General features: G+C 47.3%; 1 protein-coding gene across 7 annotated transcripts; it reads left to right on the top strand.

The window, feature by feature from the left end:
* Positions 1–17,573: 17,573 nt before the first annotated feature.
* On the top strand, positions 17,574–65,370 carry LOC120043449 (transducin-like enhancer protein 3-B). Of its 7 annotated transcripts, none has more exons than XM_038988038.1 (21): positions 17,574–18,001; positions 18,683–18,888; positions 19,992–20,092; positions 20,397–20,460; positions 22,258–22,302; positions 33,034–33,096; positions 33,379–33,453; positions 44,081–44,294; positions 44,775–44,791; positions 48,419–48,541; positions 49,035–49,085; positions 49,585–49,737; positions 50,987–51,119; positions 51,285–51,454; positions 55,479–55,552; positions 55,681–55,930; positions 58,086–58,333; positions 58,516–58,663; positions 62,887–63,037; positions 63,323–63,399; positions 63,669–65,369. In XM_038988038.1, the coding sequence occupies exons 2-21, from the start codon at positions 18,865–18,867 to the stop codon at positions 63,774–63,776; spliced, it is 2,289 nt and encodes a 762-aa protein (XP_038843966.1). In that variant the 5' UTR covers positions 17,574–18,001; positions 18,683–18,864; the 3' UTR covers positions 63,777–65,369. The 7 variants fall into 7 exon arrangements, with proteins under 7 accessions (XP_038843966.1, XP_038843965.1, XP_038843964.1 ...); XM_038988037.1 differs by having other exon boundaries at positions 51,282–51,454; XM_038988036.1 differs by having other exon boundaries at positions 33,379–33,483.
* Positions 65,371–72,089: the final 6,719 nt, after the last annotated feature.

Below are 72,089 nucleotides of genomic sequence, written 5' to 3'. Positions count from 1 at the left end.
CTTTCTCAACCTCTGCTGAAAATGTGGAGCACAGATGGCCAATCATTATTTCTGCGTGTGTTTATTGGTCCTGGCTAGGTTCCAGCTCTTCTAAAAGATTGGTGTCATTTTTTTTTTAACCATTTGGATTGTCCAGAAGTTTGGATCTGAATTCAGTCAGGGCCAGTAGTGGATGAGGAAGAAGAAAACAAACTGGCTGGGAATGGAAGATGATATCAGAAACGGAGTTCTGGAGCTGTGAACTTCTTCAAGAGAATTTCACATGACTTAATCCTATTAGTAGGGGACTAAATATAACAATTTGTTTCAAGCTTGCCATCAGGGCTGTTTATGGTAATTGGGTATAGGGAGCTACAGGCTTGTTTGAGGCCCATTTGCAAGGCAAAAAGCTCATAATTAGAGCATTAAAAAGAGAGTCCATTTGAAATCTTCATTGGCATAGACAAATGAGACTATTTTCCTTTCGACACACAGAGATGTATTAGTTCCATTCATTTGTGTTGATTCGGTTAATCATGGTCGGTCTCTGTCAAGCCCAGATTATAGGGAGATGTTTATGGCCTCCGTGCTTGGCAAACAGAGATGTTATTGTAATTCTGAAGCCGGATAATCATAGCCGGAGCGCCCGGATGCTTAATGAGGTTAAATAAGGAATGGGGCAGCGCTGCAATCAATGAGTCATCAATCAGGAATTGGCAGAATGCACATCTGGGAATGATCCGGCCGAGCGGGGTCCACACACGTCAATATTTATCGAGCGGGCAAAGAGACGGACACCCCTGCTTTGCCTTCTGACCAGTGATGGGGAGAGAAAGAGATCTGTGGGCGAGAAGCACAGCCTTCTGGGAAACCCGCCTCTGGCTCTTCATGTCGGGCCGTTGAAACTCAACCGGCGTCTGTTTGATATCTCCATGTTCTTCAGTGTGTAGCTGTTTCCTCTCCTCCTTCCACTCCTTCCCTCTGTGCCTGGGAATGCTCGTTGACACGACGCTTCTGCTCTAAAGCCATCCATCGTTGATGGAGGGGGTTATTGTTAACAGGCCCCATGTCAGTCACCGAGCCTGGGAGTGCTTGTGTGAAGTCAATTTGTGCCTGGAGGGCCAGTGCTTCTGTATCTCTGTAGCAGCAGAGGAGAAAAATAAGTTGTCTTTATGTCAGGAGGAGGTCATGGAATTAACATTCAGAAATGAATCAAAATGAATCATAGGAGTGCCTAGATCGACATATAGCCTTTGTTGTTGGTTGCTATAGGTGGAAATATGATGGATTAGAAGGGCCTGTATTACTGCCTCTCGTCTTGTCTTCGCTGTAGGGTTCAGTTGAGGGTGCAGACATACCAAAACGGTCTAGAGAAAGTGGGAGGAAAATAACAATCTAATTTTAAAAGTTCACAGCTGGAAACAGTATTATTGTGAGACAAAAAGCTGTGAGACAAAAAGCTGTGAGAACTAGAATCTGATTGGTTAAAGTGTAATATCTTAAGGACTTTTGTTTTCTTTCAAACTTATTTTGAGGAACGTAGGATTGTGTTCCAGAGGGCCATGTGTACACTCTCTGGAGGTAAGAAAATACACATTTGATACCCTAAAAAGGTAAGGCTCAATCTGTATGTCATCACTAAAGGCTGACTACATTTCTTCAAGCAGTATCGGGTTCCAGGAGACGACCTTAAGGTGAAGTCTATTGGTCCTCTATTTTAACATGTGGAAGTAGTCAATGTTCTCTCTCTCTCATATAAGTGGTGAGCTGTATCTTAGTCTAGTAGTAGACCATTACAATATACTTGTCAGGACTCCAGTTGGCTCTCATTGAACAATTTAAATTCAACACAAAGTAGTATGAGAGAAAGCCCTGTTTGTTCTTTCCTGAACAATGGCCGACCTGGAGGGGTTTGCATAATTTAACATTCAGTTTCAGTTGTTCACATTCATCTTCAATAAATAATTTCATATGCAACGATTCCCTGTGATTTGTTTCTTCTTTGTATCACAATCATTTCTCCTCTTGGTATTAAAGGCTTGTGTCCTACTTCCTGCTCTCTTGCACAGGAGCATGGGAGTTGCAGTGCTGTGTGCTGGCTGGCTAAACTCAGCGCCAGCTCAGGCAATCTGAATCTCATTAATCGCTTACCTTTTGGGACAAGGCCAAGGAACTTTAAGTCACGGCAAAAGGCCATTTCTTTAAGTTGTTCTCCCCAGCAAGTGCTGTATCCATGCAGAGGCCAAGACTTCCCCTTTAAACGACCACTTCATTCTTATTTCACTCTTTGAAAATATACTGAACAAAAATATAAAACGCAACATGGAACAATTTCAAAGATTTTACTGAGTTACAGTTCATATAAGGAAATCAGTAAATTGAAATACATTTATTAGGTCCTAATCTATGGATTCCACATGACCGGGCATATACTTCCCCTTTAAAAAATGGCCACTTTACACTGCCTTCATTTTTTGAGTTATGTTAGATTTTAAAAATCTAGTTGACAAAACTGAGGAACAAAATATTTGTTACATTATAATACAAGTTCATACAACTTGGCCAGTGGCAACCCGTCATTGAGCCCCACATTTTTAGCCAGCATTTTTAGTTTTTTGGGGGCTTCCTGTTTTGCATGTTATTTTGGCATTAATATTTAATATGTGTCACATTTCAGTTTGCAAACAACGTAAAGAAAGAAACTTTTAGTTAATAAAGCCTCCAAACAAACATGGTCTCTTTTTTTGCTTTCTTGAGTAAGCCGGCTCCAAAACGCAGGTGTTTCAGCCAGCTCAGTGCTTTCTGTGGCGGTGGGGCAGGCAGCGGAAAATACGGAGCGTAGGGGTTGGTAATGTTCTCTAGTTGCGCCGTGATTGGCTCAGTGTTCTGTCACACATGGGGACACTACGTCATTGCCAAATCTAAGGGTAGAGCTCAAAAATTCAAGCCCCTTGGGTGCTGCCAAAGAGTTAAATTAGAAGTGCCCATCCAAGAAGGCTCAAGGTCATTGGCCACAGATAAAATGACGTCAAACCACATTATAAATCTACAGTAGTTTTGATTGGACTGATAATGTCAAGATCATACTTTCAAAATCTTAGCTAGCAGTCATCATCATGAATCAAGTCGACAATCTACTGGCAAATCCTTTTCAATCCTTGTCATGTGGAGAGAAATAATGAAGAGAAATTATAGATAAAACGTATAGGTGGTTATCGGCCATTGGACATAAACAATACACAACAAGTTGGAAATCGCAAAGTCAACAATGAATGGTATGGAAGGAATCAGTGGCTAACTGCAAGCATTGCAAAGCAATCACTAGCCTGATATTCAGTGGAGTGGGAGTGTGGTCCCAATTCATTGGCCTTGCTGTCAATCCAGCATGATTTATGCTGCGCTCAAAACAACTGTTCACTCAGAACTGGGAAATCTGACCAGTGAGTTCAAGACAACTGGGAAATCAGGAAAAAACTAGCTCCAAATGGGAAAATACGTTTTGAACGGTCATCCAACTCGGAATTGTAAGTCGGGAACTCGGTCCTCTTTCTAGAGCTACGACCTGAAGATCACTGACGTCATCATGATTCAACCTTGTTTTTTTCAGAGTTCCCAGTTGTCTTGAAAGTACCATAAATCCAGAGAATGCCAGACTTGATGATGACAAAATTTGCCCACGAAGGACCGCCGGGCCACTTTCCTGTTCAAGTGAGCACAGCACAACAAGGTGAGTCCAAAAATGTATTGTATGCTGCTGCATAAATTATGTAAAATGCTTGGGAGATATGTATACTGTAGCTGTTAGTAGACCATGTGCCTCACCCTAATAATTTGGTCTATTTTTCACCTCTTCATTTTGCCTGCTGTTCTTACTTGGTGGTGCACATGTAGCCTATAACCTGTTCTTGAGAAATGTAATCATCTAATATTGTAAGAGCTTTCCTTGTCTGGTTATATGCCCCCTTTATTTATCATACGGTTCTGACTTGGTGTACAGGGAGAACACCGTAAGAACGGCCCATGTTCTGAATTCCGTTGTTGTACATTTCAAAAGTGCTGAACAAATAGTTATATTGACTACGTCCGTCCTAGCTCGCTCATTAATGTCTTTATCAAAATTACGGATTATCCGCTTGTCGTCCCCATGCCATAGTTTGTACACCTCAGTTGTCAGTAGAAACCACATTTGTTTAAACAAGTCAGACATATCAGCTATGTTTTTTTTAGAGTCAGTAAATGAGGCTGAATGAACTGTTTCGTTGCCAGACAAGGCTCCGCTGATAGCCAGGTGTAGCAGTGGAAAGGTGTTGGGGCTGCTGTGGGGACTCTGCTGTAGCGACAGCTTTATGTAGTTTGTGGCCACAGCTCGTCACCGTTAAAGTGCAATGAATGTATTGTTTAGTGGCTTTGCTGACATGCATCCCCTCAACATTCTTTAGGTTTGGCCCACCAAGATTTACATGCCAAAATCGCCACTGAAGTTCAGTGGCATTGAACATACAGTGATATACTCCACCAAACAGAGTTGTCTGCCTCATGTTCTTTTTAAATCTATTTTTATCCATTTGAAACTCATCCTTTTCCACGTCTCTGTCTTCATCCAGAACACCACATCACAGACCCTCATTTCAATGTGTGCCAGAATTTCCCCCTGCACATGAATACAGCAGTGGCTGCTAATGCCCCTCTCATACTGATTAATACGGAATCAGAATGGATGGGGTGTTTTGTGTGTGCTCTCTGAATAAGAGACTATGTGGGAATGTGTTTCTGTGTGTGTGCGCTGGGTAGTGTGTGTCGTTGGATGGGGTTGGAGAAGAGTGTGTGTGTGTGCTGTGTAGTGTGTTTCTGTGTGTGTGTGGTTGGATGGGGTTGGAGAGGAGTATGTGAGTGAGTAGCCTCTTTGTCATGACCCCTGGACTGTTGATCACGTTTTGTCACAAACTCATCTTCTCAGCCGGGGCGCTGGAGAGGCCGTGGAGTACCTCTGTCATTCACTGACAACACTTGAACCTGAGGCTGCCGCGTAGACAGAGGTCCCCCCCCACAAAAAAAAAACCCAATTAATGAGGGAAAGGTTTGAAGAGGGTGCCCTTGACTCTGCCTGTGACGGCTTAATTGTAATCTCCCACAAGCCCCCTGGCAACAACCTTCCCCGTTCAACGGCCCCCTGCACTTCTGATTGAACTGAAAGGTGTTTGGCATATTAAATTTACCTCTCAGGTCTGAGGTATAGTGGAACATCTGTTCTGTTCCGAGCCTCTGTACATTGTCAGGTAGCGAGGATAAAGAGGCCTTGATGCGACTGTATAGAACCTACTGCTCGAATGGACAGTTAGAACCGCGGGAGGAAAACCGGTGCTAGAGGATTTAATACACATCTGTTATATAAATCTGTATTTACTCTTGAGGGATGTGACCTCGGGGTTAATACTCTCTAGGTCCATTATTGCGCAGAGAGGAACAGCAGTGCTTCATGTCATGTATGTCTCTATACTTTATCTTGTCACTCCCAGTAGAGAGCTATCCTACACAGAGCCTCGTCTTCGTTTAAGCCTGTTGTGACCACTGGGTCGTGTTAATGCGACGGTGTGACAGGCGGAGGCACATCCTATGTGGAGGTACCCTGCTACATACCATGTACGACGCTCATTAGCGTCTCTGTACTCAGTAAAAACAATCATGCATTGCAGCCATTATAGTTATCATTACTATGTCTATGCATAGTATAGGACATCTGGAGCGGGATTAATATGATATTGTGCAGTTGTGGCTATTCTGAGAAGAGATGCATGCATGTTTTCATGTCTAATGAATTACGTGTCTGTGTAATTTCCCCTCCCTCTCTTCCACAGTCATTTCTAAGGACTGCGATCAAATATGACCTTTATTAAGGCCTGCGATATCTGTACAGTGGGCTGCTGTTCTTCCTGCTGGCTCTCTGTCAGACTTTTGCAGATTCAGCAGTGTGTGAGGAAATTGTCTCTGGGACACTTGGGAGAAAAAAAAACACATTTCAACATCCCCATCTCCAGCAGTAGATCATGCACACCATCTTAAAGTAGCATATCAAAAGGCCATGGATGAACGCCAGAGTCAGCCCATGTGTTGTAATCGAGGAGCTAGCCTAGCCTAGCACAGTGCTGGCTGAGGTAGAGTGCATGATGTGTTGTAGTCAAGGAGCTAGCCTAGCCTGCTACAGTGGTGGCTGATGTGTTATAGTCAAGGAGCTAGCCTAGCCTAGTCTGCTACAGTGGCGGCTGAGATGATGGATGTGGATAATGCCCCAGTCCCTGCTCATGTGCGGTTCACAGAGGTGCCATCTGAGCTCAGACCAAAGTTCTTATCTCTAGCCTGATTGCTTTGTTCATCCCGTTCGCCACGTTGGTGTCGCAGAGTGGAGCTTGTGGTGGATATCACGCCGATTGTGGGTCGGCGCCGATGCAACGCTCCCGGGACTTTGCGTTCCGGACCTGACATTATGGGCCATTATTAATCGCAGGGCATGCTGGGTAAAGAAATTAAGACGGGGCGGCCATGGTGGAAGCAAGACGCATTAAAGGGAGGCTTTTCAAAGGGAATGAGGATGAAAAGTGACCATTTCGTCATTGTGTGCAAAGCGCGCAGCTCCTGTGAGTTCTCATCTTGTTAACATAATGCCGCCTTCAAAAAAAAAAAGAGGGGCTGAAAGCATTTCTCCTGCATAAATAATGCAAATGGGAGAAATACATTTTGCAACAGGTTAGGGTTCTGCTCATTTCTATTCAAAGCCTTGCAGCCTTTCCCCCTCATATACATGAGGTTCCTAAAAGCCTCTCCTGAGAGTGCAAAGAGGTGGATGGCAGAGCGGAACAGAGGACCTTTTGTAGAAAAGATGAAAGACGAGAAAACTATTAGGTGCAGTCACAATTATATTTTCCCTGTGTTTTATATCATATTGTTTCAACAGCTGATGAAACTAACACTGTGAAAAAAACATAAATCAGTTTTATTTCCTGATAGTTGCTGGTTGAAAATACAATCTACACAGGACCTTCTAATCAACAGGTTTGCATGGGCGGGAGTTTCAGCTTTACATGGTGACATCACCATGTGGTAAATTGGTTGCTAGACCAATGTCAGCTAGTTTTCAGTTTTCTCCTGCCCACTCAGATCCCTCCCAGACAGACTGAGCAAAATTCTTGATTGAGAAATAGTTTTTTCCCCTAAAAAACGACTTTGCCCATTTTAATGGAACTCTATTACAGTAAAGTACTTAATTGTTACCCAGAAATGATTTGATATCGATATAAAAAATGGCTGCATTGGGCCTCTACTCATGGTTGGGAGAGGGGATTGGTCGGCCGGGGAAAAGCAATCAAGAAGCAGGGGCGAAATCGCCGGGGTTATTTGAGAAGTGGCAAAAAGCCCCCGACATGGCATGTCTCACCAGGTGCTCAGTGCTTCCCTCCAGTGGTGGGACACTTACAAGCATGTTTGCTCTTTCTATTCCTGATTCTCCCACAGAAAACAGAATAGCTCACATTACCCGTCTCCCTTCCTTTTCATCAAGACCACTAATTGAAAGGGAGATACCTAGTCAGTTGTACAACTGAATGCCTTCAACTGAAATGTGTCTTCCGCATCGAGGAACTTGATAGATGCAGTGTACATGCTGGATGCAGAGCCAGATAGATGCAGAGCCAGAAAGATGCAGTGTATATGCTGGATGCAGAGCCAGATAGATGCAGTGTACATGGTGGATGCAGAGCCAGATAGATGCAGTGTACATGGTGGATGCAGAGCCAGATAGATGCAGTGTACATGGTGGATGCAGAGCCAGATAGATGCAGTGTACATGGTGGATGCAGAGCCAGATAGATGCAGTGTACATGGTGGATGCAGAGCCAGATAGGTGCAGTGTATATGGTGGATGCAGAGCCAGATAGATGCAGTGTATATGCTGGATGCAGAGACAGATAGATGCAGAGCCAGATAGATGCAGTGTACATGGTGGATGCAGAGCCAGATAGATGCAGTGTACATGGTGGATGCAGAGCCAGATAGATGCAGTGTACATGGTGGATGCAGAGCCAGATAGATGCAGTGTATATGGTGGATGCAGAGACAGATAGTGGATGCAGAGCCAGATAGATGCAGTGTATATGCTGGATGCAGAGACAGATAGTGGAAGCAGAGCCAGATAGATGCAGTGTATATGCTGGATGCAGAGCCAGATAGATGCAGTGTATATGCTGGATGCAGAGCCAGATAGATGCAGTGTACATGCTGGATGCAGAGCCAGATAGATGCAGTGTATATGCTGGATGCAGAGCCAGATAGATGCAGTGTATATGCTGGATGCAGAGCCAGATAGATGCAGTGTATATGCTGGATGCAGAGCCAGATAGATGCAGTGTATATGCTGGATGCAGAGCCAGATAGATGCAGTGTACATGCTGGATGCAGAGCCAGATAGATGCAGTGTACATGCTGGATGCAGAGCCAGATAGATGCAGTGTATATGGTGGATGCAGAGCACATGGTGGATGCAGAGCCAGATAGATGCAGTGTACATGGTGGATGCAGAGCCAGATAGATGCAGTGTACATGTTGGATGCAGAGCCAGATAGATGCAGTGTACATGGTGGATGCAGAGCCAGATAGATGCAGTGTACATGGTGGATGCAGAGCCAGATAGATGCAGTGTACATGGTGGATGCAGAGCCAGATAGATGCAGTGTATATGCTGGATGCAGAGCCAGATAGATGCAGTGTATATGGTGGATGCAGAGCCAGATAGATGCAGTGTATATGCTGGATGCAGAGCCAGATAGATGCAGTGTATATGCTGGATGCAGAGCCAGATAGATGCAGTGTACATGGTGGATGCAGAGCCAGATAGATGCAGTGTACATGTTGGATGCAGAGCCAGATAGATGCAGTGTACATGTTGGATGCAGAGCCAGATAGATGCAGTGTACATGGTGGATGCAGAGCCAGATAGATGCAGTGTATATGGTGGATGCAGAGCACATGGTGGATGCAGAGCCAGATAGATGCAGTGTACATGGTGGATGCAGAGCCAGATAGATGCAGTGTACATGTTGGATGCAGAGCCAGATAGATGCAGTGTACATGTTGGATGCAGAGCCAGATAGATGCAGTGTACATGGTGGATGCAGAGCCAGATAGATGCAGTGTACATGTTGGATGCAGAGCCAGATAGATGCAGTGTACATGGTGGATGCAGAGCCAGATAGATGCAGTGTATATGCTGGATGCAGAGCCAGATAGATGCAGTGTACATGGTGGATGCAGAGCCAGATAGATGCAGTGTACATGTTGGATGCAGAGCCAGATAGATGCAGTGTACATGGTGGATGCAGAGCCAGATAGATGCAGTGTATATGGTGGATGCAGAGCCAGATAGATGCAGTGTACATGCTGGATGCAGAGCCAGATAGATGCATTGTATATGCTGGATGCAGAGCCAGATAGATGCAGTGTACATGTTGGATGCAGAGCCAGATAGATGCAGTGTACATGTTGGATGCAGAGCCAGATAGATGCAGTGTACATGGTGGAAGCTGGATGCAGAGCCAGATAGATGCAGTGTACATGGTGGATGCAGAGCCAGATAGATGCAGTGTATATGCTGGATGCAGAGCCAGATAGATGCAGTGTACATGTTGGATGCAGAGCCAGATAGATGCAGTGTACATGGTGGATGCTGGATGCAGAGCCAGTCATCTCCGAGATCATGAAGGAAAGGAGACGAGCATCAGAACAAGGAAACCAGTTTACAGTATGGGAACACATTGTTTCTCCCCCTGGAACTGGACAGACAGTATCCCCCCTGACTCTCAGAGCTTGTTTGGTGATGGTGCTGCTGGATGTTTGCATGGTTTCAGTTTCCTCTCAGTGGGCCGTGTGATGAAACTGTGTAACCCCCACTAACCCCCACTAAGCCCTGGATGGGGTTATCAGCTGCCTCTCCAGGGGGGAGCTAAAGAGAAGTGCTGCCGGGGCCAATGCATTCCACCCCTGTGACATCATCAAATCCTGACAGCCTCCGCACTCCACTCCGTTAACTCTCCGTTGTCAACAACTGATTGAGGGTCAGTTCTCGGCCACCCTACTTCTAATCAGTCACCACTGTGAGCTGAACAGCTGAACTGGCCCATGGCCAGTTGATAAGCATGTGCAAACACGTTTCGCCCTTGCATTAGCGCCGGGTATCAGCATGGTGGCAGCATAGCCAAAGACCTTCAGCGGCGCATGGAGGGAGACACTCCACACACACTTCCTGTGACGACTCCAACTCTGAGAGTTAATTAAGGAGTGTTTAACCTCATCTGGGCTTTTATGACATGATGGACTGCGGAGTGACGACACTTTGGAGTGGCGGTCTGTCCATGTGTCCTACACGATACTCTCCGGCAGCGCTGTCACACACACACACACACACACACACTTCTGTCTTCTGATTAGGCCTTACTGTCGAACGCGCTAAGTGGGCTGCCACCACACAGGAGAGGGGCTTAAGAGGGTGGCGGCTGTTCTGCTGTTTGAGCTGGGCACCAACCATGTGGATGAGATAGGAGAGAGATGTGTGAGAGAGAGAGAGAGCGATAGAGAGAGAGATGGGCCTTGGTGCAGCTCTCCAGACCAGCGATAAGTGGACCATGAAGTTAGGAGGGAAAAACACCTGATAGCAGGATGGAAGCACTCAATGAAGTCAACATGCAACAACAACAATAAACCCCTGACAACAGCATTGCTTTTAAGAGGGCAGCTTGAAATTATCAAAGCTGGAGGCCGTTGGCTGTGTGTGTGTGTGTCAGCGAGCTTGAGGTGTCAATGATGGGACAAGAGGAAGGGGTGTAGAGGAAGCTTCCTCTAACTAACAGAGGGAGTGGGGCACTGCTCTGATTGAGCTGTATCAACAGCACTAGTGTGTGTGTGTGTGTGTGTGTGTGTGTGTGTGTGTGTGTGTGTGTGTGTGTGTGTGTGTGTGTGTGTGTGTGTACTGCACTATGCTTGTGGGTGGTCTACATGATAAATACTAGGTCTTTGATCGCCTCACCAGATATTAGTGGTGATAACAATAGCTACAGTCATTATCCTTGTGTATTACAGATCTTCCTCATTTGTGATTCCAACTCCCTGGGGATGCTTGGGCGGTCTGAGATTACTGCCATGGAATAGTTGGTCATTAGTCGCTATTGATCGGCACAAATGATAGCCTTCTCGTTGGGCCGGGGGCATGTGCCTTGGCAAGTCTCGACGTTAACTGATGACCCGTGAACTGCCGGACCAGTTGTTTTTACCCCAGGTGAAGTTCCCTTCTCATTTATCTCTCCCCTGCAAAACTCACACACACATCTCCATTCTCTAGCCCCAGGCCTTAAGGGAATTGGTGCTGGGGCTTGTTCCCTTGGAAACCCCTTTCAGGGCTGCAATGACCTCACCAGTCTGGTGACCTGTGGAGAGAGAGAGTAATCTGAAGATGAGACCAGGGAAAGAGACCGAGATACCAGTGATATGTCAAGCTGTACTCAAATACTGAGAAGATCACTCAATATCTAATACCATTTGACCGATCCAGATGTATTAGTCATGTTTTCTAGTGACAAAGCTGGATAAACAGAGATAATATGATTGCCAAAATATGGGATGGTAAACAACAGGGTGTGTGTACGTGTGTATGTATCCATTTGTGTGTTTGTGAGTATAATCATTTTATGTGTGTGTGTCTGAGTGGGAGTATTTGTTTGGGTATGTGTTTCTACACTCTCTCTCACACACAGATCAGCTCCATCAATCCTTCAGCATATAGACTGCCTTTGGCTTTGTGTGTCTATGGAACTTCTGCCTCCTCTTTTTAGCTGTGCCCCCTACCGTGTCACCGGGGGCTGTCAAATGGGGGTGAGATAACCTGTTTGCGCTGCATTGAGGCCTAATTGATCCCCGAGGCCGTGGAGTTAAGCTCTTCTCAACATTGCTTGACTCCACAATGACTCGTCTGGGAGGGAGACAACACCTGCTGGCTCACACCAGGGTGTTCCAATGACAGGCAAGACAGAGGGGGGGGTGTAAGGACAGTAAAGGGAGGACTCATCTGTCTTTCACATACAGACAGGGGGGGTGTAAGGACAGTAAAGGGAGGCCTCATCTGCCTTTCACATACAGATGTAAGGAACAACATACCGAATGTTGGTCTGCCGTTCATCTGTCGCTCGTCTGCTGTTCGTTCGGTGCAGTCGTCTGACTGCTGAAATGTTCACGAGATTCTACATGTAGAAATCGGTTTGTAAATTACAGACAGCACTCTGTTCAGAAGTGCTAAGTACTCTCGGCCGACAAACGCTACCGGTGTGTCCGTGCCTTAAGGGGATTGGGAAAGGGAGAAAGAGGGGAGTCTTTACAATGGGCCTTGTTCCACAGGTGTGGGGATTGTTACGCGTTCACCGCAGGGGCTATTGAACTGCCTGCCAGGCTGGATGGGACCCAGGGGGACGTGCTGGAAAAACAGGAAGAGATCAGGTGAGCCAAGGAGGTGGAGAAAGGGAAAGAAAGAGAGCGAGCCGTGTGCTGAGAGGAGAGGGGGTGGTGACAGACATGTCCCAATCACACCCTCAGTTCTGCTCAACCACCCTGTGATTAGCATACCTTTGAGTAGGATCCATAAAAATTAAAGCCAAAGCTATTGAACGCCTGAAGCTTTCAATGTAAAGACGTTTTGCAACAACGGTGCACCAAGCGTTGCAAAAGCGTCCGCATTCTAAAGTGGATGTGTGGGTGTCGAGTGAGAATGTGTCGGCTCTCCAGCACCCGTACCCCCGCCCCCTCGCTCTCTGCTTTGCCGGCGGCGATAGCAGGGGTTGGCACTCCGGTATCGTCCCTGGCAAGTGGGTGAGGTGCTCCACCACCATCACACACCAGCTCCCTTTCACACTCCAGCTGGAGGACAGGAGGGTCACTTTGTTGACCTGCTTTTAAAGCCCCACCACTTGGACAGTAATCACCAAAAATAACACCGACGCTCTAAAGAGCCTAACGCCCATTGGCCTGTGAATCGAGTCACACAACAAGCACTCCCAGAATGACTGTATTAATCACCAGCAACAACAGAGGTGGACCCTTTTGAAAGCATACATATTCAACTGCATTATGCTAAAAAGTCATTGAACGACCTGGCGCCGGGGCCCTGTGTGTTTCGATATCAAACCAGAGGAGGGGGTAAACAATAGCGTGCAAATAAATCAAATATGGCCGCCCAAGCCTCCGCAGTGCCAATAGAATTATTGGAATATAAAACTCATCCCCATATAAATGACATTGTGTTGAAGTGATAAACCCCATGATAGGCCCCAATTCTACTCTATTACACAATTTGACAGTTTATAAAAAATAACTGACAAAGGGATTCATTAGTAAAACTAAAAAGTTGTAAATTGTATCTGGGCATCTGGAACGTGTGAGACTTTGCACTTCGACCTCTCATTGGAGAATGTTATTGCAATTTGAAAAAGTGTCTCGCTGAGAGAAAAATGAACATCCGAGTGAGCCGACCCCCTATACCAGCTAGAATCGAGTCTTCTCTTGCTCTGTGTCTCCTGAAGCAGCAGGCCCCATCTGAACCGAGGGCAGCTATTGATTCCTCTAACGATGTGGGAAAGAGCTCATTGTGACAGAGTTTTTCCAGGAGCCTCTTGTCCCCGTTTACCTTTAGTGCCAGAACGAATTGGCCTGATAGGCAGCTGTGTTTTCAAAAGGCTTACACGCCACAGGTTTCTTTGGAGAGGACGGCCTCTTTCATGGCAGGATTAGAGGCAAACCCATCAGCCCCAGATAGGATTCTCTGAAGGGAAATTCCTCAAGAACTGGCTTCACTTTTTGAGACGTCTGTTTGTGAAATCTGGCCGTGTAAGATTAACAAAGAGTCTCTCTGGTTGTTGTTTTTTTATATAGAGATTTGATACAATCCGCAGTGCACAGCCTTTGTAAAACATTTTTGGCAGCGAGGGCTTTGATAATGCTACTCCTTGTGTTTTTAAGATATGGCTAAGTGGCTGTTGATGTCAGAGAATGAGAATTGCAGAATGGTAATTGGCTCCGTTCCCCTAGTTCGCTCGACAGCAGCATTCGAACCAATGTGGGCCTGGGACTTCTGCCAAAAGCCTCCATCTTTATTTTTTTCCCCTCCCTCCCTCGCTCACTTTTTTTTTGTTTGGCGACACTGCTCATGTCTGCATTTGTCCCTTTTGATAAGACCCTTTCATCCTGTTTGCATTGATTACTGGCTGACGAGTCACCCTGATACACTCGGGGCCCTATTCAGGCCGGCCTCGCTGCACACTGGGCCCATTGTGGCCAGGAATGTGTCTCCTTTCAGGGCCTGAGCCCGCCTATGAAAGCATGTCAATAATCCTGAGACAGCGGTGCTCCACAATACCCCGACTCGCCATGGAAATAAGGCCCTCATTTTCCGCTCCACTAAGGGGAGAGTGCTGGCTGGATAGGAGAGAGCAGACGGATGGACGCGGAACATCAAACCCCAAGCTCACCATCCCTGCTTCTGGGTGGGGGCGATAGCCTAGCTAAAATGGCATAATGCTAGCATTTAGCTAAATGAATATGTGCATGATCCACAGAGCGAGAGTGTATTGTGTGTGCTCTCGTAAAAATGGATCCAAAGTCCCCATTTGGTTACGTAATAAAAATTGTGAGAAATCTTGCATGAGTTAACATAGCCCATTCTGCACTTCACAACTGAGGTCTCAATAAAAAATAAAACCTTTTGGACCTCATTTCAGGAAGTATCAGTTCTGAGATGACGGTAGTAGTGGCTGGAAGGAACCAGCAGTAGGCTTGGCCGTGAGACTGTGGTTTCGGCACCGGAGGTTTGTTTGAGTAGAGAGCGTAATTCTGCAGGCAGAACAAATGGGATTCTGGTCTTTAGCGGCCACTAAAACCACTGAAAACAGACATCTGTTCTATTAATTTGGGGGCTGGTTTGCGGGGCCAGGTAGGGCTGTGGGAATCCGATTGTAAGCCTGGAGATGGAGTGAAAGCGGGAGGCCGATCATCGCTCTGCAAAGAATTAAAACCACCTCTGCAAATAGCCCCAGTGTGTGTAGAGCCCCGGGGTGGGAGTTTCACAGCGTCCATGGTTCCAGTGTAAATAAACAGTGCAGAGGTCTGCGAGGGTGGAGGGCCTCTTCTCCCAGAGGTGAAGCCCTGGCCTTTGTTGCCTCCTAATTCAGGCCACTCTTTATTGAGGATGAGGGAAAAGTGGGTCTCTGTGTGTGATATTAGAATGCAAGGTCCACCATGTACTTGTGTGTGTGAATGCATGTGTGTGTGAGGGATCAAGACTTTCAGGTCTTCTCCATGTTGTGAACTCCAACCACAGCGCACTTATGGCCAGGTAATGGTTTTCGTTGATCGGTTTTTTTTTAATGGAAACTGATCTGGGTTATTTACATAGTTTCTTTCCCATACTTTAGTAAAATTGGTAGACTAGCAGCCCTTTGGCCCAGTTTTACTATTTGGGGCCTTTTGTTATGCATTCGACCTCAGCCCAGAGTCTTTGTTCCAGCCCTCAACTAGCCCACGTGGGCCAGTCCAAAGTTTACAATGAGGTAGCCAATGAGGAGTGGTCATTTTCTCCCTCCTTTAAGCGAATAACCCTGCTAGCCTCACTGAGCATAAACATCTGAGAGGCATCCAATTAAAGTGGTGATATCTCCAGGCGTTTGAAGGTTCATCTGAAGCAAATGCCGTTAACTTATAATTTACACATAGCTTACACTTTAAAATGTATACCATGTTTATTTTTTTTCCTGCTTTCCGGTCTGCACAGATGTTATGGTAAAAAAAAAAAGATGGATTTTTCACATAGTGGAAAAGTCAGAATGAAATATTAGTTTGTTAACCATGTATAAAACTAGGTCGTTTTAGTGATGAAAAATATAGGCCCATTCCATATTTGACTTCTAGTATAATTCGCACAGCTCTCTAGCGCGATGAATAATTTAGTGATGTTGAGTAAACAGGAGCAATAATTAGGTTCACAGACATGATGTCGACTTTGGTAATAAATCATTACCTTTATTTAGCAAACACGTTTATACCCTATATTTAAATTTCTATAAGGCCACGAAGTACACCATCACGACCTCATCCTGCTTGCTTATAGGCTAGCTTTCCAAAAACAAGGAATTAAAAATGCATATAATTTCAAATTTTTGTTTTAAGGAGAAAAAAAAAAATCAAACCCCAATGAAGACAGAAACTGTTGGCTGCAATGAGCCAATGTTAGAGCGAGGTAAATGCTTTGTTTTGCGGTAATACAAATGTATTCGGTGGAGGAGGGGGGAATCAAACTGATATTTAGCCCCTACTAACTCCACCCCCCCCCCCCCCCTCTTTTGTTTTATGCAAGGCTCTTTTTACCACATGGTAGTGACAGATTGTTTGAGCTGGAAGGAAAAGCCATTCGAAGCTAATTAAGCAGCCATTCCAGGGACTATTTGCAGGCAGGAGGGAGAGAAGCACAGGCATTTGTCAGCGCTGAGCCCCGCGTGGTATTGATTGACAGCATGGGATCCTGACTGACAGCCTTTGCTGCCTCTGGCCAATTGTAAGCGAGGAGGTAAGACAGCTGCACAGCCATTGGATAACGAGCAGTGACGGGGAAGGGGAGCCCCACGTGGGGCTGAGTATAGCGAGCAACACGTGATAGGCTGACTTCCTCGGGCGCAGACATGTTGTACCTTTCAGCGTTGCCGATATGAAAGCTTGTTGATGGTTGAGGTCTTATTAAAAATGTAGGTCGATCAAATCAGTCTGATCAATGAATACATTTAATCCCCATTTTCTAGTATTCGTGTTAGACTTATGCAAGGGCTATGCTTATTAAATTCAATCGTTCTTAATTATAGGCTTTCAAAACTATGCGATGGAGCAAATCATACATTAAACACTACCGTCCTAAATGATTAAGCTATTTGTAGGCTGGATCTTCTAAGATAGCAAATTATAGAACACATACTTTCTTCAGAGCACATTTAATGTGCTTGTGAGTTTCAGATTTCATAAACTGCAGTATAGCCTATTCTAAACGTTTAAATGAGACAAGTAATTGGCTGATATAGAAAAATAGTTGCTTAATTGCTAGGACACTTTTTAGTCCAGAAACACAGGCATGCGAGGCATTCAATTTGATTGTTACATTGTATCTAACATTATAGGAGATTTAACCATGTGTACCATGCTGCACATGCCCATGTCTGCATCACATGAGGGATTTAATATATCAATGATTAAAAGTTAAACAGTATATTCTGACATTTGTGGCAGAAACATTTATAATTACCTTTGTTTATTACAAGTTCGTCAGTTGAATACCAGTTTAGATCCAAAATGGCGAATATATGAGGTCATATATCACAGTCCAATGGGAACACAAGGGTACTATGTACCCCACGTGGGGACATCCCTCTCTGATAGGCCAATGCGGATAAACTCCTTCGGAGAATCCGATTGGCTTGTGAGAGGCCCTCTCGCGGCAGTTGAGTCCTCGTGTCAGTGCACAGTCTGTGTGTGGTACAGCAAGCGTTGGAGAAACTGGGTACATCGAATGCAAGCAATTGCTTCGTTACAACATCCAACTTTTCTACGATTTAACCTCTTTTAACTTACAAAATTGTATTTGGATTTACTAGAAGACTCGTCAATAATTGCATTAAGTCAAGAAAGGCTTTCTTGGAAGTTTTATGCGGTCAACAACTCGTTCTAATCGACGGCTCTCCGACGTCGGATCGGAAAGGCATTGTCGAGGCAGGTCGTGCGGCGCCACGAGATCGCCGAAGTTCCAAAGGGCTCGGCTGGGACAAGGATTCCATGTAACCAGCGATTACTTTTGGATCATTTTTTCATTCTCATAAGGAAGGTTACCAGCCGAGGATTGTGAAAATTCGTTCAACAGAGGGATTATTGCCGTCGTAGGGGAGGGGAATCAATCGAGACAAAGGTACAGAAGAAGACCCGAGAAGAGCCCGCTAACAAGACGGGTGGTGTAGCTTTCATGGCTGGGCTACTTTGAAAACAGCATTGTGTTTTATAACCAAGCTTGGTGGACTGAATGTCATAATCCCGCAGCCCGCTTTGTCAAATATTCTGTTTTCCAGTTGCGCTCGAACACTGCAGCTCGGCGAAACAGCAAATTGTTACATTTGTTGCGAATACAGATAATACAAAAACATGATACAATGTATCAACTCTGATTGTAGCGAGGCTGGTCTTTTTGGTTTTGGATAAATTGTTACCCGTGCTACGCGGCTATTGTAGTTTTTTCCGTCTGCTAGTGTAGCCTATTATCACTCTAGCGTGAAGGCTTGACACGCCAACAAACCTGTCAAACAAACCCATTTAGATATCACCATTTCCCAACATGTCGGATAAATATGTGCAAGTCGAGAATAGCGGTTTATTATGGCATGTATTTTTGAGAGACAGACCAGGCGATGATATTGAGTTAAATTATAGAGGCTATAATCTGCACATGCCATTGACTAAATTCAGCAAGTATTTCCTTGCTGTCGTCACGAACATATTTTGAAGCTATGTGCGTGTTCCTATTGCCTACTACATTAATTTAGCTAATATCCATTCTGTTCTGCTTTTTTGTTATGTTTGTTTGTGATGGTGAAAGGAAAGGGGCTTAAAAATCAACAATAAAGATCGAGAGATCGGAGGGTCGAAGTGTGTTCTCCGCCGCGGAGGATTGGCATTGTCCGACCGCTTGTGCGCACAGGGAGGGGTGGCGGACTATCGCACATCAACTCGGATTACTGAAGTATCCCCCAATTTCCCTCAAAAAAGGATACATTCAAGATGTATCCACAGGGCCGGCATCCGGTAAGTATCCCAGCTCTTGAGATTATTATGCGAAATAATGCAAATGTACCGCCTTCAAAATAATTAGCTTGTCAGACACGAGCTCGTGATCTGCACCTTACTATTTATGGTCTGCACGTCGAGTAGCCTAGTCTCTCTGTTTATGACACTCGACAACACGTTTCGACAGGAAACTGCAAATAAACAATCGATTCACGTATAAGATTCTTATGAGCAGTTTTAATAACAAAAGACGGGCCAATATGTAAGAGGTGAAAAAAATATTTTCTGGGCGAATATTTTTTTTTTACCCTCTAAATTCCTCCAAGCTGCTGCATTGAAGCAGTAGCGGATATGCTGTAATTATCAAGCTTACTACACGGCATCATTGGCATGCATTGAATTCCTCACAAATCAGGTTGTGATTTCCTCTCTCTCTCCGATCACCCCCCTTCCCGTGCTCTTTGAGGACGGGCGCACTGACCCGCCTCTGTCATCGCACTCTTGAGTGATAGTGGTTCTTCCCACCATTATAAAAGCGGCCACCAGGCAGGGCTCAAGGGAACGTTTGGGTACCACACTGACAAACCACCATTCAGCAGCAGCAAAAAATCATTTTACACGGAAGAGAGAGGCCTATAGGAGAGGGAGGCTAAGAAAGCATGATGAAGGATGATGATACTATTTTGCCATGTTGCTATTGATTATAAATAGACTGTTATGTTATAGAAATGGGCTGAGATCTCGGCGTGATGTGTTATAGTCTATGTTATAGAAATGGGCTGAGATCTAGGCGTGATGTGTTAGTCTATGTTATAGAAATGGGCTGAGATCTAGGCGTGATGTGTTACGGTCTATGTTATAGAAATGGGCTGAGATCTAGGCGTGATGTGTTAGTCTATGTTATAGAAATGGGCTGAGATCTAGGTGTGATGTGTTATAGAAATGGGCTGAGATCTAGGCGTGATGTGTTATGGTCTATGTTATAGAAATGGGCTGAGATCTAGGCGTGATGTGTTACAGTCTATGTTATAGAAATGGGCTGAGATCTAGGCGTTATGTAATGGGTGTGGCTGCACCACCACTCCATTGGGGTTATTGATATCAACACTGCTTTTCTCTAGGCACCACACCAACCAGGGCAGCCTGGCTTCAAGTTCACCGTGGCCGAGTCCTGCGACAGGATCAAAGACGAGTTTCAGTTCCTGCAGGCCCAGTACCACAGGTAATGACATCCTCTTTTAGAGGATGTACTTCAACTGAAAGAACTAGGCTACTCGTGATCAATCTAGTTAGCGATGTCTGCTAACACTGTGTTTTACATGGCATGTTTGTTATGGGAAATGTGAAGGTGCTGTTGGTAATATCTAGAAAAATAGATTTTTCACATGGTACAACTATATTGAGTGGTTATGGTGTATTGTCTTTTTAAAACCATAGATTTCTGTGAAGTGGACTAACATGTATTAATTATGTAATAAAGCATAAATATTGGCTAATAATAATGGACCATATTTCTCCTCTTTCAGTCTCAAAGTGGAGTACGACAAACTGGCCAATGAGAAGACAGAGATGCAGCGTCACTATGTCATGGTAAGAATATCACACTACATACAAGTACAATCACTTCCTGGAACTAAAACCCTGCATGTGATGGTTAGTAAGCTGTGCTATTATTTTCCCTCAGATAAAACGGTAGCAACCGTGTTTGTTTGCAGAGGCAATTTGAGTGACATTTTTGGGTGCATTTGAGATTGTTGACTCATGATCATCCCTGTGAGGTGATTGGCCAGAAAGGGACATTGGGCCTCCTGTGATTGGAGGAAGCGTGTGTGTGTGCCTATAGAGAAGGAGTGCGTGGGGGTTGTTGTGAAACTCCATCAGAGGTCAAATGTCCGGCCGTTGATAAAAGGGCGTGACGGACGGGGCTTTGTGATGATGGGGGGGGGGGGGGGGGTTATAATGGCTCCATGGCCTCTTTTATGTCTCTGACCCCCTAAGGGTTAATGACTGGCCTGCTGGCTTTGTGTGTGAAGCTGATTTATTTAGGGCAGTATTCTCCCAGGGTGAGCTATGGCCTATGGGCCTTCACATACCCAGGGCCTTTCTGACACATCCAGGGCCTTCTAAGACATCTCATTAAGGATGGAGAGAGTTGGGGGGGTAGAAGGGACCCCCTGGCCAGGTAGACAACTAGTTAGTCACGGTGGAGTATGACATTTCTATTTTAGCCTAGCTGTTTAGCGGTGGCCTCCTATCCGGGATGACTTGCAGACAATACTGTGGCCTATGGCTGAATGACCTCATCAAGTAGAGGACACAGTCAAGTGAAGTATTACCATGTAAAAAAACAAATAGCAGTATTAACCTTTACATTGTTGCCATTTTAGAATGTGTGACTTAACTCCAAAACAACAGCTCCACCTGATCCACGTTCAAACATTCCCTTGTTAAATAATTTTTTTCATTTTCAAAGCCCCCCCCCCCCCCCCCCCCCATGATCAAATAGAAATTGTAAGTGTAGATAGTACAAAGTTATTTGTGCCTGACTATTTACTGTCAAGCTACAACATTGATCCAACTCAGAGCCTAGCTGAGGTTCTGGGTAACACAAGAAGGGCTGGTGAATGAATGGAAAATAACCAGTCAGTCCCTAGACATGATGTAACAGAGGCCCAACTCTGAGCTGAGGCCCCGTGCATATAAACTCCTCTTATCTTATTTGTCCACGCCAGGATGACTTTAACCAAACGCACTGGTACTTTAGTTAAACATTATTTTTTTATTCTGAGGAAACGCATGCACCGGTTTAGAGGTAGTGTGTGAGAGGGGGGTTGTTAGATAAACAGGATGGACTAACTAGGCCAAATCTGGCAGCCGCCGGTTCACGCCCTGATAGTGAGTATCGCTACGGATGTCTAATCTACGATTGACAACAATCTATTTGTTTTGAAAGACTCGTATTTCGCCAGACTGATTGAGTTAGCAACTTAGCATTTTAAAATCGGACTGTGCTCAAAAGAAGTGGATTGGAGTCCTGTAGCTTAGCATTTACCCTATCCACTCAGACACGGTTCACCTCGCTCACCCCCTAGACTCCCAAAAAGAGCTCGAAGAACAAAGAAAGGGATAGAAAAAGAGGGAGAAATAGAGGGATCACTACAGCCTTTGAGCCGGCCTGGGTGGAGGATTTGAAGTGTTAATCAGTAACGGGCTAGGACAGCTAGTTCTCTCCCCCTAGCCCTGCTCAGGAGTCCAGCATTCTGACATGCAGACTGCTTCCCATGGAAAACTCAGCTTTCACTTGTCCACTATTTATCTTTTTTGATATTCTAACTAGTAAATGAATGGGATATGAATGTTTCTATATGTGACTCTTGTCTTTTCCAGTACTATGAGATGTCCTATGGGCTGAACATTGAGATGCACAAACAGGTATGTAGCATTATCCTCATCTGTCTACTTTGAAAGTGTGGTTGTTAACATATGGGGCCTCTATCTGTCCAGCATATGGGGCCTCTATCAGTCCAGCGTATGGGCCCTCTATCAGTCCAGCGTATGGGGCCCTCTATCAGTCCAGCGTATGGGGCCCTCTATCAGTCCAGCGTATGGGGCCCTCTATCAGTCCAGCGTATGGGGCCCTCTATCAGTCCAGCGTATGGGGCCCTCTATCAGTCCAGCGTATGGGGCCCTCTATCAGTCCAGCGTATGGGGCCCTCTATCAGTCCAGCGTATGGGGCCCTCTATCAGTCCAGCGTATGGGGCCCTCTATCAGTCCAGCGTATGGGGCCCTCTATCAGTCCAGCGTATGGGACCTCTATCAGTCCAGCGTCTGTCAGTTAAATGAAGGAAGATGGGGACATCAGCTTGTGAGTCATTGAGTATGTTTACATGCACAGTAATAATGTGATATTAATCTGATTATGGCAGTAGGCACCTGGTTTTCTGAGCAATCTTTAGAATTATTAGGACATGTAAACACCGGTGTTCCAGTGGTGTATTTAATCTGCGCCTGTGCTGGCACCAGCCGAGAGCCTCCCTCTTTAGCGCCAGACAAGTGAGTTCTGAATAGATGTCTTAGAAATAGTTTTCCCATACAAACTTTATATGTCCAAACTCAGAATCAAATCTGTTTCCCCAAAATAACATGATAGCTGTGGTAGAACGTTTATTTTGATTGGTGATTTTCTGCATTTATCAGAGTGCCGGCAGGTAGCCTGATTTCAGATTTGTCCATGGAAACAGGATTATTATTATTAGGGAATGTGTTTTTCTTGCAAAGCTTGTAAATGTTTTAATCAAACTATTATATTAATCTGATTATTCACAAATAATCACACTGTGTGCATGTATGTATGTACTCATTATGTCTGACACATTGTGCTGTGTCTGTTTGTAGGGGATTGGAAAGCAAGACCTATGATTGTTCAATGACACAGACACACAACCTTAGTCGATGCCCTCAGTCTTAAATGCTTCTCAGTCACACAGGCACAGACACACACCTCACGTTCTCATTGCCTCCTGAAAAACACACGCACACATACGAGACCTTAGTCTATGCCCTCAGTCATAAACACTCCTCAAAGTAACACATGCTCACACACACACACACACACACACACACACACACACACACACACACACACACACACACACACACCGACTCCCTTCCTGTCTGTGAAAACGCTGACGGGCTAAATAGCGAGCGGGGCAGGCGGCCTGATGGGGCTGCTTTGATAAGATTAAAGTGAAGTCTGGCAAGGACTGAGTGTGTGTTTGCGTGTGTGTGTTTCTCCCAGTGACGAGTCTGACTCCACTAAAGGCAGCATGCAGAGCCAGCCAGCCAGTCTAAAACCTCATTAGGTCAGCTGCCTCTCAGCAGAAAGTATTAATCAGCAGTAGAAGCCAACCAGAGGGCTCCCTCCGCCTCAGCCTGGCTGTGAGTGGAGGAGACATTAGACCTGCCTCACTACTGGAGAAACAGACAAAATGGCCGCCTTAGAGAGAGGAAGGGGGAACAGTGCTCAGTCAAACAGTCTGTCAATATCCACCGGGCTGTGAAGCGGGCTTTTTAGTGGCGAGGTGATTTGTGGCATCTATCACGCAGTCTTCTCTAGTCTCCCTCTGGTTCCTTTCATCTCTCTTCTGTCTTTCCTGGTTTCTCGCTCTTTCCTTGTTATTTATTTACCTCCTCTTTACCCCCCACCCCCTTCTCAGTGGGATGTGCAGTGAGAGATGGGCTGTGCCTGTGTGTCATTAGCACTGTAATATGATGTATGAACATGGGCTTTAGGCAGGCTGGTCGAGGAGGAGGGGATAGGCTTTAGGCAGGCTGGTCGAGGAGGAGGGGATGGGCTTTAGGCAGGCTGGTCGAGGAGGAGGGGATGGGCTTTAGGCAGGCTGGTCGAGGAGGAGGGGACGGGCTTTAGGCAGGCCGGTCGAGGAGGAGGAGGGGACGGGCTTTAGGCAGGCCGGTCGAGGAGGAGGAGGGGACGGGCTTTAGGCAGGCCGGTCGAGGAGGAGGAGGGGACGGGCTTTAGGCAGGCCGGTCGAGGAGGAGGAGGGGACGGGCTTTAGGCAGGCCGGTCGAGGAGGAGGAGGAGGGGACGGGCTTTAGGCAGGCCGGTCGAGGAGGAGGAGGGGACGGGCTTTAGGCAGGCCGGTCGAGGAGGAGAGGATGGGCTTTAGGCAGGCTGGCTGGTCGAGGAGGAGAGGGGGATGGGCTTTAGGCAGGCTGGCTGGTCGAGGAGGAGAGGGGGATGGGCTTTAGGCAGGCTGGTCGAGGAGGAGAGGGGGATGGGCTTTAGGCAGGCTGGTTGAGGAGGAGAGGGGGACTGGCTGTCTTTGACTCACCCTCCGGGCCTGCAAGGTTAATAGCAGCAGTGGGAGGATGGTGGATTGGAGCAGCATGGCTGATTTATCAGGATGAGAAGTGTGTGCGTGCGTATGTGCGTCTGCATATTTTTGTGGCTGCCTATATACGTGTGTGTGCCAAATGTGTCCCACGGGGAACTAGATCCCCCAGAAGGTTCTGTCAGGCTCTTATCACTGACAGGAGGTGGGAAGAGGGAGGGAGGTGGGAGGGAAGGAGATGGACAGGGGTGGGAATAGGGCGGGAGATGGACAGCTGTGGGATGGGAGGTGGACAGTGGGAAGAGCGAGGGAGGATGGGGGGTGGGAAGAGCGAGGATAGATGGGAGGTGGACAGTGGGAAGAGCGAGGGAGGATTGGAGGTAAACAGCGGTGGGATGGGAGGTAAACAGTGAGGATGGGAGGTGAAGGATGAAACCGCTGTGTAAACAGGTTAATGGACTGGCCCTCTCCCTCGCTCGCCTTTTCTTTAGCAATAAGACCAATGGAGTCTAGTGAGTGGTGTGAATAATGAATGACCCCCCCATCGCTCCCCACTGAACACTAGTGTTTATGATGACATCAGTGTGGTGTAAACAGTGAGCATCTCTCTCCTCTTATCCTGGTTGCTGGTGGTGAAGGGAGGGGGAGAGGAGGGTTGGTCTGTATTATTGGATGCAGGCAGCATATTGTTCTCCCTGCTCTGAGTAGGATTTACTTGGTAGTGGAGGAAACATGGCTATCTGTCTTTGCCCCCTTTTTTCAGTGGAGCTAGTTTGTGTGTGTGTGCTCCCTTCAAACACGCATGGATATGTGTACATGCAAAGCTGCATGTACATAATATAAACATACTTATAGTCTAACACATCCTGGCGGTGCCCCGGGTGGTTAGGCAGCGCAGGGCTCTATGGCAGCCATGGGGGTGATTTTGTTTTGACAGAGCTCTTATGATGCGGCGGCGTGGGGTGTCAAGGGTGGTGCGGGGTGGAGATAATCACCCTCACTTCGCTGTCAATAAGTGATTTTAATTAGCGCAGCTCATTAGGCTGCCACGGCAACGAGGCCCGCTGAGCGCTGTGTCTCAGTGTGTCAGTTCAGAGGGTACTCCATCTTATTCGCTGCTTAGTTTCTCGCTCTCATATTTTCTCTCTCATATTTTCTTTCTCTCTCTGTTGCTCTGATTGAGAACCTGGGCTTTCTTCCTCAGGCGCTCAGTTTTTCCACTGTGCTTGCTCAATTCCTCCCCTGCTTGTCGATAACGAGGCTTCACAGAGAGGGAGCTTTATTTAGGGAAGTCCTGTTTGTGGCCTGAGTGGGAGGGAGAGAGGTGTGTGAGGGAGAGCTTGTTCAAATGAATTATTTCCACAGGATTCTAGGAATTGTTTGCCAAGGTGATGATAGTCGACTTGTCTGTGAGCCAAAACAAACGGCCTGGGAGAACACACACATGGATGGAGGTTACTAGTGTCTGTGAAACGTGCTTCATCATTCTGGTCAGCCTGGATCTGCTGCTACAGTCACACAAGATGATGAAGGTCTCGTTGAAGCCGTTTTGTGTTAAAACCCAGTGGGGTGGTTGTGTATGTGTCAGTCAGAATGCTGATCCAGTGGAATGGACAAGTGTCTGGTTGCAGGGATAATTAAAGGAAATATTGTGTGTCTGTCCATTCTCCAGGCCCCTATAATGAACTTAGTGATTTGTAGAAAAATAGCAACAATTTTCTATGCTCCTTGTGACAGGATGGAGGTTTGTGTGAGTTAGCCCTCCCTCCTGTGTATGTGTGTGTCAGGTTCCAGTAGCATCTGTCTGTCTGTCAGGTCTCAGTAGTGTGTCCCTGCCTATTAGGAGTGGCCCCTGGCCCAGCTCCCAGCCAATCAACAGGGAGGTAAATGCATACATCAATAAACTGTTAGACCCCGATCTGCTGCACATGAACAATGAGGGGCCGGGAGGAGGGATCTGCTGCACATTAACAATGAGGGGACGGGAGGAGGAGGGATCTGCTGCACATGAACAGTGAGGGGCTGGGAGGAGGGATCTGCTGCACATGAACAATGAGGGGCCCGGGAGGAGGGATCTGCTGCACATGAACAGTGAGGGGCTGGGAGGAGGGATCTGCTGCACATGAACAATGAGGGGCTGGGAGGAGGGATCTGCTGCACATGAACAATGAGGGGCCGGGAGGAGGGATCTGCTGCACATGAACAATGAGGGGCCGGGAGGAGGGATCTGCTGCACATGAACAATGAGGGGCCGGGAGGAGGGATCTGCTGCACATGAACAGTGAGGGGCCGGGAGGAGGGATCTGCTGCACATGAACAATGAGGGGCTGGGAGGAGGGATCTGCTGCACATGAACAATGAGGGGCTGGGAGGAGGGATCTGCTGCACATGAACAATGAGGGGCCGGGAGGAGGGATCTGCTGCACATGAACAGTGAGGGGCCGGGAGGAGGGATCTGCTGCACATTAACAATGAGGGGCTGGGAGGAGGGATCTGCTGCTCATGAACAGTGAGGGGCCGGGAGGAGGGATCTGCTGCACATTAACAATGAGGGGCCGGGAGGAGGAGGGATCTGCTGCTCATGAACAATGAGGGGCCGGGAGGAGGAGGGATCTGCTGCACATTAACAATGAGGGGCTGGGAGGAGGGATCTGCTGCACATTAACAATGAGGGGCCGGAAGGAGGAGGAGGGATCTGCTGCACATGAACAATGAGGGGCCGGGAGGAGGAGGGATCTGCTGTACATGAACAATGAGGGGCCGGGAGGCGGGATCTGCTGCACATGAAAAATGAGGGGCTGCTACTGAGGCAGAGGATTGCAATGATGGCCGAGTAGCGTGACGTCTTTGAGACGGATAGGGAAATGTGTGTGTGGATCATAAACCACTGTGGCTCTCTGGTTCAACGTGTGACACTGACTTCCTGTCACCAGTTGTTTTCCTGCCAATTGAAACCTCATCAGTCTCGTCCTCTCCACTCGGCTAGCGGCTTCCAGCGACAAACAGGCAAATGGTTTTCAACACAGAGCTATTGACAAGGCCATCCTCTGAGAGGCCTCTATACTAGCAGCACCAGACAGCTCTGAGCCACTGAGTACCTGTAATTGTGGAGCCGGAGTGAACAGCCTTTACTGGCACGCCGCTCAAGGGCTTGCTTTTCATTGGCTTAAAGTGACAATACCCTATTTTGTCCGCCTCCTGGCCTAAAAGCTGTTGGCGTTGAGTCGACGCCGTGCATGCGTACACTGGAAATTGGACCCATTAGGTGGTCGGCAGTCCAAGTCTTCCCACGACGTCAACACTCGTTGGCACCATTTTGTTTCTCTGGTCTCTCTCCAACATATGAATGTGATGGGGGGGTTCTATACCGTTATGTATTGGGATAATATTGTATTAAAGGTCCCTGGTAATTGCCAGCCCTAGGCGTTATGAGGTAGCGTTATTTACTGAACGAGTGTAGTGAAACCATAAGTAGATCTTCCACAAGTGTCCATAAAATGACATCTGACTAGTATTGTACTGAAACTCTGCTACTTGTCCCCTCTGTTTACTGGGTAGTGATTCGCTCCTGACATCTGACTAGTATTGTACTGAAACTCTGCTACTTGTCCCCTCTGTTTACTGGGTAGTGATTCGCTCCTGACATCTGACTAGTATTGTACTGAAACTCTGCTACTTGTCCCCTCTATGTTTACTGGGTAGTGATTCGCTCCTGACATCGGACTAGTATTGTACTGAAACTCTGCTACTTGTCCCCTCTGTTTACTGGGTAGTGATTCGCTCCTGACATCTGACTAGTATTGTACTGAAACTCTGCTACTTGTCCCCTCTATGTTTACTGGGTAGTGATTCGCTCCTGACATCTGACTAGTATTCTACTGAAACTCTGCTACTTGTCCCCTCTATGTTTACTGGGTAGTGATTCGCTCCTGACATCTGACTAGTATTGTACTGAAACTCTGCTACTTGTCCCCTCTGTTTACTGGGTAGTGATTCGCTCCTGACATCTGACTAGTATTGTACTGAATCTCTGCTACTTGTCCCCTCTATGTTTACTGGGTAGTGATTCGCTCCTGACATCTGACTAGTATTCTACTGAATCTCTGCTACTTGTCCCCTCTATGTTTACTGGGTAGTGATTCGCTCCTGACATCTGACTAGTATTGTACTGAAACTCTGCTACTTGTCCCCTCTGTTTACTGGGTAGTGATTCGCTCCTGACATCTGACTAGTATTCTACTGAAACTCTGCTACTTGTCCCCTCTATGTTTACTGGGTAGTGATTCGCTCCTGACATCTGACTAGTATTGTACTGAAACTCTGCTACTTGTCCCCTCTGTTTACTGGGTAGTGATTCGCTCCTGACATCGGGCTAGTATTGTACTGAAACTCTGCTACTTGTCCCCTCTATGTTTACTGGGTAGTGATTCGCTCCTGACATCGGACTAGTATTGTACTGAAACTCTGCTACTTGTCCCCTCTGTTTACTGGGTAGTGATTCGCTCCTGACATCTGACTAGTATTGTACTGAAACTCTGCTACTTGTCCCCTCTGTTTACTGGGTAGTGATTCGCTCCTGACATCTGACTAGTATTGTACTGAAACTCTGCTACTTGTCCCCTCTGTTTACTGGGTAGTGATTCGCTCCTGACATCTGACTAGTATTGTACTGAAACTCTGCTACTTGTCCCCTCTGTTTACTGGGTAGTGATTCGCTCCTGACATCTGACTAGTATTCTACTGAAACTCTGCTACTTGTCCCCTCTATGTTTACTGGGTAGTGATTCGCTCCTGACATCTGAGTAGTATTCTACTGAATCTCTGCTACTTGTCCCCTCTGTTTACTGGGTAGTGATTCGCTCCTGACATCTGACTAGTATTCTACTGAATCTCTGCTACTTGTCCCCTCTATGTTTACTGGGTAGTGATTCGCTCCTGACATCTGACTAGTATTGTACTGAATCTCTGCTACTTGTCCCCTCTATGTTTACTGGGTAGTGATTCGCTCCTGACATCTGACTAGTATTCTACTGAAACTCTGCTACTTGTCCCCTCTGTTTACTGGGTAGTGATTCGCTCCTGACATCTGACTAGTATTGTACTGAAACTCTGCTACTTGTCCCCTCTGTTTACTGGGTAGTGATTCGCTCCTGACATCTGACTAGTATTCTACTGAATCTCTGCTACTTGTCCCCTCTATGTTTACTGGGTAGTGATTCGCTCCTGACATCTGACTAGTATTGTACTGAATCTCTGCTACTTGTCCCCTCTATGTTTACTGGGTAGTGATTCGCTCCTGACATCTGACTAGTATTCTACTGAAACTCTGCTACTTGTCCCCTCTGTTTACTGGGTAGTGATTCGCTCCTGACATCTGACTAGTATTGTACTGAAACTCTGCTACTTGTCCCCTCTGTTTACTGGGTAGTGATTCGCTCCTGACATCTGAGTAGTTTTGGCCTTTTGACAGCCGATGTAACAGTGTTTCTGTGTCTTTTGAATGGAGTTCCCTGGATGCTTTTGGTCAGTCGGTATCCTAGGCGTTTTCAAAGGAGAGAGGATGCCTGCCTCTGAGGACAAAAGAGAAGATTAGTGACAGTTGCTGCTCAAGGATTTCTTACCCCTGAGTATTTATAGAGCACTTTCCATACATTCTGTTCATACATTTTTATACTTTTTCTACATCCTGGTCAGAGCCAGGAGTACCTCACCAGCTGACCAGAACAGGAACAGGTACTCCAGAGTCGACGTTAAGGGCGGGAGAACGTTCCAGGAATGTTGTAACCTGGACGAACCCTAAAGGCAACACGCCGTTGGTGAGGTCACGGCTGTCTGAGCACCTGGTGTTCCAGCTCGGCTTGTGCCAGCGAGCTGCTCATCCAGAAAGAACAGCGTGTATACTCAACTCAGAACACCTTCCAGTCCATGCAAGTCCCTTTATACCAGGAATAGTGAATGAACGATTGAAAATGGTGGCTGTTTTGTTGTCTATTGTGCATGTTATGTGTAGTGTGTTTGAAACACTGAGGATATTTGGTTGTTAGGTCGAGTCCAGCCTCTACAGATCTAGCTGTGTGTCTCTTCTTGTTTCCAGGGATGAAGACTAGTCACCCCCCGCGCTCCCCTCCTCCTCCCTCTTATCCCCCATTAATTTCTCCCTCTGATCTGATCGACAGCCCAGAAAAATTCTATTTAATGACCTGCCTCTGTGCGCGTAATATGATTTTACAGCCTGCTATGGTCAAGCCCAGGCCCAATTTACATAATGATCACCACCGTCAGACAGGGCCTGCTGGGCCGCCGTTACCCTGGCAACAGGAGAGAGCGGGGACAGGAATGGAAGGGGGAGGATGTAGATGGAGGGATTGCAGGAGGGGAATGAGAAATGTGAGGGGAGTCTGCCTGGGGTTAAGGGGGTTGTGAGTTCCTGACAGGTCAGAATAGGTCTCTCTCCCCCCACACCCCCTCATTCCCCTTCCTTCCTTCCTTCCTTCCTTCCCCCGAGTCAAACAGAAGAGTGACACCACAGCAGGGCAAAAGGCCACTACCACCCCCTTTTTCTTCCATCCCCTCTTTTACTATTAAACGAGGTAAAATGAGAGGAATGCGTGAAGAAACAAAGGAGAAAAGCCCCCGTCTCTCTGTCCCACGCTCACATACACCTGCTGGGCCATCTGCCCCACAATCCATTAGTTCTTCTCTCCCCAACACAGTCAAATTAGATTAGCTTAGTGTCAAGTCTCTCCCTCTTTTGCTCTCTGGAAATAAGTTAGGAGGAAAAGGTGTTTTGGCGACTATGTCTGTGGATATTCAAGAGCAGCACAACTGGATCCAGAACTCCAAATGTGGGGCTCTAAAGTGCTCTGTCTGAATCAGGCCCGAGGTATTGTCCCCCCCGCTCTATACCAATGATGTTGGTGATAGATATTGCTTGTCAGCCAGCCTCCCCTCTCCTTTCTCTCCCTGTCTTCTGTGAAATGGCTGCGTAGTAATTGTGAAGTATTACCCTGGTTTGTCTTCCTCCTCCCAAATGGTAATATCATATTTCAAACTGCTAATGAAATAAGGCCAGCTGTCTAATGGATGTGGGATAGAGGGAGACCAGAGTTGGTTTGTTTTAAGGAGAGCTCTTCCCCCCCCCCCCCCCCCCCCCCATTAATTTCAGTTAAGAGTAATGGGACATCCGGCGTCTAGATGGACTCTGGAGTGGACTGAGGGATTTAGGTGTGTGTGTGAGGGGAAAAACATGCCCCCTTGCTGTGTTATCAAGCATAGTGGTGTGTGTGTGTGTGTGTCTGTCTGTCTGTGTTCAACCAACCAAAACTGAAATGGTTTCTTGGAAGGTGCGGTGGAGGTGTAAACATTGACATTGTCATCTTCTCTGTGTCTGTTAGTAATCCAAGCTGGTTGCTGATGTAGTCCTGTCTCTCTCTGTTAGTAATCCAAGCTGGTTGCTGATGTAGTCCTGTCTCTCTCTGTTAGTAATCCAAGCTGGCTGCTGATGTAGTCCTCTCTCTCTCTGTTAGTAACTTAAGATGGCTGCTGATGTAGTCCTCTCTCTGTCTGTTAGTAATCCAAGCTGGCTGCTGATGTAGTCCTCTCTCTCTCTGTTAGTAATCCAAGCTGGCTGCTGATGTAGTCCTCTCTCTGTCTGTTAGTAACTTAAGATGGCTGCTGATGTAGTCCTCTCTCTCTCTGTTAGTAATCCAAGCTGGCTGCTGATGTAGTCCTCTCTCTCTCTGTTAGTAATCCAAGCTGGCTGCTGATGTAGTCCTCTCTCTCTCTGTTAGTAATCCAAGCTGGCTGCTGATGTAGTCCTCTCTCTCTCTGTTAGTAATCCAAGCTGGCTGCTGATGTAGTCCTCTCTCTCTCTGTTAGTAATCCAAGCTGGCTGCTGATGTAGTCCTCTCTCTCTCTGTTAGTAATCCAAGCTGGCTGCTTATGTAGTCCTCTCTCTGTTAGTAATCCAAGCTGGCTGCTTATGTAGTCCTCTCTGTTAGTAATCCAAGCTGGCTGTTTATGTAGTCCTCTCTCTGTTAGTAATCCAAGCTGGCTGCTTATGTAGTCCTCTCTCTGTTAGTAATCCAAGCTGGCTGCTGATGTAGTCCTCTCTCTGTTAGTAATCCAAGCTGGCTGCTGATGTAGTCCTCTCTCTCTCTCTGTTAGTAATCCAAGCTGGCTGCTGATGTAGTCCTCTCTCTCTCTCTGTTAGTAATCCAAGCTGGCTGCTGATGTAGTCCTCTCTCTCTCTCTGTTAGTAATCCAAGCTGGCTGCTGATGTAGTCCTCACCATGTTCCTCTCTCTTCCAGACTGAGATTGCTAAACGGCTCAACGCAATTCTCGCACAGATCATGCCTTTCCTGTCACAAGAGGTGAGTGCCCCACACATCCATCCTAATGCTGTCTTAACATAAAACACTTCTGGTGTTCCCATGGTTGTGTAGGCCTGTTGAATAGAGCCTCTTTTCAGGCCCTATATTATTGAAGCTTAATCCCTGTTCACATGTTAAGGTTTTGATTAGTTTAACCCAAGATGAGTCTAATTCTGTCTTAATAAATCTGTCTATGAAACAGGCTCTATAACCATCGAGACTTGCTGTACAGTGGCCCAGCTAAAGTTGGCTAAACCTTGTCTCTGTGTTTCTCCCCAACAGCACCAGCAGCAGGTCGCTCAGGCTGTTGAGCGTGCCAAGCAGGTCACGATGACTGAGCTCAATGCCATCATCGGGGTACGTGGACTTCCCAATCTGCCTCTCACCGTGTGTACCCCTCTTACTTTACTTCATTCAGCCAGAGACGGGGGTAAACCTGCATGTACGGAGGGGACCGCTAGTCCACTAGCAATATACTGTCTCAACTCTCATTTCACAAAGATTTAGGCCCATCTATCTCATAGATCTCTCTCTTGTTCAAAGTACATTACATGTTGTTTGATGATATATTTATATATATATAGCCCAGTGTGGAGTTGGTAGCTAGGTAGAGGATGTTACACTAGTAGTATGTAGACCAGGGTTTTCCCAGACACTGTCTGTCCGTCCCCCCAGCACTACACAGCTGACTCAAATAACCAACTCATTTGAATTCGTGGTGTAGTGCGATGGCAAAAACCAAAACGTGCACCCGGGGGAGGGAAGAGGATCGAGTTTGGGAAACTGATGTAGAGGATGGTTACTGTAATGTCCTGGTAGAGGATGGTTACTGTAATGTCCTGGTAGAGGATGGTTACTGTAATACCCTGGTAGAGGATGGTTACTGTAATACCCTGGTAGGGGATGGTTACTGTAGTGTCCTGGTAGGGGATGGTTACTGTAGTGTCCTGGTAGGGGATGGTTACTGTAGTGTCCTGGTAGGGGATGGTTACTGTAGTGTCCTGGTAGGGGATGGTTACTGTAGTGTCCTGGTAGAGGATGGTTACTGTAGTGTCCTGGTAGAGGATGGTTACTGTAGTGTCCTGGTAGAGGATGGTTACTGTAGTGTCCTGGTAGGGGATGGTTACTGTAGTGTCCTGGTAGGGGATGGTTACTGTAGTGTCCTGGTAGGGGATGGTTACTGTAGTGTCCTGGTAGGGGATGGTTACTGTAGTGTCCTGGTAGGGGATGGTTACTGTAGTGTCCTGGTAGAGGATGGTTACTGTAGTGTCCTGGTAGGGGATGGTTACTGTAGTGTCCTGGTAGGGGATGGTTACTGTAGTGTCCTGGTAGGGGATGGTTACTGTAGTGTCCTGGTAGGGGATGGTTACTGTAGTGTCCTGGTAGGGGATGGTTACTGTAGTGTCCTGGTAGGGGATGGTTACTGTAGTGTCCTGGTAGAGGATGGTTACTGTAGTGTCCTGGTAGGGGATGGTTACTGTAGTGTCCTGGTAGGGGATGGTTACTGTAGTGTCCTGGTAGGGGATGGTTACTGTAGTGTCCTGGTAGAGGATGGTTACTGTAGTGTCCTGGTAGGGGATCTTTGGAGGGGTGCACTAGCTTGCCACACTATGTCACCACCATACCCCTCCCACGTGCAGCGTTGCCTCTGTCACCACTGGTTTTTCATTATGAGTTGATGTACCTTATGTGATGCACTGTCTATATGATTTACCAGTTACCATGGTGGTTTTGATTAATTTATCTTCAATTATACATACGTCTGACGGTGATACATACTATCCCACTGGTCAGCAGTGTGTCGGTCAGTCAGCAATCAGTCCTTCAAGGGGCCCCCCTCCTGCAATGGCTGAGAGAGTGGCTGGTGTTGGTTGTGAACTGAGAGAGTGGCTGGTGTTGGTTGTGAACTGAGAGAGTGGCTGGTGGTGGTTGTGAACTGAGAGAGTGGCTGGTGTTGGTTGTGAACTGAGAGAGTGGCTGGTGTTGGTTGTGAACTGAGAGAGTGGCTGGTGGTGGTTGTGAACTGAGAGAGTGGCTGGTGGTGGTTGTGAACTGAGAGAGTGGCTGGTGGTGGTTGTGAACTGAGAGAGTGGCTGGTGGTGGTTGTGAACTGAGAGAGTGGCTGGTGGTGGTTGTGAACTGAGAGAGTGGCTGGTGGTGGTTGTGAACTGAGAGAGTGGCTGGTGGTGGTTGTGAACTGAGAGAGTGGCTGGTGGTGGTTGTGAACTGAGATGTTCACAGAGAGGGTAACGTAAAGACCTGGCTGAGATTAGAGCGGTAACACTGATCAGATCATGGAGCTTTGCTCTGATTCCACTTTGCCAGTAAGGATGTTTTTAATTGGATAAGGGGCTCCAGCCAGTGCAGTCTTCATCGCTACCTCTCAGCCTTCTTATTCCTCTACAGGCTCACCAGTAGTGTCCTGAAGCTGAGATTACACTTACTGTTATAGCCTCTCCCCATCCCCCACACACACACCATCTTAGAGCTCTATGGAAACTAGGCTATAGAACTTAACCATGTTGTGGCTGTATCGTAATAAGGCTTCACCTAGTAATCCCTTAACCCTGAAAGTCAAAGCTCTCCTCATTCCACTTATTTGATCTATTCCAGTCGTGGCAGACCTGATCCAGTTAACCAAGGGCTTGCTGATGAGTTGTGTGTTTCTAGGAGCAGTCAGATCCATCTGGGAATCTGAACACTCTGAAATGATAACACCTTGTCTTCCTAAGTTCGTAGAACATCTTTTGTTCCTTCCGCCCTATTATATAAAGCTAACATGCTAGCTGTTTTTACTAGTTCGAGCTAGATGACCCCCTAGCTGTCAGTAGCTATCCTGAAGCCCTTAGCGGTTAGCTAGCTGACCCCCTAGCTGTCAGTAGCTATCCTGAAGCCCTTAGCGGTTAGCTATCTGACCCCCTAGCTGTCCGTAGCTATCCTGAAGCCCTTAGTGGTTAGCTATCTGATCCCCTAGCTGCCAGTAGCAATCCTGAAGCCCTTAGTGGTTAGCTATCTGACCCCCTAGCTGTCTGTAGCTGTCCTGAAGCCCTTAGCGGTTAGCTATCTGACCCCCTAGCTGCCAGTAGCTATCCTGAAGCCCTTAGCGGTTAGCTATCTGACCCCCTAGCTGTCCGTAGCTATCCTGAAGCCCTTAGCGGTTAGCTAGCTGACCCCCTAGCTGCCAGTAGCTATCCTGAAGCCCTTAGCGGTTAGCTAGCTGACCCCCTAGCTGCCAGTAGCTATCCTGAAGCCCTTAGCGCTTAGCTAGCAGTTAGCCAGCCCCGTAGGTGGGGTCAAGCCGGCCGGAGGCAGATATTGGAATTCAATTAAGGCAATGAGCCAAGACTGTGTCCCCCGTTTCCAAGGTAATTACTTCCTCCTCTCCTCCCAGCCACCAGGCAGTTTAATTTGACTGTCCAGCGGACAGACAGACAGACACGCCTTTGCCATTAAGCAGGGGCAGGGCTGTTGAGCTCGGCAACTTGGCACACATACACACAAACACTATGAAAACAGGCTTTTATTTGTTGGAGGAAGAGATGGCAGGAAATCAATCTCCATGCTGCCACTGTGTGGAGGAGAGAGCAAGGGATAGAGGGATGGAAGAAGGGAGGTCATTTAAATATCTGACGGTAATCAGAAGCCAGCAGGGTTTGGCTAGTTGATGTGTGTGTCTGACTAAACTATGTCCCGTGTCAAACAGAGGCACATACACACAATAACACACAAACTTCTATCAGAGGGAGAAACTAAATTGATAGGGAGACGGACAGAAGTGTACTCTTAACCCTGTTTTCTTTAAACCTAAGGGACTCGACTAGGTCATCTTTACACTGAGGGACTCAACTAGGTCATCTTTACACTGAGGGACTCAACTAGGTCATCTTTACACTGAGGGACTCAACTAGGTCATCTTTACACTGAGGGACTCAACTAGGTCATCTTTACACTGAGGGACTCAACTAGGTCATCTTTACACTGAGGGACTCAACTAGGTCATCTTTACACTGAGGCACTCAACTAGGTCATCTTTACACTGAGGGACTCAACTAGGTCATCTTTACACTGAGGGACTCAACTAGGTCATCTTTACACTGAGGCACTCAACTAGGTCATCTTTGCACTGAGGGACTCAACTAGGTCATCTTTACACTGAGGGACTCAACTAGGTCATCTTTACACTGAGGGACTCAACTAGGTCATCTTTACACTGAGGGACTCAACTAGGTCATCTTTACACTGAGGGACTCAACTAGGTCATCTTTACACTGAGGGACTCAACTAGGTCATCTTTACACTGAGGGACTCAACTAGGTCATCTTTACACTGAGGGACTCAACTAGGTCATCTTTACACTGAGGGACTCAACTAGGTCATCTTTACACTGAGGGACTCAACTAGGTCATCTTTACACTGAGGGACTCAACTAGGTCATCTTTACACTGAGGGACTCAACTAGGTCATCTTTACACTGAGGGACTCAACTAGGTCATCTTTACACTGAGGGACTCAACTAGGTCATCTTTACACTGAGGGACTCAACTAGGTCATCTTTACACTGAGGGACTCAACTAGGTCATCTTTACACAGGGACTCAACTAGGTCATCTTTACACTGAGGGACTCAACTAGGTCATCTTTACACTGAGGGACTCAACTAGGTCATCTTTACACTGAGGGACTCAACTAGGTCATCTTTACACTGAGGGACTCAACTAGGTCATCTTTACACTGAGGGACTCAACTAGGTCATCTTTACACTGAGGGACTCAACTAGGTCATCTTTACACTGAGGGACTCAACTAGGTCATCTTTACACTGAGGGACTCAACTAGGTCATCTTTACACTGAGGGACTCAACTAGGTCATCTTTACACAGGGACTCAACTAGGTCATCTTTACACAGGGACTCAACTAGGTCATCTTTACACAGGGACTCAACTAGGTCATCTTTACACTGAGGGACTCAACTAGGTCATCTTTACACTGAGGGACAGACATGCAGAGTAATTTGTCTGAGAAAGAAGATCCATAGACTTAACTCAGCGCTGATGAAGAGAGACGTGTGTGTGTGTGTATATACACACACAAGTATATGTGGACACCCCTTCAAATCAGTGGATTCGGCTATTTCAGCCACACCTGTTACACACCTGTTAGGTGTATAAAATCGCATGCAGCCATGCAATCTCCATAGACAAACATTGTCAGTAGAATGGCCTTACTAAAGAGCTCAGTGACTTTCAACGTGTCACAATCATAGGATGCCACCATTCCAACAAGTCAGTTTGTCTAATGTCTGCCCTGCCAGAGCTACCCTGGTCAACTGTAAGTGCTGTTATTTTGGAGTGGAAAGGTCTAGGAGCAACAAAGGCTCAGCCGCGAAGGGGAAGGCCACACAGCTCACAGAATGGGACCGCCAAGTGCTGTAGAGCGTAAAAATCGGCTGTCCTCGGTTGCAACACTCACTGCAGAGTTCCAAACTGCCTTTGGAAGCAACTTCAGCACAATAGCTGTTTGTTGGGAGCTTCATGAAATGGGTTTCCATGGCCGAGCAGCCGCACACAGGCCTAAGATCAACATTCGCAGTGCCAAGCATCAGCTGGAGTGGTGTAAAGCTTGCCGCCATTGGACTCTGGAGAAATGGAAATATGAATCACGCTTTACCATCTGGCAGTCTGATGGACGAATCTGGATTTGGCAGATTCCAGGAGAACGCTACCTGCCCGAATGCGTAGTACCAACTGTAAAGTTCCATGGAGGAGGAATAATGGTCTGGGTCTGTTTTTCATGGTTCAGGCCCCTTGGTTCCAGTGAAGGGAAATCAAATTGCTACATCATACAATGACATTCTAGACGATTCTGTGCTTCCAATTTTTTGGCAACACTTTGGGGAAGTCCCTTTCCTGTTTCAGCATGACAATGCCCCCATGCAGAAATGGTTCGTCAAGATTGGTGTGGAAACACTTGAGCTACACACTCACACACACCCAGTCCTCCAGAAAGGGAGCTACACACTCACACACACCCAGTCCTCCAGAAAGGGAGCGACACACTCACACACACCCAGTCCTCCAGAAAGGGAGCGACACACACACACACACCCAGTCCTCCAGAAAGGGAGCGACACACACACACACACCCAGTCCTCCAGAAAGGGAGCGACACACACACACACACCCAGTCCTCCAGAAAGGGAGCGACACACACACACACACACACCCAGTCCTCCAGAAAGGGAGCGACACACACACACACACCCAGTCCTCCAGAAAGGGAGCGACACACACACACACACCCAGTCCTCCAGAAAGGGAGCGACACACACACACACACCCAGTCCTCCAGAAAGGGAGCGACACACACACACACACCCAGTCCTCCAGAAAGGGAGCGACACACACACACACCCAGTCCTCCAGAAAGGGAGCGACACACACACACACACCCAGTCCTCCAGAAAGGGAGCGACACACACACACACACCCAGTCCTCCAGAAAGGGAGCGACACACACACACACACCCAGTCCTCCAGAAAGGGAGCGACACACACACAGCGCACCCTGACCGAATCACCCTGACCGGGTCAGATTTCTTTTCCCAGTAGTCAGTCAGTCTCCCCTCCCCAGGCCAGTGTTATCTCAGGAGATATACTACCTGCTAATCTGTCCTCTTCCCCAGGCACAGAGTGACCTGAGAGAGAGGGCGCTCCAATAAACAACATATTCCAACAGGGCTGACAACCCCCAACACAACACTGCATTCCTGCCAGTTTGTATACAAACTGTTTATATGGTTCCTACAGTAATATCGCTCTGCACAGACAACAGTTTACACACTGTTCCCCATTGTGTCCCATAACACAGGTGCACTAATCTAGCTCTCCAGACAACCAGCACAGTTGGTGTACAAACAGTTTGCACATGATGTTCCAGAACGTTAACCCATTCCAAAGTAATCACGGATCTGTTCATTGTTAATCTTACCAAGTAGAAAAACTAGGTGCCCATTTTAATTTAGGTAGTGTGTGTGAAGCTACTAGCTTTTTAGCACCACCTTGTTCTTAGATAAAGGTTAACAGGACAGGATGAAGTTACCCCCAGACACTGATCTAAGACCAGTTTAGCAAGTTTCCACCCCAATGGTTAAAGTTGGGATTTGGGCAGGGAAAGCTGATCCTAGATTTGTACCTAAGGGCAACATCAATGGTTAACAGATGGGTTACTGTTGGTGTTTTGCATATCTGATCTAGTAAACCCTATGTAAATGGTCATCTGTTGGACACCGGACACACGATGCATGTAAAACACGTATTACAGCGCCCGTTTTGTTGTTGTTCTTGGCCAAACATTTGCTATTTGGAGGAACTACTCGCTCACTTTGCATGTTTTTATTTGCTGCAGATTTGAGTGTCAAATTCACATTTCCATTTGGTTTGAGTGTGCCCCTTTTTCCACACAGAGGGCATTTGTCTGCAGTCACATTGGCTCAAACCTCTGGGTAGTACCTCATTATTTACATATTAGATGTCTCGTAGATATGGCTTTGGTTTCCATCTAGGTGGAGCGTAGCAAACTGGCTAAATGGACACTACATAGTCTGTAAAGAATACAGCAATTAGACTGATTTTAAGACCAGACTTTTATTTTGCCCTATACGTCAGTATGTGTAGGCCTATCCCTCTATTTAATGAGTATTTTAATATTTTTTAAATGTATTTTTCTACTCAACACCTGAAAACAAATGAATACACGCCACTGTGTGATTCTTACATAAGAACCTCAGCCATTGCAGGTACCTCAGCCCCCTTGAAGGACTCTCATACTGCTGACCAACGATGTGTTCTCACACTTCATTTCACTTTGGACATTGTGTTATCGTAGCCTTACCACTCAAACTGTACTGCATTGCGTGCACCTGTGGTTAGCTCCTAGCATTAGCAAGCATGGAGCTATAGCTAGCATTAGCAAGCATGGAGCTATAGCTAGCATTAGCAAGCATGGAGCTATAGCTAGCATTAGCAAGCATGGAGCTAAAGCTAACATTAGCAAGCATGGAGCTATAGCTAGCATTAGCAAGCATGGAGCTATAGCTAGCATTAGTACTGAGCTAGATCTAGGGAAGTCCTCAATTGCGTACTCTTTGCGTCCTCTCTCCTCATCTCCTTAAAAACCATTGGATGAGAAAGCCAGAGGTCCTACCCCTCTGACCTCCTCAATGGGTTTTGAGAAGAAGAGACGACTTGAGTGTGCAATTGAGATCTTCCCTAGCCACAGCTACCTCCTCTTACCACCCTTTTTCTTTGACTCCTACAGCAACAGCAACATGCTGTCTACCCAGCCTTCATGGTCAGTGTTTGGGAGAGGGATGGATGGAGGGAATGAGAAGAGATGTGGTTGACGTTTGTTTGAATTGCTGCCACTGTTAGCATGTCAAGTGGTTTTGTAACGACAGATAACCACTGTGTGGTAGGAAGTCGGGAACTAAAGCATGCATTGGGTGTCTCGATACTGAAAGTTGGCTTCCTTCCCTTTGTTTGCTTTCCTTGATCCAAAAAAAGGCTAGTGCAGGAAAGGAAGCACTTCAAAGTATTGGAACCCAGCCTCGTTTGTTTCTATGCTCTTTAGTCAGGTAGTCTGCCAGCCAGTCTGCCAGTCAGTTATTCTTTCATAGTGTTGATGTTGGTTCCAGCTGACTCTAACAGTCTGTCTGTGGGAGCTGTGATTTGCCCCGTTAGCTTTAATAGTCTCTTCCCTGCTCATCCCCTCCTGACAAAACCCGGCTAAGATTTGGAGTCATTTACACAGATGAAAACAGATAAGTGTGAAAGGAAGTCGGTCACCTCTTTATCCAGGAATATTGAATCGGAGGCAGTTTATTTCCCCATCCCTCACTCCTCTCCTTGTCCGCCTCGGTGGCCCCTTAATGAGACTTCTTGATGATGCTTCTCTGCATGCTTCCCTCATTAGGCACCCTCAACAGGGACTTCTCTGCTCTATCCTTACCTCCCTCCCTAACACACATAGGCCTCTGCTCCACACACCACCAGCACAATATTGATTAACAATCCTGCCTGTCTAAGTGGGTTCCATCCATTCTATACCGCCAGCCCCTCAGCTCCAGATAATGAGCCTACTGGATAATAGGCCTATTGTTGAGACCAGACTTGATCAACCTTTACTGTTAAAAGGCTTACAAGCTCTGTATGTGTTTCCCCCTCCTCTCCTAATGAGTAGTATGGGTCAGGGGTATAATACTCCCAGCTATCAGGAAGGTCAATAGATTGGTTTGGGACTGACAGTTGATGGATGTGCTAAGTGTTATTTAACCTCGTTTTAAAGCACTCGCTTCCCCTTTTCAGCTGAGTGGCTATTTAACTCCCGCCTGTTAGTCTGGATCCCTGAGTCAATCTCGTCTCCCTCTCTCGCTCTCCCTCTCTCGCTCTCCCTCTCTCGCTCTCCCTCTTCCTCTGTCTGTCTCTCACTGTCTCTCTCTCAGCCTCTCTTTCTCTCACGCTCTTTCTCTCCCTCTCTCTCTGACGTTGACAGGCTCTTGGGAGGGCTAAGTGTCTGTGTCCCGCCCTCTCTGCCTGTTAACAGGCTTTGCCAGAGGGCCAGGAGGTGGGCGGCTGGCTTTGCTTGTTGGGTGTTGAAGGGTTTGCAGTTTTGATTTTCACCTGCGGTCATGTCGTGTGTGAAATGAACCCTATGTGCAACCCTCTGGGAATACATCCCCAGCCATGTTCTTGTCTGTAGTGTCTGCTAAAACAGTCCACATAGAATAGAGATCTTCCAGTAGGAAGCCTGCTTTGAAGGACGGTTAACTAGCAGTTGTTGTGTTACCGGCTGCTTCTCACTAATTGCTGCAGGCAGCTGGTGTTTGGGCGCAGTTCATCCAGTATTTATCAAGTATATTCTGTTCATAAAATGAGGTGGACTTTCTTTAGTGCGACGTGTGTGTGTGTGTGTGTGAAGGATATGGGGTGTGTGTGTGAAGGATGTGTGTGTGAAGGATTCCCACGTTGTGCGTGTGTGTGTGAAGGATACGGTCTGTGTGTGTGTGTGAAGGATACGGTGTGTGTGAAGGTAGTGTGTGTGTGTGTACGGTGTGTGTGAAGAATACGGGGGGTGGGTGTGTGTGAAGGAAACGGGGGGTGGGTGTGTGAAGGATATGGGGGGTGGGTGTGTGAAGGATATGGGGGGTTTGTGTGAAGGATACGAGGTGTGTGTGTGTCCCAGAACCTCATAATAGTCTGAGAATGGTATTTGTGAGGAAGATGGCCTTATTGCTAAGGATGGTTCTTACCTACTGGTCTCTAACAAACAGGACTTTGCAATTTAATTCAACTCCCCAATCCTTCCTCCTTCCCATGGTTTAGGACTGTTATTGGGGAGGGAAGGGAGACTAACAACTTTATGTACTAGGACAGTGGTTCTCAAACCTCTCCTCAGGGACCCCCAGCCGGTCCAAACCTCTCCTCAGGGACCCCCAGCCGGTCCAAACCTCTCCTCAGGGACCCCCAGCCGGTCCAAACCTCTCCTCAGGGACCCCCAGCCGGTCCAAACCTCTCCTCGGGGACCCCCAGCCGGTCCAAACCTCTCCTCGGGGACCCCCAGCCGGTTAATATATTTGATCTATTCCAGAACTAGCACACCTGATTCATCTTGTCAACTAATCATCAAGCCCTTGACTAGGTAAATCAGGTGAACTAGTTCTATGCTAAAACACAATAGTAAAACGTCTCGGGGTTCCTGGAGAAGAGATTTGAGAACCACAGTACCAGGGCTTGTTATCCAGTGGAGTGTCATGTTTAGACCGCTGCAGATAGAAATGTGCCATTGACATCAGCTCTAGCCAGTACATATTTCTGAGAGTTTGTGTAACGTTGTGCCCACCTGAACTAAGCCCCCTCCATGTGTTGTATATCCAGTCCCCCGGTCTCTTCCCAGCCGACCCACTTGTCCTATGTCTTGTTCCCCAACAGCAACAGCAGCTCCAGGCTCAACACCTGTCCCACGCTGCCCACGGTGGGCCACCCATCCAAATGCCCCCGCACCCCTCGGGCCTGCAGCCCCCCGGCATACCCCCCATCCCGGGCGTGGCAGGCTCCGGTCTGCTGGCGCTGGGCGCCCTGGGCAGCCAGGCCCACCTGCCCTCCGTCAAGGACGAGAAGAACAACCACGACCTGGAGCACAGAGGTGAGGCGCTTGAGGGTGTGGATAGTCAGGTGGTTCTGCTCAATGTGCAGTGTCACTTTGCATTGCGGCCATTTTGGATCCATACAATAGGCATTGTGGTTTCTGTACAGCACTTCGAGATATTAGCTGATGTACGAAGGGCTATATAAAATAAACTTGATTTGATATTGTGGCTATTTTGTCCCTGCTCAGTGGACATTTGTGGCTCTAAATTACAGCCATTTTGGTTCTGTGCTGATTTTGTTTGGGTATGAGTTGGGTGGCCTGATGTCCATGTACTCTCAGGCCACAGTGGCTGTAAACACTCATTAAATTAACTTGTCTGAATGTCAAACCAAAGTATTTAAAAATGTATTTTTCTCGTGAATGCAGACCCGTTAAGTCACAATACATGTTGCCATTCGTACTAACGTTCTTTTCACTTTCTCCCTCTTGGCCTGTCATCCTTTCACTCCCCCCTGGCGATCCCTCTGGTAAAAGAACGAGAGTCGAGCACGGTAAGTTGTCCTTTATTCTTCTGAGGTCCCGCCCATCTCTACCGCCCCCTCTCTCACCCTCTCTCACCCACCTTGCCCTCCCTTGACATTGACTTTGAGCCAGTCTGTTTGGTGACTAAGGCACTTTGCATAGACTTTAAACACCACGCCTTGTTAGAAATGTAAAATTCCTGATCCCTGCAGTAGAACACACACGTTTTGTCTGGTATAAGCTATTCTGCAATCAAATAATGAATGGGGGGAGCCGAGTCTGCCTCATAGAGCTGGTGCTGCTTCCCCCTCTACACTATCTAATCCAGGTGGAAAATGACTCCAGTCACCAGGCGAGGATTAGCCCGCTCTATAATTTCATCACAATTAAAAGAGACTTTGACTCTCGTCTCTCCTAAGAGGATTTCCTGTCGCCCATCTATCCACCCCTCCTCCCTCCTCTCTGCCTTTGACTCCTTCCATCTTTCTCTTTGTTTTCTAATGCGCTCCTTTTCCTTTTGTCTGTTTGTTGTAATCATTCTCTCTCCTTTCTTTCTGTTCATACTCAATCGTTTGGTCTGTCTCTTTCTCTCTGTCTCTTTCTCTCTCTGCCTACTTCCAGTAAATATTTCTGAACACAGATAGTGAATAGTTTCCTCCTGCCTCCCTCCTTCCCCCGGGCTTCTTCTCTTGTTAAAGCCTCTGTTTATTAGACTGGATTAAATCTCTCTGATAGCCAGGGATAGCGACGCGGTGGCGGCTGCGACAGCGCAGGGATTGGGTTCCCAATGACTGGGCAGCGTGAATGGGTGCAGTCATGTCTGAAGGGAACGAAACTGGGCCCCTGTGATTAGCAGTGCTAATGCTAACTTCACTCCCCTCCCTCATCTCCCTCCATCGCTTCCTCCCTTCCTGTCCTGTTGTCTCAGGTCACCTGATAGGGGTGAGGTTATCCAGTCTGTTTATCATGCCTTAAAAGGCCACTGTGTATTAGACACACACACATTTGTTTTACTATCCTTGTTGGGACCAAACAATGTATTCCCATTCAAAATTATATTTACCCTAAATCTAATTCTAACCTTAAACTGAACCCTAACCTTAAACCTAACCCTTAAGCCTAAAATAGCCTTTTCCCTTGTGGGGGCTGGTGAAATGTCCCCACTTGTCAGAATTGTCCTTGTTTTTACTATCCTTGTAAAGGTGTCCGCATGCTTCCCAGACGGAACAGTTTGGAAGAGTTTATGCATATAGTATGACAAAATGTTGGGGCTTTTCGGGCACATTTTATTCTCGAGGCCAGTTGGGAGCCGACGTCTTCGCCCGTGATTGGTCAACTGTAGGGATTCTTCAATAGTCTTTGTTGTTGTTCAATGAGAGACGACTCGTTTGCATGCACATTTCTTCATTGAGAAATATTGCACCAAACATATTTCATGTAAAATTGCGTGACTAAGATCTCCTTGGCAGAAACGTCAAAATGTAATTACTTTTTTAATTCTGACTTTTGAGGAAGTGTATACTGGCTACGGCGTCTCAAATTGGACAAACTACTATTGCTGCTTTTTCCCCCTCATTTTTTCAAGCGAATGTCTTTAAGGGAGTATGCGAACACACTCGTTTGGTTCGCCTAGTGGACTTCAGCTATCCCCCAGCCGAACTGAAGCATGCTGACACAGGACTTCTGATACCCACAAGGATAGTAAAACCAAAAACACACAGGAGGTAGCTAGCTAGTTACCCACCTCCCCTCCCCTCTTTCAACCCCTCAGGCCAGTCCACCTCTATTTGTCTCTCTCCTTTTATCCTCTCCAAAAGAGAAGCTGCGCATTTTGGAGCCACAATGGCAACATTCATGTACATATTTAGAGCCGGGATGGGGGAAAAGGGAGGGGTAGAATGGAGGGTTTGACTTAGAGTCACGAAGAGTCAGATTCCTTTGTGCAGCAGCCAGGACGAGGGCATGTTGCCTAGAAAGCCCTTCTGAAGGGGGCACCCCAACGCTGCCCAACCACATCCTCCTCTCTCTCGTTCTGTCTGTCAACCACAAGGCCCCGTCTCTTTTTTTCTCTCGCTCCTTTTATTTCTTTACTCTCTCGCTGTCGTTCGTTTCTTCTTTCTCAGTGGACATGGGTGAGGGGTTAAAATGGGCAGCTCTTGTCCTCTCTTTAGTCTCTCTCTCTCTCTGTCTCTGTGGGTAATGAAAGGCTGGATGAGTGTGTGGGCTTGGCATGGAGGGCCCAGTGTACCCAGTGCATCCTGGCAGTGCCAGCCTAACCCTTCCCCCCCAGCCTGCCCAGCATGGCCACAAGTGGGGAGCTCAACTCAGTGCCTCACTACTGGCCTCATTGGATGCCAGCTGCCTCACTACTGGCCTCTCATTGGATGCCAGCTGCCTCACTACTGGCCTCTCATTGGATGCCAGCTGCCTCACTACTGGCCTCTCATTGGATGCCAGCTGCCTCACTACTATGCCAGCTGCCTCACTACTGGCCTCTCATTGGATATCCAGCTGCATCACTACTGGCCTCTCATTGGATGCCAGCTGCATCACTACTGGCCTCTCATTGGATGCCAGCTGCATCACTACTGGCCTCTCATTGGATGCCAGCTGCATCACTACTGGCCTCTCATTGGATGCCAGCTGCATCACTACTGGCCTCTCATTGGATGCCAGCTGCATCACTACTGGCCTCTCATTGGATGCCAGCTGCATCACTACTGGCCTCTCATTGGATGCCAGCTGCATCACTACTGGCCTCTCATTGGATGCCAGCTGCCTCACTACTGGCCTCTCATTGGATGCCAGCTGCATCACTACTGGCCTCTCATTGGATGCCAGCTGCATCACTACTGGCCTCTCATTGGATGCCAGCTGCCTTTTCCTCTTTCTTTCACTCCCTCTTTTTCGACAACTTTCCTGCTCTACTTTTTCTCGCCGTTTCCGTTTGCTCTTTGTCAACGTTCCTTCTGTGCTCTCACTCACTCACTCATTGAGTCTCTCCTGTCATTCAGTCCCTGTGGTTTAGGCAGTTTCCTGTCCCTCCCTCGCTACTTGTTTATGTACTGTATAACCACTGAGTGGTCCTGGCAAGGTGTCGACCTGTGTGAGGTCAGAACTCACCACTCCAGCCCTCTCTCCAGCAGTCATCCGTTCAAACCAGCAGCTCTGGAGAAAGAACCACTGTTCACCTGGTGTTTTCCTTTCTGATGGTGTGTGTGTGTGTTCAGGTGTGTGTGTGTTTTGGAGAGATAGCAGGAGGGAGACAGGAAAACAAGTTGTGCATTGTTTGCGTTGTGTGTCAGCAGCCTCAGTCAATGGAAGGCCTGGTAGAAGATGAGTCTGTGCAGTTTGTCTCCTGGGCTCACTCAGTCATGCTCACTCCCTGTCCCTCACTAATGCATCATGGTGCTTGTTGAGCTGATATCCTCTACTCTGAGGGGAGGTGTAGCTCTGTCAAGGGGTGTGTGTTTGAAGGACTTTGGTAAAGCCCCATCGGTGGCCTGGCAGCTCTCCCCTCTAAGATGGCTGTCTCTACAGCACAAAGACACACTTGAAGACCTAAACTAACAGAGCACTTTTCCCCTAGACGTTTTGTTACATGGGAAGACTCCTGTGTCTGACATGGTTCCTCGTCTGTCTGCGTGTTGTTCCAGAATAACTCGGTGTCTCCGTCAGACAGCCTGCGTGCAGCCAGCGACAAGCACCGCAGCTCCTCTGATTATAGCATGGACTCCAAGAAACGCAAGGTGGAGGAGAAGGACACTATGAGCAGATACGTGAGTGGGAGCGCGCGCACACACACATAATACACTCAGCACCTTTAAACAGGAGAAGTGCTGCTCACACACACACACACACACACACACACACACACACACACACACACACACACACACACACACACACACACACACACACACACATAATACACTCAGCACATTTAAACAGGAGAAGTACTGCTCACACACACACACACACACACACACACACACACACACACACACACACACACACACACACACACACACACACACACACAAATAATACACTCAGCACCTTTAAACAGGAGAAGTACTGCTCACACACACACACACACACACACACACACACACAAATAATACACTCAGCACCTTTAAACAGGAGAAGTACTGCTCACACACACACACACACACACACACAAATAATACACTCAGCACATTTAAAAAGGAGAAGTACTGCTCACACACTCCGATATAAGTGTGGTCACTGTCTAACACTGTCTCTCAACAGGATAGCGATGGAGACAAAAGTGACGACCTGGTCGTGGATGTGTCCAATGAGGTAAGAGCAGCTGGTCGCTTGCATGTGTGTGTTTGAGTGGACACACGTATGGGTGTGTTGGTATGTTAGTGTGGTTGAGTTGCAGAGCCACATTCCACCTGGTCTCTCTGGTAGCTAGTGACTGAACACTGGTGTCTTTGTTGAGGAACCAGAGCTGACAGAGACCTTAACAGCTGTCACACCCTCACTAAGGTCACCGGGGAAACCTCCCCTAAAATAAAGAAGGAAATGGAACCGTGTGGTTGTGTATAACATCCACTTATGTGTATGTGTACCAAATAAAACCTTTATTTGTACAGAGACATGCTTATACAAAGAAATGCTTTTCAAAGAAACCTAGAGGGGATGGAACCCCCAGAGTGACGGAGACAGAGGAGAAACAAAGTCTATCTGTGTACATGTGGCCTGGGTTTGTTTGACCTTCATCTACATGTTCCAGTGTGTTTTCACTCATTCTCTCTTCCTCTCCCTCATCATTTTTCTCTTGTTCTCTCTCTAGGACCCAGCCACTCCCAGGGCCAGCCCCGCCCATTCTCCTCCAGAAAACGGTCTGGACAAATCACGGGCCCTAAAGAAGGACGCCCCCAACAGCCCCGCCTCCGTGGCCTCCTCCGGCAGCACGCCCTCCTCCAAAGCCAAGGACCACGCCCACGTGAGTGTGTGTGTGTGTGAGAAACGGGAAAGGAGGGGCTAGGGGAAAACAATAGACAAGGGGTGAGTGTGAGGGGCTCATACATGGGAGGAAGTGTAGCTATTAAACTGCTGAATGAGGGTTGGAGAGGAGGCACACAGTGCTCTGCTCCTTTCAATATCCTTTATGGCAGGCAGAATAAATGTTCATTGCTTTCCCAGCCCCGGATCGTAAATAAACCGGGGCAATGACAGGGAGATTGCTCTGTCCCACCCTCCATCTCTCTCTCTCTCCCATCCCTCCTTCTCTTACCAGGCCCCATGTCAATGTGCTTAATTACTGGTCTAGTCAGGGAGCAAACTACAGAGCTCTCCCTCCCTCACCAGCCCTATCTCCTTGGCTGTGATAATGTGCTTAACTAGTCAGGACTGATGTTTAGGTCTGGGGGTGTGGTGGAGGGGTGCAGATTAAAGGGAAATGAGGGCTAAAGAAGGACTACCATCTTGGATGTTAGGGCTCTGACAGGCCGTCTCTAATAGAGGTTTATGTGGCCCCACAGGGTTCTAACTGGCACTAGTAGACTGGATTATGTTCAACTCACCACTCAAATTGTCACTGGATTTTGGGGGAAAGCGGTTCAGTTATTTTGGGATTTGGTCTTTTATTTGTCCCTCTCTCTCCCTGTCTCTTGGTAGCTGCTTGTTAATTATTATTATTTTGGGGGGGTTGCCAGTTAATTTCAGTTTGTTTAGGGGGGTTGCAAGTTTGTTTGGGGGGGTTGCCAGTTGATTTCAGTTTGTTTCATTTTGTTTGGGGGGGTTGCCAGTTGATTTCATTTTGTTTGGGGGGGTTGCCAGTTGATTTCAGTTTGTTTGGGGGGGTTGCCAGTTGATTTAATTTTGTTTGGGGGGGGTTGCCAGTTGATTTAATTTTGTTTGGGGGGGGTTGCCAGTTGATTTAATTGTGTTTGGGGGGGTTGCCAGTTGATTTAATTTTGTTTGGGGGGGTTGCCAGTTGATTTAATTTTGTTTGGGGGGGTTGCCAGTTGATTTCATTTTGTTTGGGGGGTTGCCAGTTGATTTCAGTTTGTTTGGGGGGGGGTTGCCAGTGATCTAGGTGGGTGGGGTGCCAGTGATCTAGGTGGGTGGGGTGCCAGTGATCTAGGTGGGTGGGTTGGGGTTCTATTGTTTTGTAATTGGCATCATTTAGAATTACAATGGAACACGCTGGAATTAAGCAACATTAATCACATCAAGTCTCTCTCTGTCAGAATGATAAGTCATCCACGCCGGGCCTGAAGTCTAACACCCCCACACCTCGTAATGATGCCCCCACACCAGGCACCAGCACCACCCCTGGTCTACGGCCCATCATGGGCAAGCCCTCGGGCATGGAGGCACTGGGTGAGTCCTCCACACATACACACTCATACCCACATGTATACAAACACACTCGCCCGCTAACCACGAATAGATTAACACGAAAATAACTTCCTTGTAGTTCTGCCCATTTGCCTATGACAGAATCAGTTGTTCTTACCGTCTCTCTCTCCTCCCTCTCTCTAGCAGCTCCAGCCCTGCGTACCCCTTTGTCCATAGCTGGCTCCTACGCCACGCCCTTCGCCATGATGGGCCACCACGAGATGAACGGCTCCCTGACCAGCCCCGGGGTCTACGCCGGACTCCACATCTCCCCCCAGATGAGCGTGGCCGCTGCTGCGTACGGACGCTCGCCCATGGTACGCTCCCCTAAAACTCCACCTCATGAAGCCACATACTCACCTTCAGCCCCTCTTCCCTATACACAGGCTACAGTTACCAATACAACACAGTCACACAGGCTACAGTTACCAATACAACACAGTCACACAGGCTACAGTTACTAATACAACACAGTCACACAGGCTACAGTTACCAATACAACACAGTCACACAGGCTACAGTTACTAATACAACACAGTCACACAGGCTACAGTTACTAATACAACACAGTCACACAGGCTACAGTTACCAATACAACACAGTCACACAGGCTACAGTTACCAATACAACACAGTCACACAGGCTACAGTTACCAATACAACACAGTCACACAGGCTACAGTTACCAATACAACACAGTCACACAGGCTACAGTTACTAATACAACACAGTCACACAGGCTACAGTTACCAATACAACACAGTCACACAGGCTACAGTTACCAATACAACACAGTCACACAGGCTACAGTTACTAATACAACACAGTCACACAGGCTACAGTTACCAATACAACACAGTCACACAGGCTACAGTTACCAATACAACACAGTCACACAGGCTACAGTTACTAATACAACACAGTCACACAGGCTACAGTTACTAATACAACACAGTCACACAGGCTACAGTTACCAATACAACACAGTCACACAGGCTACAGTTACCAATACAACACAGTCACACAGACTACAGTTACCAATACAACACAGTCACACAGACTACAGTTACCAATACAACACAGTCACACAGGCTACAGTTACCAATACAACACAGTCACACAGGCTACAGTTACCAATACAACAGTCACACAGGCTACAGTTACTAATACAACACAGTCACACAGGCTACAGTTACCAATACAACACAGTCACACAGGCTACAGTTACCAATACAACACAGTCACACAGGATACAGTTACCAATACAACACAGTCACACAGAATACAGTTACCAATACAACACAGTCACACAGGCTACAGTTACTAATACAACACAGTCACACAGGCTACAGTTACCAATACAACACAGTCACACAGGCTACAGTTACCAATACAACACAGTCACACAGGCTACAGTTACTAATACAACACAGTCACACATGCTACAGTTACCAATACAACACAGTCACACAGGCTACAGTTACCAATACAACACAGTCACACAGGCTACAGTTACCAATACAACACAGTCACACAGGCTACAGTTACCAATACAACAGTCACACAGGCTACAGTTACTAATACAACACAGTCACACAGGCTACAGTTACCAATACAACAGTCACACAGGCTACAGTTACTAATACAACACAGTCACACAGGCTACAGTTACCAATACAACAGTCACACAGGCTACAGTTACCAATACAACACAGTCACACAGGCTACAGTTACCAATACAACAGTCACACAGGCTACAGTTACCAATACAACACAGTCACACAGACTACAGTTACCAATACAAAACAGTCACACAGACTACAGTTACTAATACAACACAGTCACACAGACTACAGTTACTAATACAACACAGTCACACAGGCTACAGTTACCAATACAACACAGTCACACAGGCTACAGTTACCAATACAACACAGTCACACAGGCTACAGTTACCAATACAACACAGTCACACAGGCTACAGTTACCAATACAACACAGTCACACAGGCTACAGTTACTAATACAACACAGTCACACAGGCTACAGTTACCAATACAACACAGTCACACAGGCTACAGTTACCAATACAACACAGTCACACAGACTACAGTTACCAATACAACACAGTCACACAGACTACAGTTACCAATACAACACAGTCACACAGGCTACAGTTACCAATACAACACAGTCACACAGGCTACAGTTACCAATACAACAGTCACACAGGCTACAGTTACTAATACAACACAGTCACACAGGCTACAGTTACCAATACAACACAGTCACACAGGCTACAGTTACCAATACAACACAGTCACACAGGCTACAGTTACCAATACAACACAGTCACACAGAATACAGTTACCAATACAACACAGTCACACAGGCTACAGTTACTAATACAACACAGTCACACAGGCTACAGTTACCAATACAACACAGTCACACAGGCTACAGTTACCAATACAACACAGTCACACAGGCTACAGTTACTAATACAACACAGTCACACAGGCTACAGTTACCAATACAACACAGTCACACAGGCTACAGTTACCAATACAACACAGTCACACAGGCTACAGTTACCAATACAACACAGTCACACAGACTACAGTTACCAATACAACACAGTCACACAGACTACAGTTACTAATACAACACAGTCACACAGACTACAGTTACTAATACAACACAGTCACACAGGCTACAGTTACTAATACAACACAGTCACACAGGCTACAGTTACCAATACAACACAGTCACACAGGATACAGTTACCAATACAACACAGTCACACAGACTACAGTTACTAATACAACACAGTCACACAGGCTACAGTTACTAATACAACACAGTCACACAGGCTACAGTTACCAATACAACACAGTCACACAGGATACAGTTACCAATACAACACAGTCACACAGACTACAGTTACCAATACAACACAGTCACACAGACTACAGTTACTAATACAACACAGGAAGAGGAAAGAAAATGTGTTCACTCAAACACACACACATGTAAACGTACATCAGACTCACTTCTCACTATATATTACATGTCTCAGCAGCGCTACCGTTGAGTTAGCCAACACGGCTGTCGGCTAAAAGACTTATGGTAATATGACTAGCAGCCAATTTACAATGAATTTCCTATTTCAATAATTCACTTTTTCAATATTTCTTTAGAAATGCATAAAAAATAATTTCTCTACTCTCTGTGTAAAGTGTTAGCTAACTCCAATGTTTCTATTGCCTAACTCCACTTCTTTGATGTCTGGTGCTACAAGGGAGGGGAAAAATAACAGCTCAGTCAAAACACTTCTCGGTGTGTGGAAATCTCCCAGGCTCTCATTAGCATTAGCAAGTGGGATTTTACACCGTTACCACAAACCTGGGCAAAGGCTCTGCCTTTAAAGGAATGTAGAATCCACAGTATGACATGATAGTAAGAATAGCCCTTATGTCCCCCACACTCATAACTGGTTCAGTACGGACCGCGGGGCTCTATTAGTACTACTGAACTAGGTCAGGCTTCCACCCCTGGTGTCGTATAATTAAGCAAGAAGACCCAAGAGGGTGTGTTATGTGGCCAATATACCACGGCTAAGGGCTGTTGAACGATGCAACGTGGAGTGCCTGGATACTGTCCTTAGCCGTGGTATATTGGCCATAAACCACAAACTCCCGAGGTGCCTTATTGCTATTAGAAACTGGTTACCAATATAGTTGGAGCGGTAAAAATAAATGCTTTGTCATACCCGTGGTATACGGTCTGATATACCACGGCTGTCAGCCAGTCAGTGTTCAGGGCTCGAACCACCCAGTTTATAAACGCACACAAGACCTGGAAAAATATCTAGAATTGCAGGAAATGAGCTTTAAAACAGCAACAAAAATCTCTGCCCAGTGCAAAATGTATAGAATTGCGAAAAATGTAACTTAAAACTGCAAAACTATCTCTCTGCCAACAAGATGCAAAACTATCTCTCTGCCAACAAGATGCAAAACTATCTCTCTGCCAACAAGATGCAAAACTATCTCTCTGCCAACAAGATGCAAAACTATCTCTCTGCCAACAAGATGGGTGTGACCAGTTCTGGGTAGCATTGGGTTGCGAGGTGGGGGTTTGCCACATAGGACATTTGTGTGATCGGACCTTCTCAAATAGTACTTGAGTACCCCTGCCTTATTTGACGCTACAGAAGCAGTGATGCTAAGTTTCCTGTTTGAACATTTAGCTTAGCCTAGTTGGCTGCATGGATAGGTTTTCCACTGTTTGTTAGGCTATCGTGTTAACATGCTAACTGTCTGTCTGTGCTGTTTTCCCAGGCGGGGTTTGACCCTCACTCCCACATGAGACCAGGCCTGCAAGCCAGCCTCACGTCCATCTCTGGAGGAAAGCCGTAAGTCTCCAAACCCTTTGTTTCAACTGTTTATCACTAGAGCCTGAACATCACAGGTCAAGTCCAACATTTTGGTTCCAGGTTTCATTTTGGCTTAAAACAACAACTGCCCTTTCTCCCCACGGTAGTGCCTACTCCTTTCATGTGAGCGCGGACGGCCAGATGCAGCCGGTGCCCTTTCCCCCGGACGCTCTCATAGGCCCGGGCATCCCACGCCACGCCCGCCAGATCAACACGCTGAGCCACGGCGAGGTGGTGTGCGCCGTCACCATCAGCAACCCCACGCGCCACGTCTACACCGGCGGCAAGGGCTGCGTCAAGATCTGGGACATCAGCCAGCCGGGCAGCAAGAGCCCCGTGTCCCAACTGGACTGCCTGGTAAGGAGACATTTCTGTGTTAGAAAGACTGGTATTGTATATCCAGAGGAACGTTTGGACACACCTACTCATTCAAGGGTTTTTCTTTTTTGGTTACTACATGATTCCATATGTGTTATTTCATAGTGTTGATGTCTTCACTGTTATTCTACAATGTAGAAAATAGTACAAATAAAGAAAAACCCTGCAATGAGAAGGTGTGTCCAGACTTTTGACTGGTACTGTATGTTTCAACTGGATGAGCGTCACTGTGGATAAAGCCATCTGTTGAATGCTCATATCGTTGTTATAATGGCGTAAGGCATAACAACAGACAACGTGGGACGAAGGCTGTAACTTAGGTTGGCTGGGCTGTATGCTAGCTAACAGGATAAGCTGAACAAGCCATGTATCTGAGATGATACTGTGACGGTTATCATTTGACATGGACTGAGATATCAAGCCTACTGATGGGCACCAGAGGATGCTCTTCATAGGGCTGATGTATGACCAGGGATTTTCTCTAAGTGCTTGAATTAGACCAGTTTCCTGTTCTGCTAATCATTCAAAATGTAACGAGTACTTTTGGGTGTCAGGGAAAATGTATGGAGTAGAAAGTACGTTATTTTCATTAGAAATGTAGTGGAGTAAAAGTTGTCAAAAGTAGTAAAGTACAGATACCCCCAAAAACAACTTAAGTAGTACTTCAAAGTATTTTTTACTTAAGTACTTTACACTGCTGCCTTCAGCCCTCTGAACCCCACATCCACCCTCTGAACCCCACATCCACCCTCTGAACCCCACATCCACCCTCTGAACCAGCCCTCTGAACCCCACATCCACCCTCTGAACCAGCCCTCTGAACCCCACATCCACCCTCTGAACCCCACATCCACCCTCTGAACCCCACATCCACCCTCTGAACCAGCCCTCTGAACCCCACATCCACCCTCTGAACCCCACATCCACCCTCTGAACCAGCCCTCTGAACCCCACATCCACCCTCTGAACCCCACATCCACCCTCTGAACCCCACATCCACCCTCTGAACCAGCCCTCTGAACCCCACATCCACCCTCTCCCTCCATCTGCTCTTGTGAATGTAATAATTCAAGGCACAGCGTCTTGTTCGTCGGCCCTGTGTGTGACGTTTTGGAAAAAGACCAAAAGTAATGATCTTCTGATCGTCCGGCCCCGGTTCATCATTACCCACCACATTAGTCATTCTCCCATCCTCCCCATTCATCAGTTTGATACTGTCTCCTGGCCACTTTGGAGAGGGGGAAAGAGCAGAGGGAAGAGGGAGAGTGCTGGCTGTGTGACCAGGTCTTATATAGTCATCAGCAAGCTGTTTAATTCATCTGAGAGCCCCGGCCCTCTATTGATCTGTCATTCACATCCCCCGCCTCATGGACAGAGTCCAGCTAACACTCTTCTGCCCTTGTTAAAGCTGACAATGAGTCTCGCTCCACCACAGCCGAGGGAAGCCACACTCAAACACACTCTGATGCTTTTATCGTCATACCTGCTTCAACAGGCACTCACACATCTGAGCTGTCTTTGTTGCAGGTGCATTTTAACAGTTGAATAAGATGAGAAAAAAGAAGAAACCTGCACACTGCTCTCGCTGGGGCCACGTCTCTCGCTGGGGCCACGGCTCTCGCTGGGGCCACGGCTCTCGCTGGGGCCACGGCTCTCGCTGGGGCCACTGCTCTCGCTAGGGCCACGGCTCTCGCTGGGGCCACTGCTCTCGCTAGGGCCACGGCTCTCGCTGGGGCCACGGCTCTCGCTGGGGCCACGAGACGGCTCTCGCTAGGGCCACGGCTCTTTATTAAGCTTTATGTATCGACCTCAAGGCCTTCATCAGAGCCTTCATGAGTTCACAACCAGCATCCCTATGGAGATACTGCTCCACCCACATCCGTTCAATTCATCCAATGTGGTTGGAGTCGCCATACTTGCTTTTGTCGCCACACCTGCTTTTAAATCAAATCACATTTTATTGGTCTCATACAATATTTAGCAGATGTTATTGCGGGTGTAGTGAAATGGTTGTGTTCCTCGCTCCAACAGTATAGTAATATTTAACAATACATTTGAGAGTCTCACGATACCAGCTATTATCAGGATAACTGTCTGAAGCCCAAATCTTAAGTGTCTCCCTCTCTGTCTCCAGAACAGGGACAACTACATCCGCTCCTGTAAGCTCCTCCCTGATGGCCGCACCCTGATTGTGGGTGGTGAGGCCAGCACGCTGACCATCTGGGACCTGGCCTCTCCGACGCCACGTATCAAGGCGGAGCTCACCTCCTCGGCCCCCGCCTGCTACGCCCTGGCAATCTCCCCCGACGCCAAAGTGTGCTTCTCCTGCTGCAGTGACGGGAACATCGCCGTCTGGGACCTGCACAACCAGACCCTGGTCAGGTGAGTGATCTATCTGAAGAGAGCAGATGACTGGTGGGGGCTGGGAAGGATGTACTACTACCCATATGATTTTAGCAGGAATGGAGTAGCAGTAATGATTGGAGTGGGATTACATTGAAATGTCCAAAACGTGAGTGGAATCACTTGACTAAAGTCCACGGTGTTTGTGTTGGGTGTTGTAGGCAGTTCCAGGGCCACACGGACGGAGCCAGCTGTATTGACATCTCCCACGATGGGACCAAGCTGTGGACCGGAGGTCTGGACAACACCGTCCGCTCATGGGACCTGAGGGAGGGACGCCAGCTCCAGCAGCATGACTTCACCTCCCAGGTACGAACATGTGTTTACACACACACACACACACACACACACACACACACACACACACACACACACACACACACACACACACACACACACACACACACACAGGGGATGCAACGGTACAGTGGGCCCACGGTTCGGTACGGTTTCGGTATCTTTATATTTAAGAAAGAAAATAAACACATCACCCTTTAAACAATTAACTCTTTTATTTTGCCTATAGACAAATGAAACGTTCCATTCAGAAAAATGGCAACATGACTGACTGCCTGGTTTCTGTCTCTACTGTATGACATCAAGGGGAGAATAAAATGAAAAGTGCTTCTTAGCTTTGACAAGCTGTAGGTGCTTTGCCTTCTCTATTTTAAATAAACAGGGTACATACTTGTATAGGCAATATTACATGTAAAAATAACAAAATACAACATCAAGTTGGTGTCCTATATGAGAGATCTATTCCTCTATGTTGAGGTTCTTCTGTAAAAAGATAAGCATGTCAACATTCTCTGAAGCAAGACGAGAACGGCCCTGCGGTGGAGAAAACTCCCACTTACAACAGAGGTTCCCGGGACACGGAGGCTCTGCATGTTTTCAACATGGGGAGCTTTGACTGGTTTGTTTTCCACCACACACAAGGATCAGCAGCCACAGGAAGCTGCTGCCTTGTATGAGGGGACCACCTCCTCAATCATTTTGGAAAAGAGCTTGTCTGCTGCTCTGAAAAGCTCCCCAAATAACTCTGACACGGGAGTCTTCTTTTGAGGAGGGGATAATGAGGATGGATTTTCTTCCCCTGTGGATGGCCCTGCTTGCACTGCTTGAAACTACAAGAAAAAACGTATTAAGTGTAAGTGACACATCTCATCAAAAAACATCATCACATTTTAACACACATGATAAAAACAATAAAAAACTATCTCATAACTTTAAAAAAAAAATAGATCAGATACCAGATGTTCGTTCTTCACAGTTTCTTTGATGATCCCTGTTGAGGCAGGCTGGGATTTAAACCTCGGCTCAAGGGCTGTAACTCTGTGAAGGTAGATCTGGCTCTGTGTATCTTCTCTCCAAGTCCTGAGTGATGGCTGCCTTGGCCTCCCTGTTGGTTGCACTGTCCTCAGGACCTGGTGCCATGGAGTTGAGAATCATTGATGAGGTGGGACTTGTTTCACTGCTCGTGAGAGTTGTCATTGTTTTCAGGGGTTTGAGTAGCTGAATGAGTTCTTCTGACAGCTTCAGTTCACTGTCCGTCAGCTTCAGTTCACTGTCCGTCAGCTTCAGTTCACTGTCCGTCAGCTTCAGTTCACTGTCCGTCAGCTTCAGTTCACTGTCCGTCAGCATGGCTGTCTTTGACCGACTTCCTCACAGCCTTGTCCAATACAGCAGAGTAGATGGCCAGTTGCTGTTCCACGTAACGTTCCAGCATGTTATATATGGTATTCCAACGGGTTCTTCTGACATCATGGATTGATTTGTGCTTTGGTATATTCAGCATCTCTTCCTTAACTGTCAACTTAGTGGGCGGTAGTGCTTTTGTGTGAGAAAAAACGTCCCCACTTTTCTGACCTTCCCCAGGAGGCGGGACACTGCCTTGAGAGAGACTGCCCTCTTGGCTGTGAGGTTCAGGATGTCTGTAAAACATCCAATGTGGGGCTCAAACCCATCAGCTTCACAGATGGCGTTCACTATGTTTTGTGCGTTATCTGTAGTGGCTGGGGTTGTGATATTTGGTCTCTAGCTTCCACTCAGTCACAGCATTCATTCATTCTAGGGCTAAGTCTGCGCTTGTATGACTCTCATACAGGGGCCGAGTTTGCAACACATAGATCTCCCAGACCAGTACATAGTGAACCGTCACAGTGAGGTAGCTTCCAGTACATAGTGAACCGTCACAGTGAGGTAGCTTCCAGTACATAGTGAACCGTCACAGTGAGGTAGCTTCCAGTACATAGTGAACCGTCACAGTGAGGTAGCTTCCAGTACATAGTGAACCGTCACAGTGAGGTAGCTTCCAGTACATAGTGAACCGTCACAGTGAGGTAGCTTCCAGTACATAGTGAACCGTCACAGTGAGGTAGCTTCCAGTACATAGTGAACCGTCACAGTGAGGTAGCTTCCAGTACATAGTGAACCGTCACAGTGAGGTAGCTTCCAGTACATAGTGAACCGTCACAGTGAGGTAGCTTCCAGTACATAGTGAACCGTCAGTGAGGTAGCATCCAGTACATAGTGAACCGTCACAGTGAGGTAGCTTCCAGTACATAGTGAACCGTCACAGTGAGGTAGCTTCCAGTACATAGTGAACCGTCACAGTGAGGTAGCTTCCAGTACATAGTGAACCGTCACAGTGAGGTAGCTTCCGGTACATAGTGAACCGTCACAGTGAGGTAGCTTCCGGTACATAGTGAACCGTCACAGTGAGGTAGCTTCCGGTACATAGTGAACCGTCACAGTGAGGTAGCTTCCGGTACATAGTGAACCGTCACAGTGAGGTAGCTTCCAGTACATAGTGAACCGTCACAGTGAGGTAGCTTCCAGGACATAGTGAACCGTCACAGTGAGGTAGCTTCCGGTACATAGTGAACCGTCACAGTGAGGTAGCTTCCAGTACATAGTGAACCGTCACAGTGAGGTAGCTTCCGGTACATAGTGAACCGTCACAGTGAGGTAGCTTCCGGTACATAGTGAACCGTCACAGTGAGGTAGCTTCCAGGACATAGTGAACCGTCACAGTGAGGTAGCTTCCAGGACATAGTGAACCGTCACAGTGAGGTAGCTTCCAGTACATAGTGAACCGTCACAGTGAGGTAGCTTCCAGGACATAGTGAACCGTCACAGTGAGGTAGCTTCCAGGACATAGTGAACCGTCACAGTGAGGTAGCTTCCAGGACATAGTGAACCGTCACAGTGAGGTAGCTTCCGGTACATAGTGAACCGTCACAGTGAGGTAGCTTCCAGTACATAGTGAACCGTCACAGTGAGGTAGCTTCCAGTACATAGTGAACCGTCACAGTGAGGTAGCTTCCAGGACATAGTGAACCGTCACAGTGAGGTAGCTTCCAGTACATAGTGAACCGTCACAGTGAGGTAGCTTCCAGTACATAGTGAACCGTCACAGTGAGGTAGCTTCCAGTACATAGTGAACCGTCACAGTGAGGTAGCTTCCAGGACATAGTGAACCGTCACAGTGAGGTAGCTTCCGGTACATAGTGAACCGTCACAGTGAGGTAGCTTCCAGTACATAGTGAACCGTCACAGTGAGGTAGCTTCCGGTACATAGTGAACCGTCACAGTGAGGTAGCTTCCAGTACATAGTGAACCGTCACAGTGAGGTAGCTTCCAGTACATAGTGAACCGTCACAGTGAGGTAGCTTCCGGTACATAGTGAACCGTCACAGTGAGGTAGCTGAACTATAGTGAACTATGTACTGGAAGCTACCTCACTTCTTTATGTTTTTCTGAATTTGTCACGTTGTTGAAGGCAGCAATGAGAGATTGTTGTGTTTTCGCTAACGAGTGGACTCTCCTTGCTCCAGATCCACCTGCAAGGGATACGGCTGAGTGATGGCCACGTAAATGACACATTGTGTTAGAAGTGTTTCCACTCGAGTAGCCGACAGTGGAAAAGCAATGCTTGCAGACTGTACTTTGTTTGTTTACGGTCTTCTTACCCTCGTCATCGTATTGAACGCTGAATCCAGAATGTTCCCATATAGCGGATTTGAAAGACGGCGGGGCCTCTTCAAATTTGCTTCTCTCTGTCTCGCTAGCGCTCGCCATTGTCACGTTGGAGCTGAGAGAATATTTGTTTTTAGTTTCCCCTCTTCACGGGGCCCCTTTTAGGGAGGTTTCCTACTGAGATGTCATTGCAAATCGTCCATTGGTTGTTTAAGGGGGAGGGGGTTGCTGTCACTGCGGTTGCCACATTTTGAGACATTGCTGTTGAGTAAAGTTTGTCGGCCATCAGGAGCCCCTTAACGGCCACAAGCTGCGTGTCTGGTTCTGCGGATCTGAATGTACAATGTGCGTGTCGTCTGCAGCGCAATAAGCACGTTTTGTTATAGGAAAATGACAGGCGTATCGTAATTCCGTGGTTCACGTGTGCGTATTGAACCGAACGGTTCGACAACATACAGTGTACCGTTGCATCCCTCACACACACACACACACACACACACACACACACTCTATTTTGCCCTGGTTCACCCCCACCTCCCGTCTCCTCCCAGATCTTCTCTCTAGGCTACTGCCCCACAGGGGAGTGGCTGGCAGTGGGCATGGAGAGCAGCAACGTGGAGGTTCTCCATCACACCAAGCCTGACAAGTACCAGCTTCACCTGCATGAGAGCTGCGTCCTCTCGCTTAAGTTCGCCTACTGTGGTAAGAAACATGTCCAGGGTGCAATAAGTCATTTATAACCCGTATTTATGTAGTTCAAGTGTAGAAACCTTTTTTCTCAAGGAATTGAACCATGTTGTTTAGTTGGTACTTCTACTGTACCAACAAGTAACACCAACTGCCCCACATCAGTTGTATTGTGTTAGTTACTAAATCTTAAACCATGTGGACTTGCATTTTTGTGCTTGGAGAGTCTTGTGCAGGCCTGTCCTGCTTGGTGAGGGCAACCTGGACTCTGAGCTCATGTATCATGTCCTGTGTTTGAAGGTAAATGGTTTGTGAGCACGGGGAAGGACAACCTCTTGAATGCCTGGAGGACTCCCTATGGTGCCAGCATATTCCAGGTACGCCAATCAATAACACACACATCAATATACACACTCTCAAACATGCATAGATGCTCACAATCCTGTGACATGACCAACAGCATGGAAACCCCAGCTACCACTGTCAGTTGTAATCTGTAAATCATAAGCAAACAGTATTGTTCAGAGGATTGTCTTTCAGACCAACCAAGAGAGATGGTCACTTTGGACAAGGTTAGTTCAGGCAAACACATTACATGCTCTGAATAGGATCGCTAACATGTTTTTTTGACCCTTTCCATCAACAGTCAAAGGAGTCCTCTTCCGTCCTGAGCTGCGACATCTCTGCAGACGACAAGTACATTGTGACGGGCTCCGGAGACAAGAAGGCCACAGTGTACGAGGTGATCTACTAGAAACACCAGTTTGACCCCTCCTACTGGCCTGACAAGGGGAGCTGCTAGCCCCTCCTCCTCCTCTTACTTCACTCACCACACCCCCTAACCTCAAAGACCACCAGGGATTGGACTACAGACAATGTCGGCCGATACCGCTCCCAGATTGGTGCTCAGAAGGCACCATGAACTGCGATTGGCAGTTGGCCTGGCTCTGATTGGCTATCGCTGCAGACTGTAAGCCTATGGGCACTAAAGATGTAAATTGTCTTGCTGTTTTTAATGGGTTCCTGGGCTTGTTTTTAACGTGATGAATGTTTCTGTCATGTGACTGGACGAAGCGCCGCTTTGTCTTTACAACAGTTGCTCCCTGGACGTCTTGTGAAAATTGTACATAATGGAGTAAAAGACATTTTATATATATATATTATAAATATATATATCTATTTTCATGTCCTGGTGTACTTGTGACGTTTTTGCTTTCGGCCTCTCCCTTCTGCTTGATATTCAAGGGAGAACAGAAAGTAGAATAAGCCTTTTTTTTTTTTAAGGATTTTTTTTTTTTTGGGGGGGTTGTTGAAGCGTGTTCTCCAGGCTGACCTTTTTCCAAATCAAATGGAAATGTCTCTCCAAAAACGAAATGGTCAACCAGAACACTTTTTGCAGATTCAAATGTGAGTTTTGGGATGGTGCCCTTTTTTTTGGAGCTACGAAAATGTCTGGGAAGTGGAGCCTGCCGGCTCAGGCAGAGCCACGGAAGTCCGTGGAATACCACAGGACCCCCGCTTGGACCGGCCTATCAGAGGAGACTGGGGGATCGGCGAGAGGAGGAGAACAATGTAAATTAAAACGATATTAAAGAAACTAACTGTACTACTTTCTCTGTGCCCTTTTTGACCCGTCTCTTTTACGTCTTGGATTATTTTTTGGGTGGTCTGGTTGATGTTTAACGATGGACTTAAATTCTACTGGATTATTACTAATACAGACCGGGCTTTGGCTAGCCTGACACAATCTGAACATTGAGTCTGGACCTAGATCTTGCCGATGTAGAACAAGCCACAGGGTCATCTAGACGGGGGGGTTAAGGAGAACATGCTTCTATGGAGTCCATTGATTTGATCCTCTATCATTTATCAGTACATCATCTTGGACTAACCGGACTTGGATGGAAGTCAACGAAACTATTGGATTCCACTCAAACGATATACAGTGCCTGTTAAGTGCTAGGGTTGGCTATTAGGATCTTTCAAAATGTAAAACAGAAGTTAGCATTGTGACCAGCATCTACATAATGTTCAGTACCGAGGAGGAGGAAGTTGTCCCTAGACACTGATCTGTTTTGTCCCCAAATGGTGCTGAGGGTAAGATGCTCTGTGTCTAAGGGGAATTTCTTCTTTTACCGTTCAGCTGTTGGGGTGAACACACAAATTCTTCACTGCGCCCTAATACCTGCCTTTCCTTCAGTCATAACGAGGGGTGAAATGTGAGCGTCTCCAATTCACAACCAAAGTATGTAGCAAAACTGTGTCAGCACTGAACATAATGTACAGTTGATGATAATTCAATAAACTGTGTTTGTTTTGTAGAAAGACTTCCCAGTTCATTTCAATGCAACACATTGTTGAGGAAGCGCACAGTCGTTGTATGGAAGAGTGTTTGAGTACTTCTACGGGAGCCGTGGGTGTCTGTGTCTGCCCCGACATTAACTTCCTCTTAAAAGGTTTGAAAGTAGAGTGTAGTGTCTAAACCACTGGAGTCTGCCACTTCTACCCCACACTTGATGTGATACTTAAACACTTTAACTGTTTCATAATGAATACCTAACCTCAAACATATGCCTCGTGATTCCTTCTAGTTCACTGGATGCTCTATATGAGGTGTGTGTGTGTGTGTGTGTGTTGAATAGCAGTGGAGTCAGTAGGCTGCTGTCCAGGCGTGGTGTTGTGGTCGCAGGCTGTTCTAAAGACTAATGCTGTATATGAGGTGTGTGTGTGTTGAATAGCAGTGGAGTCAGTAGGCTGCTGTCCAGGCGTGGTGTTGTGGTCTCAGGCTGTTCTAAAGACTAATGCTGTATATGAGGTGTGTGTGTGTTGAATAGCAGTGGAGTCAGTAGGCTGCTGTCCAGGTGTGGTGTTGTGGTCTCAGGCTGTTCTAAAGACTAATGCTGTATATGAGGTGTGTGTTGAATAGCAGTGGAGTCAGTAGGCTGCTGTCCAGGCGTGGTGTTGTGGTCGCAGGCTGTTCTAAAGACTAATGCTGTATATGAGGTGTGTGTGTGTGTGTTGAATAGCAGTGGAGTCAGTAGGCTGCTGTCCAGGCGTGGTGTTGTGGTCGCAGGCTGTTCTAAAGACTAATGCTGTATATGAGGTGTGTGTGTGTGTTGAATAGCAGTGGAGTCAGTAGGCTGCTGTCCAGGCGTGGTGTTGTGGTCGCAGGCTGTTCTAAAGACTAATGCTGTATATGAGGTGTGTGTGTGTTGAATAGCAGTGGAGTCAGTAGGCTGCTGTCCAGGCGTGATGTTGTGGTCGCAGGCTGTTCTAAAGACTAATACTGTATATGAGGTGTGTGTGTGTGTGTTGAATAGCAGTGGAGTCAGTAGGCTGCTGTCCAGGCGTGGTGTTGTGGTCGCAGGCTGTTCTAAAGACTAATGCTGTATATGAGGTGTGTGTGTGTTGAATAGCAGTGGAGTCAGTAGGCTGCTGTCCAGGCGTGGTGTTGTGGTCGCAGGCTGTTCTAAAGACTAATGCTCTATATGAGGTGTGTGTGTGTGTGTGTTGAATAGCAGTGGAGTCAGTAGGCTGCAGGCGTGGTGTTGTGGTCGCAGGCTGTTCAAAAGACTAATGCTGTATATGAGGTGTGTGTGTGTTGAATAGCAGTGGAGTCAGTAGGCTGCTGTCCAGGCGTGGTGTTGTGGTCTCAGGCTGTTCTAAAGACTAATGCTCTATATGAGGTGTGTGTGTGTGTGTGTTGAATAGCAGTGGAGTCAGTAGGCTGCTGTCCAGGCGTGGTGTTGTGGTCGCAGGCTGTTCTAAAGACTAATGCTGTATATGAGGTGTGTGTGTGTTGAATAGCAGTGGAGTCAGTAGGCTGCAGGCGTGGTGTTGTGGTCGCAGGCTGTTCAAAAGACTAATGCTGTATATGAGGTGTGTGTGTGTTGAATAGCAGTGGAGTCAGTAGGCTGCAGGCGTGGTGTTGTGGTCGCAGGCTGTTCAAAAGACTAATGCTGTATATGAGGTGTGTGTGTGTTGAATAGCAGTGGAGTCAGTAGGCTGCAGGCGTGGTGTTGTGGTCGCAGGCTGTTCAAAAGACTAATGCTGTATATGAGGTGTGTGTGTGTTGAATAGCAGTGGAGTCAGTAGGCTGCAGGCGTGGTGTTGTGGTCTCAGGCTGTTCAAAAGACTAATGCTGTATATGAGGTGTGTGTGTGTTGAATAGCAGTGGAGTCAGTAGGCTGCTGTCCAGGCGTGGTGTTGTGGTCTCAGGCTGTTCTAAAGACTAATGCTCTATATGAGGTGTGTGTGTGTGTGTGTTGAATAGCAGTGGAGTCAGTAGGCTGCTGTCCAGGCGTGGTGTTGTGGTCGCAGGCTGTTCTAAAGACTAATGCTCTATATGAGGTGTGTGTGTTGAATAGCAGTGGAGTCAGTAGGCTGCTGTCCAGGCGTGGTGTTGTGGTCGCAGGCTGTTCAAAAGACTAATGCTGTATATGAGGTGTGTGTGTGTGTTGAATAGCAGTGGAGTCAGTAGGCTGCTGTCCAGGCGTGGCGTTGTGGTCGCAGGCTGTTCTAAAGACTAATGCTGTATATGAGGTGTGTGTGTGTTGAATAGCAGTGGAGTCAGTAGGCTGCTGTCCAGGCGTGGTGTTGTGGTCTCAGGCTGTTCTAAAGACTAATGCTGTATATGAGGTGTGTGTGTGTGTGTTGAATAGCAGTGGAGTCAGTAGGCTGCTGTCCAGGCGTGGCGTTGTGGTCGCAGGCTGTTCTAAAGACTAATGCTGTATATGAGGTGTGTTGAATAGCAGTGGAGTCAGTAGGCCGCTGTCCAGGCGTGGTGTTGTGGTCTCAGGCTGTTCTAAAGACTAATGCTGTATATGAGGTGTGTGTGTGTGTGTGTGTGTGTGTTGAATAGCAGTGGAGTCAGTAGGCTGCTGTCCAGGCGTGGTGTTGTGGTCTCAGGCTGTTCTAAAGACTAATGCTGTATATGAGGTGTGTGTGTGTTGAATAGCAGTGGAGTCAGTAGGCTGCTGTCCAGGCGTGGTGTTGTGGTCGCAGGCTGTTCTAAAGACTAATGCTGTATATGAGGTGTGTGTGTGTGTGTGTGTTGAATAGCAGTGGAGTCAGTAGGCTGCTGTCCAGGCGTGGTGTTGTGGTCGCAGGCTGTTCTAAAGACTAATGCTGTATATGAGGTGTGTGTGTGTGTGTGTTGAATAGCAGTGGAGTCAGTAGGCTGCTGTCCAGGCGTGGCGTTGTGGTCGCAGGCTGTTCTAAAGACTAATGCTGTATATGAGGTGTGTGTGTGTTGAATAGCAGTGGAGTCAGTAGGCTGCTGTCCAGGCGTGGTGTTGTGGTCGCAGGCTGTTCAAAAGACTAATGCTGTATATGAGGTGTGTGTGTGTTGAATAGCAGTGGAGTCAGTAGGCTGCTGTCCAGGCGTGGTGTTGTGGTCACAGGCTGTTCTAAAGACTAATGCTGTATATGAGGTGTGTGTGTTGAATAGCAGTGGAGTCAGTAGGCTGCTGTCCAGGCGTGGTGTTGTGGTCGCAGGCTGTTCAAAAGACTAATGCTGTATATGAGGTGTGTGTGTGTTGAATAGCAGTGGAGTCAGTAGGCTGCTGTCCGTTGTGGTCGCAGGCTGTTCATAAGACTAATGCTCTATATGAGGTGTGTGTGTGTTGAATAGCAGTGGAGTCAGTAGGCTGCTGTCCAGGCGTGGTGTTGTGGTCGCAGGCTGTTCTAAAGACTAATGCTGTATATGAGGTGTGTGTTGAATAGCAGTGGAGTCAGTAGGCTGCTGTCCAGGCGTGGTGTTGTGGTCGCAGGCTGTTCAAAAGACTAATGCTGTATATGAGGTGTGTGTGTGTTGAATAGCAGTGGAGTCAGTAGGCTGCTGTCCAGGCGTGATGTTGTGGTCGCAGGCTGTTCAAAAGACTAATGCTGTATATGAGGTGTGTGTGTGTTGAATAGCAGTGGAGTCAGTAGGCTGCTGTCCAGGCGTGGTGTTGTGGTCGCAGGCTGTTCAAAAGACTAATGCTGTATATGAGGTGTGTGTGTGTTGAATAGCAGTGGAGTCAGTAGGCTGCTGTCCAGGCGTGGTGTTGTGGTCGCAGGCTGTTCTAAAGACTAATGCTGTATATGAGGTGTGTGTGTGTTGAATAGCAGTGGAGTCAGTAGGCTGCAGGCGTGGTGTTGTGGTCGCAGGCTGTTCAAAAGACTAATGCTGTATATGAGGTGTGTGTGTGTTGAATAGCAGTGGAGTCAGTAGGCTGCTGTCCAGGCGTGGTGTTGTGGTCTCAGGCTGTTCTAAAGACTAATGCTCTATATGAGGTGTGTGTGTGTGTGTGTTGAATAGCAGTGGAGTCAGTAGGCTGCTGTCCAGGCGTGGTGTTGTGGTCGCAGGCTGTTCTAAAGACTAATGCTCTATATGAGGTGTGTGTGTGTTGAATAGCAGTGGAGTCAGTAGGCTGCTGTCCAGGCGTGGTGTTGTGGTCGCAGGCTGTTCAAAAGACTAATGCTGTATATGAGGTGTGTGTGTGTTGAATAGCAGTGGAGTCAGTAGGCTGCTGTCCAGGCGTGGCGTTGTGGTCGCAGGCTGTTCTAAAGACTAATGCTGTATATGAGGTGTGTGTGTGTTGAATAGCAGTGGAGTCAGTAGGCTGCTGTCCAGGCGTGGTGTTGTGGTCTCAGGCTGTTCTAAAGACTAATGCTGTATATGAGGTGTGTGTGTGTGTGTTGAATAGCAGTGGAGTCAGTAGGCTGCTGTCCAGGCGTGGCGTTGTGGTCGCAGGCTGTTCTAAAGACTAATGCTGTATATGAGGTGTGTTGAATAGCAGTGGAGTCAGTAGGCCGCTGTCCAGGCGTGGTGTTGTGGTCTCAGGCTGTTCTAAAGACTAATGCTGTATATGAGGTGTGTGTGTGTGTGTGTGTGTGTGTTGAATAGCAGTGGAGTCAGTAGGCTGCTGTCCAGGCGTGGTGTTGTGGTCTCAGGCTGTTCTAAAGACTAATGCTGTATATGAGGTGTGTGTGTGTTGAATAGCAGTGGAGTCAGTAGGCTGCTGTCCAGGCGTGGTGTTGTGGTCGCAGGCTGTTCTAAAGACTAATGCTGTATATGAGGTGTGTGTGTGTGTGTGTGTTGAATAGCAGTGGAGTCAGTAGGCTGCTGTCCAGGCGTGGTGTTGTGGTCGCAGGCTGTTCTAAAGACTAATGCTGTATATGAGGTGTGTGTGTGTGTGTGTTGAATAGCAGTGGAGTCAGTAGGCTGCTGTCCAGGCGTGGCGTTGTGGTCGCAGGCTGTTCTAAAGACTAATGCTGTATATGAGGTGTGTGTGTGTTGAATAGCAGTGGAGTCAGTAGGCTGCTGTCCAGGCGTGGTGTTGTGGTCGCAGGCTGTTCAAAAGACTAATGCTGTATATGAGGTGTGTGTGTGTTGAATAGCAGTGGAGTCAGTAGGCTGCTGTCCAGGCGTGGTGTTGTGGTCACAGGCTGTTCTAAAGACTAATGCTGTATATGAGGTGTGTGTGTTGAATAGCAGTGGAGTCAGTAGGCTGCTGTCCAGGCGTGGTGTTGTGGTCGCAGGCTGTTCAAAAGACTAATGCTGTATATGAGGTGTGTGTGTGTTGAATAGCAGTGGAGTCAGTAGGCTGCAGGCGTGGTGTTGTGGTCGCAGGCTGTTCTAAAGACTAATGCTGTATATGAGGTGTGTGTGTGTTGAATAGCAGTGGAGTCAGTAGGCTGCAGGAGTGATGTTGTGGTCGCAGGCTGTTCTAAAGACTAATGCTGTATATGACGTGTGTGTTGAATAGCAGTGGAGTCAGTAGGCTGCTGTCCAGGCGTGGTGTTGTGGTCGCAGGCTGTTCAAAAGACTAATGCTGTATATGAGGTGTGTGTGTGTTGAATAGCAGTGGAGTCAGTAGGCTGCTGTCCAGGCGTGATGTTGTGGTCGCAGGCTGTTCAAAAGACTAATGCTGTATATGAGGTGTGTGTGTGTTGAATAGCAGTGGAGTCAGTAGGCTGCTGTCCAGGCGTGGTGTTGTGGTCGCAGGCTGTTCAAAAGACTAATGCTGTATATGAGGTGTGTGTGTGTTGAATAGCAGTGGAGTCAGTAGGCTGCTGTCCAGGCGTGGTGTTGTGGTCGCAGGCTGTTCAAAAGACTAATGCTGTATATGAGGTGTGTGTGTGTTGAATAGCAGTGGAGTCAGTAGGCTGCTGTCCAGGCGTGGTGTTGTGGTCTCAGGCTGTTCTAAAGACTAATGCTGTATATGAGGTGTGTGTGTGTTGAATAGCAGTGGAGTCAGTAGGCTGCTGTCCAGGTGTGGTGTTGTGGTCTCAGGCTGTTCAAAAGACTAATGCTGTATATGAGGTGTGTGTGTGTTGAATAGCAGTGGAGTCAGTAGGCTGCTGTCCAGGTGTGGTGTTGTGGTCGCAGGCTGTTCAAAAGACTAATGCTGTATATGAGGTGTGTGTGTGTGTTGAATAGCAGTGGAGTCAGTAGGCTGCTGTCCAGGCGTGGTGTTGTGGTCGCAGGCTGTTCTAAAGACTAATGCTGTATATGAGGTGTGTGTGTGTTGAATAGCAGTGGAGTCAGTAGGCTGCTGTCCAGGCGTGGTGTTGTGGTCGCAGGCTGTTCAAAAGACTAATGCTGGGAGAGGAGACACATTGCTGAGGATCTGGGTGTGTTGCCAAACCACCCGTGTGACTTAGTGTCACACACTGCTGCCTCAGCGCCTCGCTGAAACCACAGGCACGACACACACACACACACTCAGTCACAGTAGCTGCCACAGACTTACTAGTGTGTCAAGCCGACGTTTTCAGTTCATTGTCTGTTGAGACCCTCCAGTTGTTAATGGTTTCCTCCTAATGTCTTGAAAGAGAGCGAAGACGAGACTACAGGTCTATCCACACCTGATCAGCTGCAGTGGCGTATGGATACGTTATGTTCTTAAATCATGTAGTTATTGGGTCCTAAAGCCCCTCTCTCCTGTCCAGGATAGGAAACAACATGTAGTTATTGGATCCTAAAGCCCCACTCTCCTGTCCTGGATAGGAAACAACATGTAGTTATTGGATCCTAAAGCCCCACTCTCCTGTCCTGGATAGGAAACAACATGTAGTTATT

The sequence above is a fragment of the Salvelinus namaycush genome, unplaced genomic scaffold (assembly GCF_016432855.1).
Source record: "Salvelinus namaycush isolate Seneca unplaced genomic scaffold, SaNama_1.0 Scaffold922, whole genome shotgun sequence".
NCBI classification, from domain to species: Eukaryota; Metazoa; Chordata; class Actinopteri; order Salmoniformes; family Salmonidae; genus Salvelinus; species Salvelinus namaycush.
Note: the sequence above shows the minus strand (reverse complement) of the source record. Positions and strands in the feature narration are given on the sequence as shown.

What these genes read in the sequence shown, in the direction of transcription:
- LOC120043449 (XM_038988035.1), top strand. Translation starts at nt 18,865, where the DNA reads ATGTATCCACAGGGCCGGCATCCG. An exon ending in ATCCACAGGGCCGGCATCCG is followed by an intron (nt 18,889 to 19,991) that starts GTAAGTATCCCA and finishes GCTTTTCTCTAG; the next exon opens with GCACCACACCAACCAGGGCA. An exon ending in AAGCCAAGGACCACGCCCAC is followed by an intron (nt 49,738 to 50,986) that starts GTGAGTGTGTGT and finishes TCTCTCTGTCAG; the next exon opens with AATGATAAGTCATCCACGCC.